The 60,948-nt window shown below is 40.7% G+C and overlaps 1 protein-coding gene and 2 long non-coding RNA genes across 3 annotated transcripts; 2 read left to right on the forward strand and 1 right to left on the reverse strand.

Moving 5' to 3' along the window:
- Positions 1 to 14,629: 14,629 nt before the first annotated feature.
- LOC119266014 (low affinity immunoglobulin gamma Fc region receptor II-like) lies at positions 14,630 to 59,749 on the reverse strand. Its single transcript, XM_037547470.1, has 7 exons — positions 59,696 to 59,749; positions 52,028 to 52,060; positions 39,025 to 39,300; positions 34,267 to 34,545; positions 31,513 to 31,761; positions 14,824 to 14,940; positions 14,630 to 14,717 (listed from the first exon to the last, which is right to left on the reverse strand). The coding sequence occupies exons 1-7, from the start codon at positions 59,724 to 59,726 to the stop codon at positions 14,689 to 14,691; spliced, it is 1,014 nt and encodes a 337-aa protein (XP_037403367.1). The 5' UTR covers positions 59,727 to 59,749; the 3' UTR covers positions 14,630 to 14,688.
- Positions 16,597 to 17,212, forward strand: LOC119266039. The gene is made up of 3 exons (XR_005131825.1): positions 16,597 to 16,647; positions 16,820 to 16,892; positions 17,132 to 17,212. It is a non-coding gene; the product is annotated as an uncharacterized LOC119266039 (long non-coding RNA).
- LOC119266032 lies at positions 19,859 to 22,798 on the forward strand. Its single transcript, XR_005131822.1, has 3 exons — positions 19,859 to 19,930; positions 20,149 to 20,290; positions 22,320 to 22,798. It is a non-coding gene; the product is annotated as an uncharacterized LOC119266032 (long non-coding RNA).
- Positions 59,750 to 60,948: the final 1,199 nt, after the last annotated feature.

The following is a 60,948-nucleotide window of genomic DNA, read 5'->3' on the forward strand; positions in this document are numbered from 1 at the left end:
TTTATTAGTACTGATATAATCACAGTGAGATTAACAATAGACGATAAATATTCGTCATCGCCCACATACAGTAACAAACTGTACAAATAGCTTGTTAAGTATTTAACAAAGTAATTACTTGCTTGTTGATTCTCTTCTTTCTTACAGCTTTTTCTGGAGGGAATTGCTGTCCCTTTGCTGCTGTAACACTGAGAATTTCCCCATTGTGAGAATAATAAAGGATTATCTTATCTCATCACGGTGGTGTCTCCTGGCCAGAGTCTCTCATCCACCTCTCTGCAATTATGAAAGGACTTTAATCCATGTGCTCATCACTGAAGATCCAGTGTAGATGTATCTGTGTTGATGTCTGCTTTTCTAGATATTTATTTAGATGGTGGAAGCTGAAGGAGGAGGATGATTGCAGGCAGTTCAGGGAAAAATTGCAGCAGGCCCTTGGGGGCAGTGAGGAGCTACCTGAGGACTGGGAAACTACAGCTAAGGTGGTGAGAGAAACTGGCAAGAATGTGTTGGGTGTTTCGTCTGGTCAGAGGAAAGAAGACAAGGAAAGTTGGTGGTGGAATGAGGAAGTCCAGGAGAGTATTCGGAAGAAGAAGGAGGCTAAGAAAAAGTGGGATAACCAGAGAGATGAAGGAAGTAGGCAGGAATACTGTGAGGCTAGACGCATAGCAAAAAGAATGGTGGCAAAGGCAAAGGCTCAGGCCTATGATGAGCTGTATGAGAGGCTGGACAGTAAAGAAGGAGGAAAGGACTTGTATCGTTTGGCTAAACAGAGAGATAGAGCTGGAAAGGATGTACAGCAGGTTAGGCTGATAAAGGATAGAGAGGCAAATGTACTAGATTCAAGATTCAAGAGTTTTATTGTCATGTGCACAGTAGAACAGGCAGTTGCACTGTACAATGAAATTCTTACTTTGCTGTTCCTCCATTCACCATATATACTCTTAAGAGAATTAAAAAAAAGAAAATATAAGAATAGCTCTAAAAACCATAGTAAAGGTAAAAGCAAAAAGTGTACAGTATGTGCAAAGTTGAAATAAAATTAAAGTTACATGTACGTATGTGCAAATAAGTGTAGCAGCTGTTCATAAAGTGCATCAAGTGACAGATGAAAACAGATGTAAACAGTAAACAATTTTACTCTGTGCAGTAATAGGTGTAAACAGTATTGTTCTAACAGCAGCAGTACAGTGCAGGTAAGGTGCAGTGAGTGAACAGAGAGTGTTGAGTAGATGGAAGGAGTACGTTGAAGAACTAATGAATGAGGAAAATGAGAGAGAGAGAGGAGGACAATGGGGGAGAGATAGTGGATCAGGAAGTGCAGAGAATTAGTAAGGTGGAAGTGAGGGCAGCTTTAAAAATGATGAAGAATGGAAAGGCAGTTGGTCCAGATGACATACCTGTGGAGGTATGGAGATGGTTAGGAGTGAAGGCAGTGGACGTTTTAACCAGGTTGTTTAACAAAATCCTAGAGAGTGAGAGGATGCCTGATGAGTGGAGAAGCAGTGTATTGGTCCCCATTTTTAAGAACAAGGGTGATGTGCAGAGCTGCAGTAACTACAGAGGTATAAAGTTGATGAGCCACACCATGAAGGTATGGGAAAGAGTTGTTGAAGCAAGGCTAAAGCGAGAGGTTCAGATCAATGAGCAGCAGTTTGGTTTCATGCCCAGAAAGAGTACCACAGATGCAATTTTTGCGTTGAGAGTGTTGGTAGAGAAGTACAGAGAAGGTCAGAAGGAGCTACATTGTGTCTTTGTGGATCTAGAGAAGGCATATGATAGGGTGCCAAGACAGGAACTGTGGTACTGTTTGAGGACGTCAGGTGTAGCTGAAAAGTATGTTAGGGTGGTGTATGACATGTATGAGGATAGTGAGACAGTGGTGAGGTGTGCAGTTGGAGTGACAAATAGTTTCAAGGTGAAGGTGGGGTTACATCAGGGATCAGCTTTGAGCCCCTTCTTGTTTGCAATGGTGATGGACAGGTTGACAGATGAGGTCAGGCAGGAGGCTCCATGGACCATGATATTTGCAGATGACATTGTAATCTGTGGTGAGAGTAGAGAGCAGGTGGAAGAGAATCTGGAGAGGTGGAGGTTTGCACTGGAGAGGAGAGGAATGAAGATCAGTAGAGACAAGACGGAATACATGTGTGTGAATGAGAGGGAGGCAGGTGGAAAGGTGAAGATGAAAGGAGTAGAGGTCGTAAAGTTGGATGAATTCAAATATCTTGGGTCAACCATCCAGAGCAATGGACAATGTAGAAAAGAGGGTGCAGGCAGGATTGAGTGGGTGGAGACGGGTGTCAGGGCTGATGTGTGACAGAAGGATAGCAGCAAGAGTGAAAGGGAAGGTTTACAAGACAGTAGTGTGTCCTGCTATGATGTATGGTTTGGAGACTGCGGCTCTGTCTAAAAGACAGGAGGCTTGAGCTGGAGGTGGCGGAGATGAGGATGCTGAGATTTTCGTTGGGAGTGACAAGGCTGGACAAGATTAGAAATGAGCAGATCAGAGGGACAGTGAAGGTGGAGCAGTTTGGAGATACAGCCAGAGAGGTCAGGTTGAGATGGTTTGGACATGTGTTGAGGAGGAATAGTGGATATATTGAGCAAAGAATGTTGGAGATGGAGCTGCCGGGTAGAAGGAGAAGAGGTAGACCTCAGAGAAGGTTTATGGATGTAGTGAAGGTGGACATGGAGATGGTTGGTGTGAAAGTAGAGGAGGCAAGGGATAGGGCAAGACGGAGGCAGATGATCTGCTGTGGCGACCCCTAAAGGGAGCAGCCGAAAGAAGAAGATTTAATGGGTATTTATGAAGATAATATATATTATTTAGAATATAATAGTTTGTTCTGCTTTAAGCTTTAGATTAACAGTCACTGCTTTTCTCACATCCCAGTCAGGAAACATTTCCTCAAAAGTGAAACAGTTTATAGTAAAACATCTTTCAATGTTCAATCATTTATTTTTATTTATTTTTTTTAAGGAGGCTGAAGTCGTTTCTCATTCACCACTTCACCGTTCCACCTTAAGTGGTGCTTGACTTGACAGAATGTGCGCAATTTAAGGTGGAACAGAAAAATTAAAATGAGAAGCTGGTGAATAAGAAGTGACTTCAGCCTCTCCACTTGGTGTTTGACAGTTTCTTGCTGCAGATTAAACATTTCAGGAAACCAGCTGGAGTGATTTATAAATGCAGATAAGTCAGTTTGTCTCCAAATGATCGATGTTCATTTTAAATCTTTCTCTTCGCCTTTTTGTCAGCTACAAGCTGGGCGAGACTGATATCTCCGTTGTTCAGACCAGCAGTCTGCACGTCAGTCTTCAGTCTTACAGGTTGATGAATTAGCAGTTATGCTTAACTCCAGCATTTCAGACCATTTATTGTGAAAACTGTGTTTGAACTGTGTGTTATAACGATTTTACAGCAAAGGAGGATTAAGATATTTTACCTAACACTCTAGTTCTGCTGTGGAGCCACAGCGGGGTAATAGAAGAGCCACATGTTGCCAACCCGGCTTAGCTAAAGTGGAAAAAGCATTTTTGTAATAGACTATTACTAATAGTTCTGTGCAGAGCCAGCGCCACTGATGAGAATTTTGAGGCTGAAGTGTTGCTGAAGTTTTTTTATGAGGAAATCTGATTGACTTTGCTTTTACTTTTGACTTTTTGCTTTTACTTACATTTTTGTTGGATATCAGGCCTTTGGGTGTGTAAGTTTGATTGTTGGTTATACAACTGATATACTCGAGTATTTGGCCTTAAATCCTGTGAAATTGTTTTGTGGTTTCAGTGGAGCTGCTGAGGACTGAGTGACACTATTCATGTCCACTAATAAACAACAAATAATAAAACTGTAAATGCATCAGCTGTGGAGACAGAACTGTGAACAGAACAGCTTTTGACTGAAAACAGTGAACAACCAAGCTGAATGAGCTGCACTGCTGTGTCCAGTGTTAGTATAGTATAAATTATTAGTATAGATTAGTATAAATAGTTTTAAAAGGTTCCGGTTCTTAAATAATATTGTAAGTAATGACGTGTGGATCACCTGAAAATAACAGCTCTGCCTTCTATGCTGTAGACTGGAGTTCAGTCCCCCACCAGGGCAACCACGCTCCACTATACCAATAAGAGTCCCTGGGCAAGACTCCTAACACCACCTTCACCCACCTGTGTAAACTGATAGAATTGTAAGTTGCTCTCGATAAGAGCGTCTGCCAAGTGCAGTAAATGCAAATGATGCGCAATCAAATCTTGATCTTCACCTCATAATACTGCTCAGATACAGTCGGTCGACCTCCTTAGTGAACCAGAGTCAAATACAGGTGGGTCACCTACTGATCTCCAGTCAGTTTTCACCATTTAGGTTCATAATAATGAACTTATTCAAACAGCACTTTGCTGATCAGCGATCAGGCAGTGAGATCAGGTTCTGATCACCTGACATGTTACTGTCTCCCCAGTATGAATTAGAAACACATGAATAAATAAAACCTATAAAAGTACAAACACTTTCCAACACCCAGTTCAAAAACAGCTTACATGCACAGATTTAGATTCCATACAGAACATGAATATTATTTATGATTTGATCTACTGCCAGAAGAAAATGATTAAAACAGAAAAACATAGTTTCACATTTTTATTTTAAGGTCTGCATCATGTAGACGAATCCAATACAATGCTGAAAATAATAATGATGAAAATGTGAGGTAATAAATTCGGGGGTTCGTGATGCATTTTGACACCGATTTGACCAGCAGGTGGCAAGTCTGCGGTGTTTTGAGCGCTTCAAAACAATGAATCATTTTTGAATCGATTCAGTTGGTTCAAAGCTTCAGGAAGACTCGTTTCTCCATTACCAGGCAAATGGAGAGAAACTGAGTTCATACAGTTCAAGACAGGAACTAAAAACACAAACGTGAGTATAAAGACAGCATCAGAACAAGATTCACCGGGAGATCAACGAGAACTGCTAGGAAAGACAAAAACAGAACAAGACTTTACAAGGAACAAACTGAGAACAGCTCAACATGAAGAACATCTATCAGGAGAAATGAGTAACAGAGGTATCAGGAAAAGACTGAAGAGAGAACGACCTCAGTAGGAGAGAGAGAGAGAGAGAGAGAGAGAGAGAGAGAGAGAGAGAGAGAGAGAGAGAGAGAGAGAGAGAGAGAGAGAAAACTCTGGAGTGTGTCTCTACTGGCTGAACTTCACAGTCTGAGTTCACAAAACCACCTCAATAATGAGAGTGCTGATCTAGAACCAGTGTTTGGGATTATGATCATCATAAATGCAGATGATTTGAATCTGAGATCAGTCTCTAACTCAGAACTGCTTTGTGACACCAATCTTGCTAAAGTTGAGGAGAGAGAGGATGTTGTTCTGGACTAGTTTTCTCAAAAGCACCTTAAAAGAAAGATGATTATTAAATGGTAGAGCGAGCATCACACTGAACACTCTCTCTCCTAGACTGGGTTGATCCTAACACACAGATGCTTTTGTGAAACTGAGTATCCCAGTGTCAGGATGGCCCAGTGGCGCAGGGGGTAGTGCTGTCCCTTCAGAGCGAGAAGGGCCTGGGTTTGGTTAGGCGGGGCGACTGCAGTCCTTTCTGTATTGAGTTTGCATGTTCTCCCCGTGTCTGCACGGGTTTCTTTCAGGTTGTCTGGTTTCCTCCCACAGGCCAAAGACATGCAGCCAGGCCAACTGGACATGCTAAATTGCCCCTAGATGTGAATGTGTATGTCAGTGTGTCTGCCCTGTGATCACCCAGTGACTGCTGGGATAGGCTCCAGCACCCACCCCGACCCAGAAGGATAAGCATGTTCTCCCCGTGTCTGTGTGGGTTTCCTCCCACAGTTCAAGAGATACTAAGTTGCCCCGAGGGGTGTGTGTATAATAATAACCAGGACGTGAGTCAGGCCTGTTCAGCCCAGATAAATATAGGCTGGTGATAAAAGCAGTACTAAGTTTTGGTCTCTGACCACGTTCCTCCTTATTTATGATGGTGATGGTCTCACAGTCAACCTGCCTTAACAATGGCAGATCAAAAGTGTCTTCTGTCTTGTTGATGAATGTAAGTGACTTTCTTTAAATATTTTGTAGCATCTGGAGCTCCCCGTTGTCCTTGGTGCCAGATGTTTGCCTATTGGGCGTGTCTGTCCTCTTCTTCTACTTTTACTCTCTTAGTTTTGTCTTTTCCTCTGTCCTACCTTTTGTTTGCTTGCTCCTCTGATCTCAGCTCGTTATTAAAGCTTGTTGTGTGTTGTACTTGCTGTGAGAGATCATTTAGTCCAAGTCCAAAGTATTTAATTCCCAATAAATCTCACACGAGCCTGTTAGTCTGAATTGTGAGTGCAGAATTGTAGAGGACTGCATGAGCAACATGTAGTTTTTTCATTACAGGGTAATCAAAATGCAGTACATTTCAGAAAAAAACAGCTTGTGGTCTCTGAGTTTACAGCCTGAGGTGGGAAAACAACATCAAGCACTTATTTTGAGTAACTTTGTCAAAAGACACCAAAGGAAAACCCCCATTTTACATTACATTATACTATTTACATTAGTTTTGAGGCCTAACATGAACTTTATTCCTGGAAAGTGGCAAAAGACACAGCACTGTACACAATTTTAGTTGAGCTGATCATGAAGTAATTTGACAGTACATGCAGTTTAGCTGGTGTTTAGTAAGGATTATTTAGGCTCGTGCTTGTTTTGACAGAGCAGTCAGGTTTAATTTGATGAAAAGCTGCTTATTGGACTCTTGATGTTACCAGTTTAACCAAACCTGTTTCAAGACTAAACTGCTGCTAAGCTAATGCAGAGCAATAGTGCCAATGAGTCCAGGATCAACTGTAGGTGTGTGAAATGGAGGAGTGGGTGGAGCCAGAAAAGAAAACAAACCAAAGCACATGTGCACTGCAGCAGAGACCCAGGATGGTAGTTTGTTACAAGAGAACTGTAGAGGCAAACTCTTTAGTTAGGGTGAAGCATTGGTTTTACTCGTGCCATGTCGTTCTGTCAAGAAATTATCCATTTTCCACTGCACTGGAGGTTTTAAAAGAAAAAACAAAACTTTATTTCCACGTTTCCCACAGGTACAATTATGAAACAACGCTGGCCACGGTAAGAAAACCGTGTACTTCCACAGCTGATGGCTACCCCACTGCCGTTCCTTTCAAGCTCTCCTTAATCTATAGCTTTCCCCCAAAACAGCGTTTCTCTTAAAGAGACAGTACCCATTTATATTGAGACTGCAATACCACAAAGTGAACTAACAAATAATAAAGCTAATTTATTTAGTTAATCTAAATATTACACAAACTGCAAACTGTTTCATTAAATAAAAATAGCTTAAATCAATAGACACAAAAAAGTAAATTACTGGAAATAAACATAGCATCTTAGAACAGCTTTAGTACTTGGCCCATACACACCCCGGCCCCTAATTGTATTCTATCAATAGAAACAATTATCTTACATAAAAGGAATACTCTGTAGATACATTAAAGTCTTTAAGGAAAAAGATCAAGTCTTCTGGTGTCAGAGGTTACCAGCACTTGACACACCGTAGGAGTGCAGTCTTTACCACTGCCTCACTCTGTGGCTTGAAGAAGACAAATTTTAGTTATGGGTCTGTCAAGCTCACTGGTATTTGTCTTAACTCGAACTCTGCGAACAAGTCCATGTTCATCCTGCACTGTATGGGTAACTCTAGCCAACACCCATGAATTTCTTGGCGCAGATTCATCCACAATCAGAACAATGTCTCCAGGAACATAATTCCGTGACACTCTTGTTCACTTTTGACGTTTCTGTAACTCAGGCAGATACTCCCTCACCCATCTGTTCCAAAAGATGTCAGCCATGTATTGCACATGCCTCCTTCTTCTCCGTGCATAGAGATCCTCCCTTTCAAACAGTCCTGGAGGCATAGATGGCCTAGTTTTTAACAACAGGAGATGGTTTGGGGTGATTGCCTCCATGTCATTTGGGTCGTTTGATGGCGTGGTGATTGGCCGACTGTTCAAGATGGCCTCTGCTTCACAGAGGAACGTGTGTAGACCTTCCTCATCCAAATTTTGCATTCTTAGAGTGGTGTTAAGCACTTTCCTGATGGAAAGGATCATGCGTTCCCAAACTCCTCCGTGGTGAGAGCCGGAAGGGGGGTTGAACATCCATTTGATGCTATGCTGAAGCAAAGTATTCTCTATTTTGGAGGTGTTCCACCCCTGAAAATCTTTTAGCTCTCGCTCAGCACCAACAAAATTTGTCCCATTATCGGAACGCATTTCCAACACCTGGCCACGTCTAGCAATGAAGCGTCGCAATGCGTGGATAAACGAATCAGTGTCCAAGCTCGGAGCCATTTCAATATGAACTGCTTGTACAGTCAGGCAAGTAAAGATAACCCCATATCTCTTTACTGTGCTTCTTCCCCGCTTCACATAAAAAGGGCCAAAGTAATCTACACCAGTTTTGGTGAATGGGGGTTCGTCTGGCAGAACTCTGTTTGTGGGTAAGTCTGCCATTAGTTGTTGGCCAGTACCACCTTGCAATCTCCGACAGGTGACGCACTTTGATAGGACCTTTCGAATTAAGGCAGTAGCATTGGGAATCCAGTATTTCTGACGTAGTTGTGAGAGAACATGATTACGTCCACCATGACATGTTTCTTTATGGACCTCTTGCACAATCAACTCAGATATTCTATGGTCTTTGGGCAGAATGGCAGGGTACTTGGCTTCTTCTGGAATGGCTGCTCGCCTAAGTCTCCCACCAACTCTGAGAATGCCATCAATCATTACTGGATTAAGTTTGCAAAGATGACTGCCTTTCCTAACATGCCTGTTCATTTTAAAAGCCAAAATTTCCTCATGAAATTTCTTTTGCTGGCCCAGCTCTCTGAAGCTCTTCAACTGTTAGAGTTTTCTTGACAAGTTTCCTTCTGAAGCTTGACATTTCTTTCTCCATCTCAGTCTGTGAATGACACTGGCTTAATTCCTTTCTCCTCTTAGATAGCTTCAGCAATGTGGTTTTTACTCTGAGAAGCCACGCTGTTGCCTTTTTAAGACGTAGCCATGAGGAGAAGTGCTCAATGAGCTGCTTCATTGTGTCTCTGGATTCTTCAACTGCAACAACATTGACCATTACAGTTTTCTTTACCTCAGGGTCCGTTGTTGTAGGCTCATCCAGGTGAACAATCGTCTCTGGCCATTTATGTGCTGGCTTTGTGAGAAAGTCTGGGCCACTAATCCAGGATTTGTTCTGCATAAATGCATCAACATCTTGTCCCCTTGATGCATAATCTGCAGGATTTTGTGGAGAGCAAATGTATTTCCATTGAGAGACCGCAGAAGTCTCTATAATGGCCGCTACCCTGTTGGCCACAAAGGTGCGGAATCTTGTAGTTTCATTGGCAATATACTTCAGTACAGCTGTGCTGTCTGTCCAAAATACAGAGTCCCCTAATGGAAGCTGTAGTTCCTTTTTTAGCATGCAATCCATCCGTGTTGCTAATGTTGCTGCAGTCAGTTCCAGTCGTGGGATGGTTGTTGGCTTGAGAGGGGCTACTCTAGCCTTTCCCAGGACAAATGCGCAGTGTATTTGATTGTGACGGTTTTGTTGGACGAGATATGTGACTGTGCCATAGCCCACTTCACTGGCATCTGAGAAATGATGCACATGAGCAGATACAGGATCTCCAAAGCAGGCAGGCTTAAAACATCGATCAAGTTCAAACTCACAGAGTTGTTGTATGCCCTGTACCCACTTAAACCACTGCTGGGCAAGGTTCTCTGGCACAGCATCATCCCAGCTGATTTTGGATCTGCTCAATTCTTGCAAGATATTCTTAGCAGGCAAGATAACTGGTGCCAAGATCCCCAGAGGATCGTATACTGAACTCACCATGGACAGAATGCCTCTTCTGGTAAGTGGCCTGTTTTGGATGACAACTCTAAACCTGAAGGAGTCAGACTGGACACACCATTGCACTCCTAATGCTCTTTCTATGGGAAATGGATTATGGTCCAGATCAAGATCTTTATTGCCCTGTGCCTTTTCCTCATCTGGAATCTTAGACAACACTTCTGTGCTGTTGCTGATCCATTTTGTTAGCTTGAAGCCTCCAGTCTGACAGATTTTCCTCAGATCATGGTACAAAGACAATGCCTGCTCCAGAGATGTAACCGATTTTAGACAATCATCAATATAAAAGTTGTGCAGCACTGTGTTAACAACAGAAACATCAAACATGTGCTTGTTGTCCTCTGCACATCGCCTCAGAGCATAGCTAGCACAACTTGGTGATGAAGTGGCACCAAATAAGTGCACTTCCATCCTGTACTCTTCCAGATTCCGACTTACATCACCACCTGGCCACCACAAAAATCTGAGCAGGTCGGCATCTTCAGCGGGAACCTTTACCTGGTGGAACATGGCTTCCACGTCAGCCATTACTGCCAGAGGCTCTTGACGGAATCTTGTTAAAACTCCAATCAAGGTATTACTAAGGTTGGGCCCTTGGAGAAGTTGCTCATTTAATGAGGTTCCTTGATATGATGCTCCACAATCAAACACCACACGGATTTTGTGTTTTTTGGGATGGTACACTCCATGATGTGGAATGTACCACACCCTTCCATCGCTGCGGTTGATGTCTTTGTTTGGAACTTTCACTGCATAGCCTTTAGTAATCATATCATTCATGAATGTGACATAGTCCTCTTGAAATTGAGTGTTTCTGAGAAGCTTTTTCTTCAAATTGAATGCACGCTGTTCAGCAATGGCACGGTTGTTGGGCATTTTAACCTCCTTGTTCTTTAAGGGCAGACCAATACAGTAGTGACCACCTTTCAACTGGGCTGATGTGGACACCCTGTCCATGAAAAGAAGATCCTCCTTTGACATCTCTGTCCGCTCATCTTGCCTACCCTCAGGAAAGTCATACTTGAACTGTTGACTCCACAGTTCTTCTAGTCTGCACACTGATATACGATTTGACAGTACATATGGTACTCCAGCTTTGGTCATGCTACAGCTGTCCTCCCTAAGAGGTCTGTTAACAGTCCATCCTAGCATTGTTTTCACAGCATAAGGCCCATTCTTGACGCTGTGGATTACCTCCTCTGGTTCTAATGCCCTAGGCACATTTGCACCAATAAGCAGTCCTATTTCTCCACTTATGCTTGGAATTCGAACATCTTTCAGATGAGGCCACCTGTCTACTTCTTCCTGACTTGGGATATTTGCTTTACTCACTGGAATTGCCTTTTGGGAGAACACTTCCGTTAGCTCAAGGAAGTTGTTATTATGAAGGCCACTCACTTCCAAACCAGCTACAGCAGTACTGCGAACAATCTTTTGCTCACCCATAGTGGTCAGGAGAATGTTAACGTTTCGTCCACAAAGGTTAAGCTCATGCATAAGCCTTTCGGTGCAAAATGAGGCATTGCTGCCAGGATCCAAAAAAGCATAAGAAGTGACTATTTTGTTGCCCTTCTTTGCCTTTACTTGTACTGGGACAATAGCAAGAACACTGTCTGTGTTCCCGGCCCCATTGCAGTCGTATTTGTCGGCTATGTCCACAAAGCTACTGATCACTGTAGGACTCTCTGTGTCCTTTGCTTGCTCTGACCTGGGTTCAACCTTCTCTTTGATATTCATATGCAGGAGAGTGGGGTGTATCATTGAGCATAGTTGGCACCTCAGTTTCTCTCCACATGCCTTACTCATGTGTCCTGGTTTAAGGCAACTAAAGCATAGGCCCTTACTTCTGAGAAAGTCCAGTTTTTCTCTGTGCAGAGATTTCTGCAGCCTTTTACACTGTTCCAGTGTGTGCTCACCTTGACAGAAGATACAAGGCTTTCTGAATGGTTTAGAAGCGTTGATAGGATTCTTTTTACTTGGACTTAACCCCATATCTACACTCTCTTGGCTGTTCAACTTGGTCACTGTGGTAGTGAAACTCTTTTTACTACCCATTCTATCTGACCTCATGTTTGGCAGAGATTTTGTCTGTGCTTTGTGCCTGTCCTTTATATCTCCAAAAACTGGGTGGAGAGAAATTTTTGCTTGTCTTTAACAAACCCCACTATGTCTCTGAATCTAGGTTTGCGTTCTTGTTTTTCTTGTATGTCACAGGCCACACCTCTCCACTTTTCTCTTAACTTATATGGACATTTGGAAATGATTGCACGCATGTTGGCCGCATTATCCATCTCATCCATATACTCCAGCTCTGCCATTGCATTTTTGCAGCTTGTCAGGAAAAGAGCATAGGAGTTGAGGGCTTCACTATCATCTGCCTTGATGTCAGGCCAGTTTAATGCCTTGTCCATGTATGATACAGATATTTTGTATTCATTTCCAAAATATTCTTTTAGGAGACGTTTAGCTTCACAATACCCTTCATCTGGCTTCATGTGAAAACAACTCTGCACTAAATCTCTAGGATGCCCTGTGGTGTACTGCTCCAAAAAATACAGTCGGTCTCTGTTGTTTTCTGTTCTACTCTCTACACCATGCTCAAATGCTGTCATGAAGAGCATGTAGTCCAAAGGATCTCCCTTGAATGTGGGAATGTTTTGAGGTGGTAAAGAAGAGAGTCTTTGCTGCTGTACCAAGCATTCTGTAATCTCATTCTGTCGCTGCATTACAGTACATAGAGTCTGTGTATTTACTGGACTATTAGGAGGAGCAACACCATTAGTGGGAGGACCATGGCTGAGTAAGCCATGGCCAGCAGCACCATGAACCTGTGCAGCAGGACTGTGGATAGACTGGCAGTCTGCTACATAAGGTCCAGTGATGGACTCCCCATCACTTACAATAGGCAGTACACCTGCATCACGACCTGCATCACTCAACTCTTCGTATTTTTGTAGAACTTTAAGTTGAGCATCAGCAGCAGCAAGTGCAGCTTGCAACTCAAGCTGCTCCTTTTCAGCTTTAACCTTCAGCTCTTGTTCATCCAAATCATATCTTTGCTTTAGTGCTGCAGCTTTAGCCAACAGTGCTGCCTTTTCCAGTTCGGCATTTAACCGTGCAGAGGAAGCTACAGACGATGCTGTAGAGCATCCAGACCTTGCTCTAGACTTCTTAGACCTCTTAGAGGATGTAGCTGATACACTATCTCCAGGCCTAACAACCTATTAAACTTGCTTGCTTCTTCCCTACGTTGGGCAGCAGCTTCAAACCAAGCACTGACCTCAGCAATAAATTCACGAAATGAAGTGGCTTTGGGCTCAAACCAACTCTGCTGGTCCTTTTTCATTTCGTCTTCAGACACAATCTGGTATAAAAGCCCCTTTACAGAAGTGTTAAGGTTGCAAAAGTCACCAAACAGCTGGTTAAACTCTGTGTGCAACTTGGTTTTTACCACATCGCCATCATCCTCCATTAACTCAAGCATTTCATTTTTCTTTCCAGTTAGCTGACTTAGCTTAGCCCTCCTAGCACATGTTTGCCTCTGTAAAGCATCCTCCATAGCCTTTGCTGTAGGCTTGACTTGCCTTTTTTCCACTGAATCATCAGCCATAGCTTAGCTTATTAGCTTTCCACCTGTTAGCCTAGCTGCCCCAGCAAAGATACACTTACTTCAGCAACTTTTCTTCATCTTTATCCACGCGCACAGTGTGAAGAAGTAGGTTTTCTTACTAATGTAGAGGCAAACTCTTTAGTTAGGGTGAAGCATTGGTTTTACTCGTGCCATGTCGTTCTGTCAAGAAATTATCCATTTTCCACTGCACTGGAGGTTTTAGAAAAAACAAAACTTTATTTCCACGTTTCCCACAGGTACAATTATGAAACAATGCTGGCCACGGTAAGAAAACCGTGTACTTCCACAGCTGATGGCTACCCCACTGCCGTTCCTTTCAAGCTCTCCTTAATCTATAGCTTTCCCCCAAAACAGCGTTTCTCTTAAAGAGACAGTACCCATTTATATTGAGACTGCAATACCACAAAGTGAACTAACAAATAATAAAGCTAATTTATTTAGTTAATCTAAATATTACACAAACTGCAAACTGTTTCATTAAATAAAAATAGCTTAAATCAATAGACACAAAAAAGTAAATTACTGGAAATAAACATAGCATCTTAGAACAGCTTTAGTACTTGGCCCATACAAGAACTGTAAATATATTATTATTAATCTTTATTAAACACTAAAGCCGACAGAACAGAATTACATCTCAGTTTTGTTTACCTTTGAAACAAGAAGAGCTGTGAAGGATGAATATGACTGGCAATGAAATAAGAGAAAAATACAACAAAATTAAAACAAAAATATATTTTTAAAAAAAGGATTGAACACTCGTTCACATAATGAAATTTACGAGTTATCAAATATATCAAAAATATTATATTAACCTGCATCAAGACCTTCTACATATTTTTTTTTTTGCTGACAGCAGAAAGTTTGTTACAGTAATAACAATAAAACAAAGAATTTATGAAAGCAAATATATCAACTGATCATACAGGGTAGTGGAGTCATTATTTAAAAACCTCTATTACTGACTTACCAGATGAAATGATCTCTAATTGGGGTTTAACATGTTCCTCAACTATGAAAGGTAAAGCACAGCCATGCAAACTGCTAAACCGCAAACTTGGGCTTGTCACAAGATCATAACCATGACCAAAGAAACTTTCTCCAGCTCCAGCTTCTGTTAAGGGTCACATTGAGTTCAGCTCATCAGGTTTAGCTGTGAAATACACAATGATGAACACTTCAAATTAGCCTTTAATTAAGGTAATTAAAATGATTTTAATGACAATTCATTCAGGTTAATGAACAAACTGCGCTCTTACCTCGAGCTCTGTAGCATTTGACCATCAGCACAATGGACACCAGCAGATACGGAGATGCTGCCTTTAAACTACTGAGCAGACTGAACACTGAGAATGAAGCTCCTGATTTAGATTCACCTGAAAAACAAAATCATTGCAGTGCTGAAACTGTTAGACTCATAAAATTATCAAATAATATAAAGAAAATTTGTAATTCTGTGTACTCGATCACCTCTGACTGAGATCCAGCTCTGTGGAGACTCTCCTCTCTCTGGGTGTTTACAGTGGTAGAGACCTTCATCTGACTTTGAGACAGTACGGATGGTCGTCTCTCCTGTAGTCTGAGTCTGGAGGAGTGATCCATTCTTATAGATCTCAGCTGTGAGGTTTGAGGGCTTTGGGTCACGATATAAACAGCGCAGAGTCAGAGGATCTCCCTCAGTCACAGGATGAACAGGACTGTCCAGAATCACAGCACCATCTGCAGGACAGAGTAAGAACAACACTGAAGAAAGAATTTGTAGAGAATACAGGAACTATAACTCAGTAGTGGAGCTCAGTACTGATGTGTATGAATGTGTCAATGTAGGATTCTTCGTGTATTTTCATATGTTAATATTTTCAGTAGAAAAAAAAGGATTTCAGTAGATTAGTCCTGAAGTGATTTCCTCTTTTACCAGCTTCTCTGTGATTTTCCTTCCATCTGGATTGGCCATTAAACAGAAAAAAGTTGCTTAAAAGTTGCTTTAAATGTACTTCTAATGTGATCATTGGCTCCACATGAAGGAAATATATCAACATGATTACTATGTGTAAGTAATTAACTTAATTAATTTAAGTTGATGTGTGTCATTCGTGTGAAACCAATATACACAATTAACTCATTTAAAATGATCCACTTTGTTTTCAGTGCAGTGTTTTTTATCTCTCTGAATCTCCTGCTGTTTCTCCACTGAACTAACTCAGCAATGTGCTCATTCCAAATTCACGTTGTTTTTTGTGTTTATATTCAGAACACGGGATTAAAAAATAAGATGCTCTTACACTCCAGCAGCAAGCTCCTACATATGAAAATAGAATTATAAACAGAAGTGGACAGGGGGCAATAAGGGAGGGTGGTCTTGCACATACAGGAGGACATTGCACATACTAGACAAATACACCAGATAACAAGTAACAATAAATAAAGCAGTGACAGTAAAAAGTCCAGGTGACTGGCAGTAAAGAATTATGTAGGTGGCAGTAATTACAATAGCATTACACTGTGAATATCTAAGCTGATTGGTTGAGAAGCGTTCTAACCCTGCTGTTATTTCACCATAACATCACAGGTTTTTCACAAACACTGTATCACTCCTCTGAGACGCTGTTGCTAAGCAACGACTTTGACAGCTGTAAGAGACGCTCAAGCCATTTGAAAGTTTTCACTTATTACTTTGTGCAGAAACAGAAAATGGACACTTAAGATGACATTTGGCCTACAGCTGATTTGGTCAGCTCTGAAGATGAGCTGGCGCAGTGATACAGAACTCCGTTATTGTGAGCAGGTCATGAGTGAGCGTATATGGAGGACTTTACAACGGCTTTGAAAGCAGCTCAGCCAGTCAGATTTTAGGACCGGAAGTTTCTGTGGTTAGTCGATAGCAACCACAACGAGAGATGTCTGCCTGCCGGCTCTGCTGCCAGGTCTGTTTTAGGACTTCCTGGTGTGTTTTTAATTCACAGTTAAAAACAGGAACATGGGGGTAGCTCGGAACCAGACCTCCCCGGCTTCTGGGCACAGTCCTCATTGGTCCTCATGGCCTGTCCCCAGAAAACAGGGACACCTGGTCAATTTACTTCACTGTGAGTGGTAACGTGGCTAATATTACCAGCACTGTTAAATTCCACATGACTGGTAAAAGTAAATGATAGACAGCTAATGCTGAACTGGGTCATGGTGTCTCTGCATTTGACTGCCTTTATTAATATTTTATCATAAACTGCTCTGAACATGTGTTTATGATGTGATGTACAGCTGCCAGATTCCATCCTGGAGGATACAGTTACTTGTCAAAGTGGAGTTTGTGGAGATCAATCCAGCCAATCCAGTGAGTGAGTGAATAAAAGTGGAAGAGAAATTCAGTTTAATTTTGATTGTTAGTCCAATTACAGTTTGTTTACATTGTTTGGAGATTTATTTATTACATTAAAAAGGATAAACTAATGGTGGGTCTTGGTTTCTGATGACTCAAAATGTGAAACGTCTTTGCTGTTGTGTGTTTTTTAAGCAGTGTGTGCATTTAAAACATTTTAATATCAGTCATAAATCTGTATTTCTTTTGAACAGTTGACCGTTAGAAGCCTGTAAAGACACTTCCCATAACAGAAGGAATATAAAGAAGGAATATTTCACTACTTTACTCTGAGGGCTGCAGCCGGGGAAGAGAGAGGTGGGATGACGCTGTAACAGCCACTGTATTGTTCTGTCTGTTTGGCATTTGCACCTGCTGCAACTGATAATCCATTCAGAAAGGCTGGTATGAAGGCATGAAAACATATTCATCAGCGCACTGGAGAGCATGAGAAGTAAGAACCACAGGGATGGTGCTGGTACTTACTTTCTGATGGCTAAAGGGGCAGATGTAAAAAGCCTTCTGGCAGGCAAACAAATGTCTTTACATCATGAGCAGGTGAAAAAGAAGCATCAGGTAATGGAACACATAGTAGATGTGGTTAAAGTCATAGGAAAATGTGGTCTCAGTTATAGCGGGGATAAAGCAGAGAGTGCTTATACTCTAGAAAACACTGCAGTCAATCGTGGCAACTTTTTAGAGTTGTTAATTCTTTTGAGCTGGTATGATCTGTGCCCTCAGCAGCACATTAGCAGTTGTATTGAGCAAAGCAAAATACATCATGACAGTGGGGCAAAAGGTAGGGGTTCTCTTGTGACTCTTATATCGACGGACATAAACAACAAAGTTGTGGACGTCCTTAAAAAGGTGATAAAGAGCACGATTGCAGATGAAGTTAGAGAGGCAGGCATGTTTTCAGTTCAAATTGATACTGCTCAAGAAGTTTCATCAACAGACCAGTGTGCTATCATCTTAAGATATGTTACAGATGTCATTCATGAGCGGCTGGTTGCTGTGGTGGACTGTGAAAAGTCCACAGATCAGTATTTCACAGAGGCATTGAAACAGACCTTAGATGAGCTCAGCATTTACATTGGCAACTCCACTGAAGGTTCTGCCAATATGCAGGGACAGTATGAGGGGTTCTCTGCATTTCTCTCTGAGCAGTCTCCTACACAGGTCCATGTCTGGTGTTACTAAACTAAACAATGTGGCAGTGTTTCTGAGGGAGTCATGGAAACAGATGCAGAAGTGGGAGGAGATGAGTGATGACAGCTGTAAGAAAGACTCCGGCATTGAAGCCTAGCCCCGCCCCCCTTTTCGCGTGCAGTTTAGTTTTAGTTTATATGGAGCATAGAGCACAGGTTCAGCTCTGCTGCTTCAGGCAAGTTATCACTTCAGCTTGGCTGGATCACAGCCTCAAGATGATAGCATGTGAGGAGTTGTGTGCGTGCATTCCAACCAAGTAAGTGTTGTTAAGTGTCGAGATAGTTAGTCATGCTAATTCAGCTATGTTTAAGTAATTGAAGTAATGCTAAGAAGATTTATTATTTTGTTAGTTTAATTCAGTATGTTGATTATTCTGTTTACAGACCACACACAACTGAAGCTCTTGCACATGTAATTCAAGTGTGAGTTTAATAAACTAAAGGAAGGGGAGACAACTGCTTCATGGTGTTCTTACTGACACCCCCCATACAACACACCTCACATCAGCAGAACCAGCACATACAGTCCTTTAGTGGTCCTCACCAACAACAGCAGACACAGAAAACTGACCCCAGTAGGGAGAACAAGGTGGTGGGCTAAGAATCGGGCCCTAACAAAAGTGTTTGGGTGCTTTGGTGATCCTAGGGATGCCCTTTATGTTGACCTCCTATTGACTCTAGTCGCAATCAAAGGGGATGACACTATGAAGTCAGCAGTTAGGGCGGAAGCGAAGGGACACATGGAAACCCTTATGAAATATGAGGTCATCCTCACTGCTCAGATTTTCCTTAGGTTAGGGGTCTCTTACAATAAATAACTGGAATAAAAACAAATGGATGTTCTTATCCTCTCAATACAATCGTGAACCTGACACCAAAAACTCATGAGCAGCTCCAGAACGCACGCGCAGTTTTCCCGATTAAAACATTCCTAGGACTAACATGATATTTTCCTACCCGGAAAGACGATTCTTGCTTTAATGAACAGTAGAAGCCTTTTCTGTGGCTGCGCCATATTTTCTATGTGGAGCTGAAGCTGTGAGACAGAAGGGTTTTCAGCTTTAACCGGTCCTGCAGTCGTTTCTATGAAGTTTCTGAGTAACAGCATAAAAGCTCAATTTGCTCTTCCTGCTCTGCTGTTGGCGCGAAACTCAGCCGCTCTACGCCCGTTGGCCACGCCCCCTTTTGTGACGCCATCACCTAGCAGTGAACTCAGAGACCGGAAAGGTGAGTGTTTTTACTGATTTCTGCTTTAATGTGATTTCTTCATTAATGAAAGAGAGGAAATGGAGAAATACCGAGACTAGTCGTCTTAATGTGGTAAGATGCAGTAAGAGCGCAGTTTGAGCTGCTCTGCGGTTTTTCGGAGTCAGGATAGTATTTTAAACGGCCTCCGTTCGTTTCTAAATAAGGGCGGGAAGGTCGCTGTGAGAGAAACGTCCTCAGCTAATCTCACCAGGCTAAACGGCTTCTTAGTGCTGTGCAGTTAATGCGACAACATCCGGCAGACAAGCTCAGAACTAAAGAGCAGGTGGTCCTGTAAGACCACCGGTACGATAAGGTTAATTACTGAAGTGTAAAAGCGACGTCGCTAACGTTAATGTCCAAAGGTGGCGTAGCCATGACGTCATAACCAAGCTTTTTGCCATGTTGATGTTATAATGGTTGTGATGACGATGTGTACTAAAGGCTTACATTGTGGTGTGTCTGTGTGTTTTGGACAGTTTTCAGCGTGAGCTTCGTTTATCACGACATCATGGACAGCAGAAGATTTTCTGTGGAGGACCCGACCTCCAGCTGCAGAGTGTAAATGATTTAAAGCTCTTTATCACCATCAGAAAGCCTTTATATTCCTGCTTCAGTGTGAAACGTTTAAATTTCAGCTTTAATTTGATCAACTCATTTATTTTAGCCTCAGTGTGAAGAACGTTTATATTGCTGTGTGAATAGTGGTGCAAGGGTAAAGAATATTGGAGTTGAAGAAAAGTAACAGTTGCTCTTTTGTGTTTGTTGTTTGTGTGCAGGAGGAGAGATGAGCGGTGTCACGCGTTCATTTCTTCCCTCACTCAGCACTCTTTATTTCCTGCGTTCATTTTGATGATTATCATCGTGAACTCATTCGTCATCACTCTGAAAGAAGAATACAATAACCCAGGGCTGTTTAGGGTAAGTGCACTGTAAAGATAGAATTAGTCTGATTTTACATTGTAGAGAGAGAGAGTGTGTAATAGAGAGAGAGAGAGAGAGAGAGAGTAATGGAGAGAGAGTGTGTGTAAGAGAGAGAGAGAGAAAGAGAGTAATAGAGAGAGAGAGAGTGTGTAATAGAGAGAGAGAGAGAGTGTAATAGAGAGAGAGAGAGAGTGTGTAATAGAGAGAGAGAGAGAGAGAGTGTAATAGAGAGAGAGAGAGTGTAATAGAGAGAAAGAGAATGTAATAGAGAGAGAGAGAGAGAGAGAGTGTAATAGAGAGAAAGAGAGTGTGAGAGAGAGAGAGAGTGTAATAGAGAGAAAGAGAGTGTAATAGAGAGAGAGTGTGTAATAGAGAGAGAGAGAGAGAGAGAGAGAGAGTGTAATAGAGAGAGAGAGTGTTATAGAGAGAGAGAGCGTGTAATAGAGAGAGAGAGTGTAATAGAGAGAGAGAGAGTGTAATAGAGAGAGAGAGTGTGTAATAGAGAGAGAGAGAGAGAGAGAGAGAGAGAGTGTAATAGAGAGAGAGAGAGAGAGTGTTATAGAGAGAGAGAGCGTGTAATAGAGAGAGAGAGTGTAATAGAGAGAGAGAGTAATAGAGAGAGAGAGAGAGAGTGTAATAGAGAGAGAGAGTGTAATAGAGAGAAAGAGAGTGTAATAGAGAGAGAGAGAGAGAGAGAGAGAGAGTGTAATAGAGAGAGAGAGAGTAATAGAGAGAGAACTCAGCGTTTGGGAACTGAGACACTAATTGTTGAAGCTCTGTAGGTGGAATTTTTTCCCATTCTTGCTTGATGTACAACTTCAGTTGCTCAACAGTCCAAAATCAAAATGAATGAATGAGTGAATCAAACAGTCAAATTAAATCAAGAAAAAGGAATTAAACTATTTATAAGTCATTATTGCTCAGTGAGTAATCTGCCCAGATAAAGAATCTATCTTATAAAACTATATCCCACCACTAGGTGGCGCAACAGTCCCATCATGTTCACCCTCTCAGCTCAAGTTCACCCAGTTCACTTCTATTTCACTTCTTTACTGGTCTTGCGTTTTTACCTCTATAAATGCGCTGTGTGTTCAGTATATGAGTAAAAGAAACATGAAAAATATGAACTGTGTCATCATGACGTTGTAGTACTGCTGTAAATATAAGCTTAGTGCTGCAGCGTAATTACAAGGTGTTTACCAGAAATGACTTGTCATTAGATCATATTCACCCATTCAGCGTTAGACACTTACTGTACTACACATTAAAGTGCTACAGTCTGCTTGTCTATCTGCTCTGGGATGTTTGAGATGTTCTCTTTTGCAGTGGTGCTGAACCTAAAGAAGCTTCTATATTTTAAGACTGCAAATGTAGCTTATGCAGATTAGATGTTTAGTCTGTTCAGATCAGGAGCAAAACATAGAACATGACGTACTGAAAGAAGAGCAGATAGTATCAGTTTTATCAGTGATGCAGCATGTGACCTTGTTTCTTTGGGTCCCACATACCTAGAAGAACAGACGGACAGTGTCTCTGAATGTTTGAAGATCTGGTGGAGAATTTGTTCAGTTCATCATCAAAGTGACAGTAGATCAGTCTTTACTGAGGTCTGCACATCTGATGGTTTATAGCTGTTTCTTTCAAATGCTGTTTTGATGCTTTTTAGTTTTAGCTACTTTGCTGCTCTATGCAAGATAAAATACGATGGTCTGCAGAATGAAAAGGAAACTCCAGGATATGCTCATCTAAAATATACGATTAATCTGGATATTAAAACACTTATGGAGCTTGCAGTCCTAATATTTGATGATGTTATTCCACAGTTTAGGAGCCGTAAAAGAAAAGTTTCTTTATCATCATTATAGAGACACACAGCCAGGATTCAGAGCTCCTGATGATCATCTTTTATGATTGTAGCTACACGTCCTACATGGGCTCATGCAAAAGCCCACCCAGTTTAACTGTTACTGGATGTCCTGAGTCTGGATGTCTCCTTTTCTCTCTCTCTCTGTCTGAGTGTTCTCAGGTGGACGTTGCTGCGTGACTGATCTCGTTTTTCCCGGTGTGTGATTGCCTGTTCCAGTTGGCGCTGGTTATAAAAGGTCTTTGGTGTTTTGGTGCAATATGGAGCAGTTTTTTGTCTTATTTGTCTTCGCACAGTTCCGCTCCCCTGGCTGCCCGCCAGTGGACAGACCAGTTACTGTGGATGATTTGCTGGCCTACAGGTGCCTGTGGGCCAGTGAAGACACTTTTTTATCATCTTGTTTCTTTTTTATGAAAGGAAACGTAGGAGAGGCCTGCCCTGTTGTTTGATCTGTTGGACTTTGTTTATTGTAGAGGTTTTATAATTTCCTTTCCCTTTCTCTTGTTAGTTTAGTTAGTTATATTTTTTATTTTTATTAAGCTCTTTTGTTTGTTATTTTGGGCCTTGGGCCTCCCTGAAGTTATGTTTCCTTTATTTTTTGTGTCCTTGCTTCAGTTGACTGCTGAAAATAACTTTGATGACAGGATGAAAGTGCAAAGCATCGAATAAATTGTCAAATCTGTATTTGATGTGTTTATTATTTATTTATTAGATTTTTTTTGCTCTGGTCTGGCGTCTGAGTGGGCAGTCTTGCTTCCACTTTGTGCGTCTCACCCCTAGGAGACGTAACACAACACTGATCCCTGATTTGTAGCCTCAAAATATTAATTTGTGTCCTTATAGTAAATTGTGAGTTTGATATATTAATGTGTGGCCATATAGTATTTTGTGGGCTCAATATATACATTTTTGGCCTTATAGTAATTTGTGGCCTCAAAATATTAATTTGTGGTCTCAATATATTGATTTGTGGGTTTCTGGTTCCTAGTACTACAATAGTGAACAATTCTGACTGTAAATTTCTCTTTAGGTGCATTTCACACTGAACTACTCTGAATGATAATCACATCATTTCAGCCTCTCAGACCAAATTCACCAGTTCACTTCACCAATCTTGTGTTTTTACCTTTCTAAACGCATTGCGTGTTTAATATATATGAAGAACATGAAGGTGAAAAATTATTCCCAGCATCCTGTGCAAAAAACAAACCAGTACCAAGTTTTTATGTAGTATCTTAGTTGAAGGTGTTAAAGGCATTAAATCATATTTGGCCTAAAATGTGGACAGAAGTTTACAGGTCACTCACAGTGACCAGTTCTCATTAATCTATGCAAAAGGTCCCTTTAATCCAAAGTCTATACCAATAATGAAACACCTCATAAGCACCTGTTAAATACTAAGTAATCATGGCATTGTAGTTCTGATGTAACTACCTGTTAATACTCAGTGCTACAGTTGCAAAGTATGTGCCAGAATGCAGATTAGATCATATTTACCCGTTCAGTATTAGGTATTTACTGTACTATAGAATAAAGTGCTTCTCTATCTGCTCTTGGATGTTTGAGATGTTCTCTTCTGTAGTGGCGTTAGAACTGAAAAAGGCATCAACATTTCAGGACTGCAAATGTATCTTATGCAGATTAGAGGTTTAGTCTGTTCAGATCAGGAGCAAAACACAGAACATGACGTACTGAAAGAAGAGCAGATGGTATCAGTTTTATCAGTGATAGAGAATGTGACCGTGTTTCTTTGGTTCCCATGTATCAATAAGAACAGAAGAACAGTGTCCCATAATGCTCACACGCCCGAGAGCTGGTGGAGAATTAATGTAGTTCATCAGTAAAGTGGCAGGATGACTATATAGGCATCCATGTTTACTGAGGTCTGCAGATCTGATGGTTTACAGCCGTCGTCTTCATCACCTCTGCCATTGCTTTTGTTCTTGCCTTGATATTTGGAGCCCACCATAACATTAAAGGCTAGAAGGATGTAATTGGGGTCAGGTTTCAGATCAGCATTATAGAACATCCACAATAGAGAATGAATGAGATGCTTCTCCAAAATACGGCACTACTTAGGCGTCATTTTTCAGGGTTCTTGCCAGCAGTGCAGACTACACTGTAGGATGAACGCTGTTTAATTTGACTTGAAGGTGCTGCTTTTTTAAGAGTCATTGGAAATGAAAATTTAATTTGATGTAAATTACAATGTTTTTTTTAATCCATGAAAAAGGTTTTTAAGCAGGCATTGTTGTAGATTGGCATAAGATACAGACACAGAACATCTCCACATAAAGACATTAAACACACAGAACAGCCAGTTAAAGACCCCCATTTAACATCCATCTGCTTTAAACTTCATACTCAACCACAGTTTTTACAGATGGACCCCGATCAAAGCTGAATTCTCTCTGAACGTAGAGAAGAACAGAATGTCAGAGCTGTTTTGATTAAAAATGTTTATTTATGTAAATTCCAGGAATCTGTCAAAAATGAATAATAATTAAAAAAAGATTTATTTGTTAATTCCAAGCATCACTCAAAAATTAATGAAATCGTTTTTACATCATAAAATATCGATCAAGTTAGTTATAAAACCAAACTAAACAAATAAATTGCATAAGAGAATTAATTGTTATGAAACTAAAATTGGATTAAAAAGTAAAAATAAAGCGAACAAATGGGTTAAAATACAGTAAGAATAGCAATATTAAAACTTAGTACCACTGCGTTTTGTATTTTTTTTTTATCAGTTAATGAATATTTTAAGCATTTGTTAAGCATAAGGATAATATGGTAATGGTTAGGCATAAGGATAATAAAAACAATAATAATAACAATAATGACTAAAACCATCAAATTAATCAAATAAACAAAAATGACATTTTAAAAAATGCAGATTATAGAAAAATAAAAATATTACATAAAAAAGTTTAGCAATGTTAAAAGCTTTCACACAGTATGTATACAACCATGTTAGTTTAAAGTGAGGTTATCACTGTAATAATATTTATCATGGGTAAGAAATTAGACCTCATACTGTAGAAAATAACAAAATAAACTGTCAACACTCAAACAGCCAAAGATCATCTAACACACTAAGGCATGTTAATCTCACTGAATATTCAAAAAACCTGAATTCACTGCTGAATATTCTTAAAGTTTGAAGTCGAATTTTCATAAATGAGTTACAGTCAACAAACGAGTAACTAAGACGTTTTTCCCGTAACACAATATTTACAGAAACGTCTGAAAGAAAATAGAACTTTAAAATGTTAAAATGAACATAAAATGTTTTGAAGGTCACGTCCTGCATCTCCTGTCTGCACCTTTAAATCTCCAATCAGGCGTCACTGTAAATGACTAGTTTTGAATAGTGCAGTAAAACTGGCTTTACAACAGCATCACACTCTCTAATACACACATCTACCATTCTCACTCCGAGAGAACTCAGAGGACACATCTGGACAGCTGTGACTTTTTTCAGGGACTCCTTTTTGAGGATTTAAGGCACACAAGCTTCCTTCATGGACCTGCGAGAGAAGAGCCTTTTATTGATTTTTGGTATTTCAGATTATGTAAAGTGTAGATTTCAAATAAGGTAATTACAAATGAGAAAGTGAACAGCTTGAGTCATTTAACAGAAACGGCACCATTTCAGAAACATCACTGATTCACAGCTACTTTCATTTCTGACTTTAGTGTCTAGTAGAGGTGGGTGAACTAAAAAATCATAGTACAATGTTTTACACCATCCAGAAAAAATGATACAATGTACACTCACCAAGTACTTTATTGGGTACATTTACCTTGTATCCACACTTTCTTGTCCATTTCATCAGCTCTTCATACCACACAGTTCACTTTCTAGTTCTACAGTTAGAGACATTAGACCATCTGTTTGTTTGCATTATCTATTATCCCAGCCTTACCCCATTAATCAGTGGTTAGGACCCCAACAGAACCACCACAGAGCAGGTATTATTTAAGCAGTGGATCATTCCCAGCACTGCAGTAACACTGACAAATTGGTGGCGTGTTAGTGTGTGTTGTGCTGGTATGAGTAGATCAGAGACAGCAGTGCTGCTGTCCACTCTATTAGTCTCTCCTGCATTGTTGGTTTTCTTTGTAGATGTAAAGTCAGAGACGATAGCTCATCTGCTGCTGCACAGCTTGTGTTGGACACCCTTTAGTCCTTCATCAGTGGTCACAGGTCGCTGCCCACAAGACGCTGTTGGCTGGATATTTTTGGTTAGAGGTGTTTACAAACTCCAGCAGCACTTCTGTGCCTGCTCTGTGGTGGTCCTGTGGCCATTGATGAACAGTGTAAAATATAGTTAACAAAGTATCAGAGAAACAGATGGACTACAGTCTGTAACTGTAGAACTACAAAAGTGCACCTATATGACAAGTGGAGCTGGTAAAATAGACCATCAGTGTAGATATAAGGTACGTGTACCTAATAAAGTGCCCAGTGAGCATATATACAAAAATTATTTACTAGTTTTGCTGCTACTGATAATAAAAATAATATAATAGTAAAGTTATATCCCATAATATTCACCTACATTAAAGCACATCTGCTAATCTACAGTGCTGAGTCAGTGTTGCTCCATCTGTTACACATCACTGCTGAGACTGTTACTGAGCTCTGTTCTGATCAGAATCAGAATCAAGCTTTATTGGCCAGGTGCGCTGCACATACAAGGAACTTGGTTTTGGTTACAGGAGCTCACAGTGCACAGTATCAGACAGACATTCACATATAGGGAAAGAGATCAAATGAATATAAAATATAACAAAATAAAATTAAATAAAACCTGCATTCCTACCTCACACACACACACACACACACACACACACGCACACACACACGCACACACGCACACGCACACACACACGCACACACACACGCACACACACACGCGCACGCGCACGCGCACGCACACGCGCACGCACGCACACACAGTCATACCTGTAAACCTTACACTGTGCAAAGTATGAGTCTAAAGTTAAAGTGCTGAGTGCAGCAGCAGGTAAAGTGTGTATAGTGGCAGAGAAAGGGATCAGTGAGGTGACAGTCAGATAGGTGGGGTAATATGGCAGGTGAGTAAGATGCTAGAACAAACACTGGTTTGAGTGGCAGTTCCAGAGGATGGAGTTGTCTAAGTGAAAGTAAGTTACACTTCCTCTACAGAGAAGAAATGTCTGCACACTTTAATAGACAATTACTGTTTATTTGCTGAACTTATCATATCAGAAAAAGTAAAACGTGAAATGTGGCATTTGCCAAAGTTAGAGTACAATTTTAAAGTTATGTTGTTTAAGTTAAACTAAGCAAATAAACAGAAACTGTGCACTAAAACTGTCACATTTAAGTTGTTTACTCTGTCTGTCTGCGTTTTTGGTTATTTTCAATTAGAAAATCAACAAAATGTAATATGATTAAGGTGATCAGACTCTTGCATTTGACTGTATCCTTGTTTTGTTGCTGCTCTAGTCCTGCGTTTTCCTACAGGATTGATAACGTTTCTATCCGTCTGTCTAACTATCCTTAAACCAGACTTGGCGCAAAAGATTAATAACAAATGTGTTTGTTTGTTTAAAAAGAGACGTTTTAAATGGTTATTTAGCTTTCATGCTGATGAGCTTGAAGCTGAGCGAGAAACAGCAAAGTACTAGTTAATGTCTGTTTAATATAAAAAAGAAAACACATTCCTTTTCTTATGCAACTGAACATTTACAGGGAAAAGGAGGTGTTTTCTTTTTTATATTAAACAGATATTAACTAGTACTTTGCTGTTTCTCGCTCAGCTTCAAGCTCATCAACATTTTCAAGCTCATCAAACTATTTTCACTTCTGACTTCAGTGTTTAGTGTTTAGTAAATTCGGTGTACCTAAACTTTTGATTAAGATTGCATATATTTGAGTTTTTTTGGGACCGGCACCGTCACTTGTCATTTATGAAAGGGAAGTGTGATGACCTGTTTGAGCTCATCTTCCCTTTGTTACTCAGTTCTTCAGCTCTGAGTAGACAGTATCAGCTTCCTCCCTGCTCTTCCCTACAGAGAGCAATGACACTGGATTAGCATCAACCAGGAACAGGCTGAAAGCATTTAATCTGTTACAGCACAGACGGTCAGGAACTACAGCAGAATTCAGATTATACTGTGTTTAGATTAGTGCTGTCAAAGTTAGCACACAGGCTAATCTTGATAACTGAAAACTGGTCACTCTGTGGAATTCGGGTGATTTTCATGCTCAGGCTGATGTGAATGCAGAGAGAAAATAAAACTAATGTGAAAGTGATAAAAACTTTCTGATCAAGAATATTTACAGCTACAGTAAAATAGGTAACAATTAAACAATCAAATATGATCAATCACAATTACTTTAATCACCTGTCAGCACTAATTTAGACATTTTCTTTTGATCTTACCCCCACGCAGCTTGTTCTGAGTTTTCTTCGGCTTCTTCTTCTCTTTCAGATCAATTTGAGCATAAGTCACATCACCAGGTTCAGGTCCAGAATCTAAAAGAAAACAAAATCTACTTTTTTTCTTCAGTCTCAGTCAGCTTTCACAATCCTTAAACAAACTCCTCAAAATACAGTCTTTAATCTGGCCTCCTGTGTCTGTACTGTGTTATACTGTGTGCTCTTGTTCTGGTATTTGTCTCCTTTGGGGAACTCCTGAAGGGCCGTTCCATCACTGTATTTGCTGAAGTGGGTTTTTTAGATGACCGCTGGAGAGGTGAGGGACTGAGTCAAAGCTGTTTTAATGCTGCAGCAATAAAATTCTAAATATTTTAAAACTACAGTTTAATTTGCTGCATGCAAACTGACTTTAATTTAGCAAACTGTTCTTTTTGTTGCACATGACGTCTAATATAACTGCACTGTATTCTGCCTCTTGCTGCAATAACCAAACAAAAGTGTTTTGTTGTTTTTTTGTAATCTGAAACTTAAACAGAGCAGTTATTATGGTAAATCACTCAAAAAAGAGTTTGCATTACAAAGTTGTTTACCTTAGCTAACTCTAGCCTGTCTAGCTAAGGGTCAAGCTCTTTCCTTCTGGAAAATTCTGCTTCTCCACCTCCTCCACTCCTGTAAGTAGCCACTTGTGTAATTATGGTGCTACACACTAGTTGCGAGGTGAAGTTGGTGAGAACATGTTGTAGAAAGTAAAGAAACTAAAGGTCAGACTGCAGCACTTAAACAACCACATCCTGCAGTACTGAACTGCCACAGTCTAGTGTAACCATAGAGGTGGACGATACAGAGAAAATATAAGATCACGATACTTGAAGAAATTTTCATCATACACAATATGTAAGAATTTATATTTTTCTGACATTTTAAATGTTGGAACAGGCAAAAAGAGCCAGTAGTGCCACATATGAAAAATCTCATTAAAGTATACAAATGATTATTTAACATACTGTGTAGCACCAATCCTATTAAACAGGAAACTTTGTAATGAAACATGCAGGTCAGTCTTCTAGAAGTGCTGACGATGTCCACGACATGCTCAGGAAAGCAAACTGACATTTTTACCTAATTTATGACAAAAACAATAAATGTTGACATTCTCAGCTCTACTTAACCATTCAGTCATAGACTTGTCACCAACGAGTCACTAACTACAGTCCTTACAGTGATATTGTGGCAAATAAAATGTATATAATGACCACAAATGTAGTTTATCAGCCAGGGCTTGTTTGATGTAATGTGTGGTAGGTAATTCTTACCTTTGCTGTCCTGTTTAAGACTTTTCATTGCAATCTGGGAATACGTCACCTCAGTTGATGGTGTCGCTGCATTAATTAGTATAGAAACCAGTTTAGACACTGAAGCCAATTTAAGTAGAAAACAGATTTTATTAAAGCAGAAATGCAGTTATTTACGGAGCCCTGCTGATGACATCCTGTATAAATAAAAATACGTTCACCATATCAACACTGTTATAAATGTGAGGACTGCCTATTAAAGGTACAGTTCACTGGAATAAAATCTAAATTCCCCCCTTATCCTATTCATAGCTCATCAAGTTTGATGTCAAAGAGGAGTCTGTGTCTGAAGCAGTTGAGCTTTAGAGCTAGTTTAAAAGAAGGACCACCCAAAAGATTTTGAGTAACATAGACTTCCATTAGTTTGTAGTAACATGGTCCTAAAAGCGCCGGTGCAAAACTCAAGAAGCCAATCCTTCTAGTGAAAACACATAAGAAAAAAAAAAAAAACAAACAAAAAAACAAAAAAAAACATATATAATAATAATAATAATAATAATAAATATATAAAAAAAACAAAACACTTTCTGATCAAGCTTATTTATAACTATAACAAAATGGGAGGAAATTGACCAATCATGACAAAAATGATCAATTAAAATAATTTACCACCTGACATCACTGATTTAGATATTTTCTCTTGAGCTCACCCTCAAGCAGCTTGTCCTGAGTTTTCTTTGGCTTCTTCTTGTCTTTCAGATCAATTTGAGCATAAGTCACATCACCAGGTTCAGGTCCAGAATCTAAAATAAAAACAATATCTACTTTTTTCTCCAGCCTCATTCTGCTTTCCCAGTCCTTAAACTGACTACTCAAAATATAGTCTTTAATCTGGCCTCCTGTTTCTACACCGTGTTAAACACGCTCTTAAACACGGTCCTGGTGTTCGCCATTTCTCCTCGGGTGAATTCCTGTAGGGGTGGTCCATCACTGTATTTGCTCAAGTGAGGTTTTTAGATGAATGCTTGGAAAAGTGAGGGATTGAGTCAAAGCTGTTTTTATGATGGATCAATATTTTAAAACTACTACATTTAATTTGCTACATGCAGAAAAAAAGGTTTATGTAATAAACACTGTAAAACTGACCCGTCTGCAGCTGTGTGGATCCTGGACTCTGACTCTGGTCTGGTGTCTGATTGGTGTTCTGCTGATCTCCTGTAGAAGACAGAGATTCTACATCTTCAGCTTTAGTGGTTCAGTGATAAAATTTAAAAACGTCTGCATGCTTTTCACTTTCGGCAGGTTTTGAAACATGAACATTAAAAACGTACAAGTTACTTCACTTTCCTCTTAATATCATCAGCAGCTACTGCAATGCACAGAAATTATTAGTTTACACAAAGTGAACATACAAAGTAGTTTTCAAACCTTTCTTCTTCTTGTAGCACCAAAACAGACCCAGTATGATGAAGAGGATCAGGACTAAACTCAGTACCACTGACACGGCTAATATTACAGTTTTAGAATCAGAACCTAAAGACAGAAAAACACAAAAGTTTGTATTTAAAGAGTTTGTTTACTGTAGTGCTGCAGAAAGAATCAAATAATCTGAAATGGTTTTCTCACCTCTGACTGAGATCCAGCTCTGTGGAGACTCTCCTTTCTCTGGGTGTTTACAGTGGTAGAGACCTTCATCTGACTTTGAGACAGTACGGATGGTCATCTCTCCTGTAGTCTGAGTCTGGAGGAGTGATCCATTCTTATAGAATTCAGCTGTGAGGTTTGAGGGCTTTGGGTCACGATATAAACAGCGCAGAGTCAGAGGATCTCCCTCAGTCACAGGATGGACAGGACTGTCCAGAATCACAGCACCATCTGCAGGACAGAGTAAGAACAACACTGAAGAAAGAATTTGTAGAGAATACAGGAACTATAACTCAGAGATCTCTGTACTGACAGATCTAAATATGTAAATGTGGGATTGATACAAATTCTTTATGTATTTTCACACAGTAAAATTTTCAGTAGAAAACGGTTTTCAGTAGTTTAGTCCTGGAGTAACTTCCTCTTTTACTGGTACTACTCTGTCATTTTACTTCCATCTGGATTAAACTGAAAAAAGTTGCTTAAAGGTTGCTTTAAATTTACTTGATTTAAATGTGAACATCCACATTATTATAATACATTACATCAATATATTTAATATGTATAAGTACTTAGGCTGATGTAATGTATTTCATTTGTGTGAAAACAATGTCCAACTCATCAATGGCCTCATTCAATATTCAAGTTTGGTTTATATTCATATGTATTTAGAATAGAGGGCATTCAAAAATCCAATTAAATTCATTCACTAGAGCAGCAGGCTTCTACGTATTGAAGTATAAGTGTAAATAGAAGTGCACAGGGGGCAACAGGGGAAGGAGATATTGCACACACAAGAAGGGTATTGCACATACTAGACAAATACACCAGACAACAAGTAACAATAAATAAAAAAGTGTCACCAAACATCCAGATGACTGTCAGAGAAGAATGAGATAGAGGGCAGTAGTTGCACTGACATTACACTGTGTAGTTAAGTGTAGTACTATGTAGAGAAATACAGGAGGTCAATGTAAGAGATCAAAAGAGGGGAAATACAAACAGTAAACTATTGAACACTACAGTGTAAAGCTGCAATATATACACACTTTCCCAGAACAGTTATATTTATGAGATACATCTTATAGAATTTTCTAGATAAACCGTGATACAAAATGTCCCTGTGCTGTGGGAAAAGGTGCAAGACGCAATATATTCAATATAAATATAAATAGGGAGTACAGGGCCAATCAGTGTTAGCTGACGGGTGATGCACACTGTGCTGCTTTGAAAGTTCTTGCCAGAGGGAAGTCAGAAGAAAATAACCTCAGCTGGGAGAGACGCATCCAAGATGAGAGACTGAGCCCTCGCTCAGCCTGGGAATGCATGAATGTCCTGACGTTGTGTGAGATCAACGCCTGTGGTTTTGGAAAAAGTTCTGACAGTTCTTTGATCATTTTAGTCCTCTATTTAGTCTCCTAGTGTGTGTATCCAATCCATGAAACAGTGGATATTCAATCATTTGTTGATCCTGGGTGCTAGAACTTTCTACACTAGCAGCACGTTGGCAGGAGGAGAAAGAAAATCCAGAAAACCAGTGAAGCGAGATCCCACAGGCTGATTAAAGGGCCGATTACAATGGCAGCTGATAAAACATTGTGTATAGTCCGGGGTCGGGCACTTCAATCAGATTTGGTGTTCTGGGTGCGTCTGCCTGTTACTAAGTGACAGCAGTGTCATAACTGTCAGTAAGTTGTGCTAAATATTGTTCCGATATGTAGAGGCAGAAAGTTCTGTGATTTTCATTAACTAGCAAGTGTGGTGCTACCAGAAATAAACTAAACTACACTGTGATCTGTTTATTTATGGTCACACTAAGTTTGATCATACAGTTCTGGGTACTCAGTGACTACAGCCATTACTGAAGGACCGCCTTCCTTTTGATCTGATTGGTCAGCACAGAAAATACACCTGTGACATAGACTAGCTGGCTGCTTTGAGTTTAGCACCTGGAGTGCTCTGTACAAAAGACAGCCATACTTAACACAGACAGCAGAGCATCAAAACAGCGTGCACAATGGTTTTACCTCAATCTGAAAAAAATGTGTCCAGTGTAATCCCCCCAAGGCTGCCGTATGCTGGACACACCAGGAGACAGTAACCACAGACAGTGACACCACTCAGCATCTTTCTATTACCATACCATGTTAAACCCAGACCACCAATCCACAGTAAGTGGCTTGAACTTTACAATGGGAAATATGTGGCTGTAAAGTCTTTAAGATAAACAGACAAATGTGTTGATTTCTAGAACCTTTTAGCTGGAAAACAGCAAGTGTGTGAAACTTTATTTAACTGATTCTAAACCTAAACGATGTTGAAAGTTTTACTCTAACAAATCTATATGAGCTGCGCTTTGCTACATCTGCTCCCCAGGCAGTGCCGAGCTTCTGGTAGAGTGTGCTGTAGTCTTTAACCAGCTTTAGTGGTCTTTCTCTGCTTCCTTCATTGGACTAAAAAGATAACAAACTCTGACCAAAACAAAAGATGCTGGCTCTTCACTGCCCTCTAGTGGAGAACAGAGCTCAGATCTCTCATGGTTCTTATAAAACATGAATAATGATGAAGAAATGCTTGTTTGCATATTGAAAATCTTTATTTACTATTTGACTTTTAAGCCTATTGAATATTTATAATACTCCATTAACTCTCGGTTTTCTTTGACAATATGACCACATGTGACACAAACATTGAGGTTTGTACAAAAGTGATGTTGATGAAATAATACAGACTCACTGGTCACTGTGATGTTGACAGGATTGCTGCTCTCTCCAGATTCAGACTCACACCCGTACACTCCAGTGTGGGATGTGCTGAGGGAGCTGATGTTGCATGTAGATCCTGTAACTGATCCCAGGCCTGATGAACAATCTGACACCTTCTCACTGTGTGTGTATCGTCTCACTCTCCATCCAGTAGAGTCACTCTGTCCCTCACAGCTCAGTGAGAGAGAGTCAGCACTAAAGTGTTGAGCTCTACTGGGACTGACTGTCAGAGAGTCTGAACGGGTCGTACCTGTAAAATACAGACTAAGGCATCAATATATACACAAAACAAACTGCCAAAAATACATGAATAAATAAATTACTAGCACAAATGCATCAAATGTCTCTGCAGTAACCAAATCTCATATTTCTGTGTACTTTAATGTAACAAGTCATAACTTTATTACAAGGTAATTTTGGACAATTTCTATTGGTTCATTCATCTAAATAACATGTTTAACGCACGGTAAATGATTCATTCAGCCTTATGAGTCCATTAAACAGCAGATTAACCTCACAGTTTCCATGTAAATGAGTCCTAATGGAACTTAAAGGGCTAGAGAGACACAACAAACTAACAGGCTAACAGATTTTCAGTCTTTCAATTCAGTTCTTTATAGGGATCTTCTCATCCCTACAGCACAGTCTGATCATTTCATTCCTGCAGTGTTTCAGCCTCACACATAATGCAGTGACTCCAGTGGGTGGAGCATAATGACATTAATAACCTCAGTTATGATACTTTGTTTGGTTGATTGTCTAAGTGAAAATAAGTGAACACATCCTCTACAGAGAACACATAAATATGGCATATGTCCGGAAATCTTAGTGCACCGATTCTTTTTTTTTTTTTTTGCCTGTCTTGTCTGGCAGATTTGCAATCAGAATTATGGTCAGACTGCGTTACTGTGCCAAACAGATTTACTTTTCCAAAATGAGCACTATAGATTATAGGCTCATCTTGTCAGTGTTTCTTTTTCTTTATTTATTTTTTAATTATTTGATTTCATTTTGTTTATACATTTGATATTTTAATGAAAATGTGTTAGCATCATGCCAGACTTGACAGGCCAGGGGAATCTGTAAAGAAGGGAGAGGAGAGATGGGGGGGGGGGGGGGGGGGGGGGGGGGGTAAAAAAGGGAAATAACATAAGGGCAGAAAAAAAGAAAAACACAGCGGAAATGCCACGGCGATGGTTCACCAACTGCTGCTCCTGAGAAAAGAGAAGAAAGTGTACCTGAGACATACAGCACTTGGAGATACTGCACAAATGACTGTGATGTGTGTGTATGTGAGTGTGTGTGTTTGTGAGTGCAGTACAGTATAAATTTGTCACAAGATGCACTCAATATCGGGGAGAAGAAAGCTGCGACAACATCCCCCCAGAGGCCAGAGGAAGGCAGAGAAAGACCAGGGAATCCCGCCCGCCGCGGCCCCCCCAGGAGCAGTGGAGACCCTGGGCCGTATCTCCCAGTGACCCCTGCATGCCCACCCCAGCGGAAGGGAGAGGGGGACTCCGGACAGCACCCCCCCCCCCAGCCATGGAGCGCAGGTCCAGGGGAACCAGAGGAACCAGAGCCGCCCCCAGGATGCCCTTCCCCATCACGAGGCAGCAGCAAAGACCCAGCGCCTCATACGCCCGAGAGCCAACCACCACCCAGCAGGGCCCCATCCCCGCCGAGGGGCCCTGAGCCCTGAGCCGGAGCCCAACCACCCAGGGGAGCGGGCCAATCGTCATGCCGGAGTACCAGGCCAGGCCCTGAAGCCCCAAGGCGCCCCCCATCTGGGGGGGAAGTAGCAACCACAGGGGAGCAGCTGGGAGAGGACCGGGGACAACAATCCCCCGACCCAGAACCAGCTGTCCTCACATACACTCAACCTCATATATACATCTACATACCTTCACTCCCTTATATTCCTCCACCCCTATATATACACCTACGCACACATACCTCCACACCTATATACATTCCTACATACATACATACACCCACATATATACATACACATCACCCCAATATGTACAAACACCCACCCATATATACACCCCCCCGTCCCCCTAGATGAGGTGGGGGCAAATGGAAAGGCCAGCCAGTAACAGTTTGTATATGGATGCATACATGGGACGAACGTGCACACGTGCGGGAGGGCGCACACACGGGAGGAACATGCACGACTGCACACGAGTCCGAGGGCGCACGCCAGGGAAGAATGCGCGCGGGCGCACAGACGCCCACACCCACCCAACCATACAACGCCACATGACCGGCACCGCCGTACAGGCCACCCTCCGCGGCGGGGGCGGCGGGGGCCCGGGCAGCAACCCCAGAACGCCAGGAATGCCCCCGGCCCAGCCCCTGTTCCGGCGTTCAACACCCCGCCCTGGTAGGGAGCAGGAAACGGGTGAGGGATGACCTTCCCACCCTTCCACCTCCAGTGAAGTGTGGAGTGCAGGAGTTGGTGTATATGAATGTGGGGTAGTGTGTGATACTATGGTGTAGTTAAAATTGGGGTGACAGGTGTGTGGGCAAACATGGGCTAAGCACCGGGCCACTGGTCTGCAGTGTCCATCTACACCGTCCCCTCAAAAGCCCTGAATGTCTAAAGTGCAGTAAAAACTGAGGGACAGACAGTCGTCAGGAGACGAGTGAGGCTATGACAGCGGGTCGACCTCATTGACCCCCGGCAACATGCCTGCCCCCAGGATCCTAAATGTATGAGTACTGTGTGTGTTTGTGTGTGTTTGCTTGGGTGGGGGAGTAATGTAAGTATGTGTGTGTGTGTGTGTCTGGGGGTGGATGGAGGGGGGGGTATGTAGGTCCAGAGGCAATGATCCTCTGGAAGAGGAGAGCCAGCTGACTAGCTGGCTCATGAGGCTCCGCGTTTCACTGTCCCCCCGCTCGAGGCAGGATGAGGTCGGCCCGGGGAGGTCACGGAGACACCCTACGCCGCCACCCCGCCCAAGCCCCCACCTCCCCCACCGCAGAGAGCAGCCCGCCCAGCAACACCAACCACACAGCACCACATGCCCATGCGAACGCGGGCGTCCACACATCCACACACCCCCCCCACCGCACACACACACCCCCACACATACACACACCCGTCCCACATATACATCTACCCTCATGTGTACCCACACATTCACTTAGACATATATGTACACCTAGACACATTCATCCTCTATATACACCCACACATCCACCTGCTCTCATATATACACCTACACATAGACCCACACACCTATATACACCTGTACCGAACCATTCCAGTCAAACAACAACAGACATCAACGAGACAGAAGACAAGCTGGCCTGAGTCAGGAACCCATTGCCCCCAGTCCACCCCACACCCCCCCCACTGGACACCGCCCCACCCCCGCCACTCAGGCACCCCAGAACCCCAAGGCACAGACCCGATTGCACCGATTCTATTTATCTGCTGAATTTAAACTGTTAGAGGAAATAAAATTAAAAAAACAAAATATAAAATTTGCCTTTTTTCTTTTGCACAAGCCACGTTTTTTTGTGCTTTAAATGTGCAGAACTTTGTTCTCTGTAGAGGATCTTAACTTATTGTTAACTTTCATCATCAAAGCATTATTTGCATTTGACTGTATCTCTCTCTCTTTCTCTCTGTCTCTCTGTCTCTCTCTCTCTCTCTCTCTCTCTCTCTCTCTCTCTCTCTCTATACTGATGTACAGAATTGTGCAAACCTTAGGCCCCTGAATTATAAAATATATTTGAAATGCTATTTAATTGGGCAGTAAGCATTTATTTACTCAGAAAAGCCTCATAACAAGAACCAATAATGTTAATACAATAAGAAGTCATTTTATGTCTGATTGTGTTTTTATTTAACCATTTCCAAACTTCTCCAAACAAACCTACGCGATGGCTGGAGGACGTAAGGCAAACCGTTGTGTAAAATGCACCAAATACTTTTTTAAAAACAAAGATTTCTTGTAATGAATTAATGTTTATTTGTATTTATTCTAATGTCGCTGTTTCATAAGCAAAAACACAGCTACTGCCCAAATGAATGTCATGTTTTAAATAGGTTGCTTTAGGTGCATAAAACTTTGGGGCAATATTAAATGAAGAGGGTAAGGCAGGTGTACTTATTTAAATTATTCTTGTTTGTTTTTTTGCAAACAGCTGAAACTTATTTGTTTCCTAATAAACCTAATTTGTAAAGGGGCTGAATAATAATAATCATTTTGATTGTGATTGTACACGCAGGCTGTTCATATTTCATATTTACCACTATATCACTGTCAACATTACATTAAAACATGTGTAGCTTCACTGGTGGTTTAGGACAGAACATTAAACTGTTGTAACTCTGACCGCTGGTTCCCGTCACCACCACTGTAAAGACATAATAAGTGATTAAGTTTTTCTCTAATGCATCATTCCACATCAAAACATTCTGACTCTGTTCACATCTGAATGACTAAATTACGCCAGAATCAGAATAATATAGAAATATATAGTATAATTCTCCTTTTAGGCAGCGAGTCAGACAAACCAAAACTAGCCATGTGACACTTTATACATTCCTGTTCACACAGCAGGCTTGATCTGAAGTTCCCACACAGCCTTAATAAAACTTTTAAATGTTAAGGTGAACTGATCATGAAGCTCTGTATATTAAACCTCTGCTGTCTGCATCCAGGTTATAGTCCATGTTTAGCACCAGATCAGTAGCAGAAAGTTTTCTACTCACCAGTGACGTTTATCCAGAGAGCATCACTGTAGTGGGTGTAGTAGACTGGGGTTCCTCTCCCAGCTCTGCACCAGTACTGTCCTCCATCAGAGACACTGACTGAGCTGATGGTGTAGGAGTGTGTTTCAGTCTTGGTCTCATTCTCAGGGCTCTGTGTGTGTTTGGACCAGTAAAACCTCCATCCAGCAGACTGATCCAGCTTACAGTACAGAACCACTGGATTTCCTATCGGTGCGGCTCCTTTATGGCTTGATGTGAGTTCAGGTTTAGGTTTTTCTGCAGTTGGAGATGAAGCACACAGTTCAGACTAAACTCCCACCCTAAACACTCAATTTATCTACCAAACAAATCAGTTTGTTGTCACAAATCCACTTTTCCCAGAGTTCAGTTAAAGATTGAAACCCCATGCTAAAGTAACACACAGAAAGCTTTAAGAACAGAAAAATGTCCAAACCTCTGACAGAAGCCACTAAACACACCTTACATATAAAAATACAGACAGCCCTGAAGGGGAAGACGACAAAAAAGAGAGTTGCTGAAGTTTCATCCACAGTTTTTTCTACTTCTGAGGTGCACTAGACAGGTAAGGTATGATAAAGAACTGGCTAACACGTTTAACCAGCAGCAGCAGCTGTTTTTTCCCTTACCCATCAGGAATCAAGGGAAATAGTTTTCACCAGGTCTCTGAAAGGTGAGGGGAAAAACAGCCACGCCCTGCTGATCAAACCTGGTCTATAGTGCTCACTAATTTGTTCTACAAACATGTTCTCATCTAAATCTGTTCTGATCCATGTTGTCAGCTAGCATAGTATCCCACCCCGCTCTGAGCTCTGAGCTCTGATGATTTATCAGACTAAAGCTTGTTTTACACTAGAATAACACAGAAGCTCAGCAGAGCAGAGTTCTACATCTTTATAGTGGCCGGGAGTTCAAAGCAGGAGCTGCACTGACTCTTCATGCTAAAACGGTTTAGTGTGAAATAACAATAACTTCTGTTTATTTATGGCGTCCATACTGTATTATAACTTTACAGGCTGGTCCAGTTACTGAAACACAAAACACCACCATGACTAGAATACCAAAACATGTAAACTGCATTCAGACGTATATTTACAGTAAGAATTACATGTTAAGACAAAAATCACAGTCACAAAAACTGCAAGGCATGATGGGAAGCTCTGTCCTCTATCACCACAACATTCAGAGACAGGCAGCCTCTCACAATATAATCAGCAAATCACAGCTAATTACTGCATCACTCTTTACTGCAGTCCACTGCTTTAAGGAGGACAGTAGATCACTGCAGTGTTTCTGCTGTAAATGTGCAGCAGTTCTCTACAGTTTACAGCAGAATTATTCTGTAAATTAACTGCTGACGTCTGTCTTTCTGCACAAAGAAGCTGAAACGTATCAGCTGTGTTTGGTTTACTCTGCCTGATCCACAGCTCTGAGTGACAGAGTCTCCACTGTAGACACGGCTCTGAAACACCATCACAACTGGTTTATATTCTGCTTGCAGTAAAAATGAAATACTTTAGAAATATTTCAAACACATCTACTGTGTTAATAGTGATCATAGTAGACTACAGTAATTAGTTACGCCTGCTGTGTAAACTGAGTGGCCACTCACTGGACATTTTATCAGTAACACCTACATAAAGGTGCATTTGTAGGTCTACACTGACCGACTGTAGCCCATCAGTCTCTGTCCAATTTATACGCTCCTTTAATGTTTACCTATATGGTAAGTGTTTCTGATAAAATGGCCACTGAGTGTAAGTACCTGTCTGCAGGTAACAACGGAAGGTAGGAGTACTGAATATACTGGTTTGTCAGTGAGTTTTTATGGATATAACAGAAAATGTGTTACTCAAACATTTGAACATATAAAATGTAAAAACCTCTCGTTGTTGAAAGTTCATGCTTTGATCATGTAGTATTGAAATACTCGGATATATAACTTTTAACAGCCTGAAAACAAGTTACTGTGCTTTCTGCATCTTTCTGTACATATATGCAGGTTACTAGCTGTAGCCAGCAGGGTTAAGGGTGAGATGGGGACTTTTAATTTGAAAGCAGGCCCTGGAGGCAGTCATCTTCGTGCTCCAGGTGTGTCTCAGTCCCGCGATAGTTCGCCACAGTATCGTTTATTCTCGTCTGGTCTTCTGCCGGTCGTAGTCAGCAGTCCGCGTCGGGGCTGCCGAGTTAAGATGGAAGAAAGTCGTGACGCGGGTCGTGGACGCTGCAAATCACGTGCGTGAGGACGATTTCCAGAGCGGCCCAAGCGGCGTCCGTGATCATAGAGCAGTATTCAGGGTTCTAGCCAGATTCAGGGGTCTAGCAGGGGTCTAGCCGGATTCAGGGGTCTAGCAGGGGTCTAACAGGATTCAGGGGTCTAGCAGGGGTCTAGTAGGATTCGGGGGTCTAGCAGGGGTCTAGTAGGATTCGGGGGTCTAGCCGGATTCAGGGGTCTAGCTGGATTCAGGGGTCTAGCAGGGGTCTAGCCGGATTCAGGGGTCTAGCAGGGGTCTAGCAACATTCAGGGGTCTAGCAGGAGCTGAAGAGCTCAGTGTTAAGTGGACTAACACCGTCATTGTCCAGGTCGAGCTGGTCCAGTTTAAGGGGATGTTGGCTTTAAAAACAGGCTGGTTTGAATAGTCGTGTGCCTGTCTGTGCTCTGCAGGGTGCTGGTGCCTGTGGGGGGATAATAGCCTCTGTTTTCCTGTTTTCTCGTGTTTTAATACTATGTTGGTGCTGCTTTCTCTTATACTGTTTTGGGACTGGACATCTGCTGTAGTGTTTGCTCTGAGGAGCTTTTATTCAGCCTGGTGCCTAAACTACGCAGTAAGGCTGTAAGGGTGGAGGTCCCTGATGGTTGGGTGGTGTGGTCTTGGGTGGTTAAGGGTCTTAGTGGTTTCAGGTCACCCTGGGAGACGAATCCCACCCCTCCTTGTGGTTTCTGTTGGGTGTAAATCTGCTTTTGATTTAAGGTTGAGATTTTCTTTCCTTGCTGTATGTTTTGATTTAATTATTCATTTATTTAAATTTTTGGTTTTTGATTGTGCTCATTGGGTTTAATGTGGGGTGGCAGTGCACCATGAGGCCGAGGGCCGGCTCGCTAACCTCCAGCCCATGACTGCCTCCCTCAGTGTATCAGATGTATTAGATTGTGGTTTTTGAATGTGAAACGTCTTTAGACGTTCTGTTAACTTGTCATTTCAAAAGAAATACAGACATATGTATCACTAATGTTAAACTGTTAAATGCACATACTGCTCAAAACTCCAGGATACAGCTGTTTTTCTGGCTGTATTTCAGTCAAATTTAAGGTTTAGTTTAAGATTTTAGAGTAAGATTTTGGTTTAATGACTGTAAAGTGTTTCTCTGAATTTGTTCACGTCAGGAAACCTGAGCTACCAGTCGGTCTTCACATTGTCCTTTTAAAATAGTTCTCAGTAATCATATGTTAAATGAATATTAGATGAATCAGTAGTGTAACCCAACTTTATAATGGAATGAACTGTCAATCTTCATTTGATATTTAGTCAATAAATAGACCATTTAATTGAAGCCGTCCTTTGTGTGTGTGTGTGTGTGTGTGTGTGTGTGTGTGTGTGTGTAATTCACATTGACTGTTGAAGATCTTTTGACTTTGGCTCACCTTCAACTCTAATTTGATGTAAAAGTAATAAACTAATTAATCTGCTTATTTCCTCTGCAGAGCTGCTGTTAGAGATTCTGCTGTCAGGTCTGTCTGTGTCTGAGCTCCATCATAAACAAGCTGCTGTGTAAGGTGAACAGAGAAAGAGCTGATTTACACTTTACTGTGTCAGACAGCTGTGGAGAGGTGATGTGATCTGACAGCCAGTTTGATAAACACTGATTAGTTGATGTTTTATTGTGTATTTCATGTTTGTGTAACATGTTATTTGTTTCATGTATTATTTACTTCTTTCTTAATAAAGTTTAATGTGAAATATATAATGTTTTATTTTTCAAAGGATCCTCCATGTATTATATCTGAACTCTGTGTTCACTTCACTATATAGTAGTGTATCATAGTAGTGTAATAGTGTATCACTTCACTATAGGGGGCACAAATACTGTTAACTAATGATGAAGAAATAACACATTAACTAATAACATAAGTAATAAACACATCATTAGTTATTAACATGAATAAAGATATTCAGACTAGTCAGTGATTTTTCTTTCTCCAGTTGATGATTCTGGCATGGGTGACTGAATTTAGATTAGATTTAGACTAAAATCACCGCAGACAGAAATCAACCAAGAAACAATTCCCACGTTGTTTAAAGGAAACAATGAATAAGGTAAAACACTTTAGTTAGCTGTTCATAGGCTGTTCATTCCTGTATGTAATGTACAGGGCAGCTGCCTTTGTTGAGCTGCTGAATGAACACATCTTACTGTAGGTCTGATTATAATAGTTTAATACTTTAATAATATGGTTTTCTGTTATTCTCTTAGTAAATAATCCACTAGTCTATTCTGTACTGATTTCACAGCATTTTGGCACATTATGCCACACATAATTCATAGCATTACTAATACAAACACAATGATGTGGAAATCATGTAAACCACATTTTTAAAGCAAAATACTAAAGACAACATATCAAATGTTTAAACTGAGAAATTTTGTTTTTTTGAAAAATATTAATTTTTTGAAATTTTGAATTTGATGCCAACATGTTCTAAAAAGGGACATGGGCATGTTTACCACTGGGTATCGTCTCCTCTTTTAACAATGCTCTGTAAGCGTTTGGGAACCAAGGAGACCACTTGCTGTGGTTTTTAAAGTGAAATGTTTTCCCATTCTTGTTTGGTATAGGATTTCAGCTGCTCATCAATTCAGGGTCTCCTGTGTTGTATATTTCATTTTATAATGTGCCAAATGTTTTAGTGACTGTTCTGGACAGCAGGCAGGTCAGTTTAGCACCTGGACTCTTAATACTGAGCAATGCTGTTGTAATATGTGCAGAATGTGGTTTGACATTGTCTTGCTGAAATAAGCAAGGCTTCTCTGAAAAAAACAGAAAGATGCCAAAACATGTACATATTGTTCAGCATTAACGGTGCCTTCATAGATGTGCACGTCACCCATGTCATGTGTGCTAATGCACCCCTATACCATTAGGAATACTGGCTTTTGAACTGTGCATTGATAACAAGCTGAGTGGCCTGTAGTCCAGAGGACACAGTGTTCATGATTTCCAAATAGAATCTTAAATGTAGATTTGTCTGACCACTTTCCCACTTCGTCTCAGTCCATTCTAAATGAGCTCAGGCCCAGAGAAGGTGGCAGCATTTCTGGATCCTGTTTATGTACAGTTTCTTCTTTGCGTTTAACTTGCATTTATGGATGCAGTGATGAACTATGTTCACAGACAGTAAACGGCAGAAGTTTTTCTAAGCCCATGCAGTGATTTCTACTACAGAATCATGTCTGTTTTAAATGCAGTGCCACCTGATGGCCCGTAGTTCACGGTCAGCAAATACTGTATTTTGGCCTTGTCCCTTGCATACAGAGATTTCAGAGTTGTTTAATGATATTCTGTACCATAGATGATGAAAAACAAAAGTTCTATGCTATTTTATGTTGAAAAACGTTATTCTTGAATTGTTCCACTATTTGATTGTGCAGTCCTTCACAGACTGGTGTACCCCTCCTCATCTTTCCTTCTGAAAGACTCAGCCTCTCTGAGATGCTTTTTTTTATACCCAATCATGTTACATACATATGTTGTCAATAAACCACCAGGTGTTTTTTTTAGCATTGCACAACTTTATCAGCCTTTTTGTTTCCACCCTCACAACTTTCATTTGAACTTTCTGTTGTTCAAAAAACTATAACATTTGTCAGTTTCAACATTGGATATGTGGTCTCTTTCTTTACTGTTCTCAATTAAATACAGGTTAAGTGATTTGCATATCATTGCATTTTGATTTACATTTTGCATAGCATCCCAACTTTTTTGGAAATAGGGCTATATTTATTTACATAGTTCATTCACACTTTTTTACTTCAAAATTTTTAGACAGTAACTAAGAAAACAACCAAAGGGCTCATTTTCAAACTCTAACAGCATTGGTTAAAGCAGAGTTAGGTAAATGACTCATCAGCACAGCAGAGTCTCTGACAGGAATCAGTAAGTAAACTTCCATAACATGTAGACTTTTATAGATATAGACCTCTATTTGTCAGTAAAACCAACAGCAGACATTTTATTTCAAGAGAACTCTTTATTATGAACCAGATTTTCTTTAGTTGTGATGTGAGACTGATAAGATTCACTTAGCTAATTTTAGCATGCTAGCTACAATGTTTCTTTCCACTGTTTCTGGAAGCTGTAGCTCTTTATCAGATATTTAAAAAAAATTTAGTTTAATATTTTAAAAGTATTTTTAGGTCATTTTAAAGTAAACCTTAACAGTATCTGTATAGTATTTATAAATAATGTGGCTAAAGTTACACAGCTAACACACACTATATTGTCAAAAGTATTCACTCTCCCATCCAAATCATTGAATTCAGGTGTTCCAATCACTTCCAGGGCCACAGTTGTATAAAACCAAGCACCTAGGCCTGCAGACTGCTTCTACAAACATTAGTGAAAGAATGGGTCGCGCTCAGGAGCTCAGTGAATTCCAGCATGGTACCGTGATCCGACACCACCTGTGCAACAAGTCCAGTTGTGAAGTTTCTTCACCATTAAATATTCCTCAGTCAACTGTCAGAGGTATTATAACACAGAGGAAGCGATTAGAAAGGACAGCAGCTCAGCCACGAAGTGGTAGGCCATGTAAAATGACAGCGTGATGTCAGCGGATGCTGAGGCGCATAGTGCGCAGAGGTCGGCAATTTTCTGCAGAGTCAATCGCCATAGACCTCCAAATTTCACACGGCCTTGAGATCAGCTCAGGAACAGTGTAAAGAGCTTCATGGAATGGGTTGCCATGGCCGAGCAGCTGCATCCAAGCCTTACATCACCAAGCACAATGCAAAGCGTTGAATGCAGTGGTGTAAAGCGCCTCCACTGGACTCTAGAGCAGTGGAGACGTGTTCTCTGGAGTGATTTGGTGGTTGCCAGGAGAACAGTACTTGTTTGACTGCATTGTGCCAAGAGTAAAGTTTGGTGGAGGGGGGATTATGGTGTGGAGTTGTTTTTCAGGAGTTGGGCTCGGCCCCTTAGTTCCAGTGAAAGGAACTCTTAATGCTTCAGCAGACCAGGAGATTTGACAATTTCACGCTTTCTGGGAACAGTTTGGGGATGTCCCCTTCCTGTTCCAACATGACTGCACACCAGTGCACAAAGCAAGGTCCATAAAGACATGGATGAGTGAGTTTGGTGTGGAAGAACTTGACTGGCCTGCACAGAGTCCTGACCTCAACCCTACAGAACACCTTTGGGATCAATTAGAGTGGAGACTTCTGGAAAAATGATAAAAAATTCCCGTAAACACACTCCTAACCCTTGTGGAAGGCCTTCCTAGATGAGTTGAAGCTGTTATAGCTGCAAAGGGTGGGCCGACATCATATTAAACCCTATGGATTAAGAATGGATGTCACTCAAGTTCATATGTGTGTGAAGGCAGATGAGCGAACATTTTTGATAATGTAGTGTAGTTAATTTTAGTTAGCTAGACTGTATATCACCACTTTTCTCTCAGTCTGCAGTACATTACTTTAGATAAAACAACGTTTGTCATGTTTGTCTTTTATTCTAAATTGTATCATCTTTTCTTTTTACAGGTTGGAATAAGCATGCATATCTTCAAACAGGAAAAAGGTTTAAATATTAATAAATATTTCATTTTAATTTACAACAAAGCTAGTGCTGGGTCCTGTTCTGTTATATAGTGACCCAGTGCAGGTTAATCTTTCACTTTATGCTCTTACTTTCTAATATTATATATCAGAGTTTGATCATTTATTAACGTTAATAACCACATTAGCTAATCTTATAAACTATATCAATTAATCTTAGTCACTATATCAGTTAATCTTACTGTGTGAGCTGCAGTAAGATATACAGACACAGTTACAGTAATTACAGTTAAACTGGTCAGCAGTGGTCCAGTGGTGGTCCAGTGTTGATCCCTTTCCATTGATGGACGTGATAGAAAGCTGATAAACCGTGCAGTAACTGATCGGCTACAGTCAGTAGTTGTAATCCTGTGAAGCGCACCTACAGTATACAAAATTTTGTCACCCCTGTCAAATGACAATATGTTGATTTTCTAACTGAAATTTAATCAATAATTAATCCTCAAAAGGAAACACACGACATTTAAAATGAATTATAATGGATTAATTGTCTTAAATTGATTTGAATTGAACGTTAAACAAGATGTATTGATCAGACCCAGGGTTGGACTGGGACAAAAAATCGGCCCTGGCATTTGTGGTTTAGACCGGCCCTCATAATTAGCAGAGCACAACCGACTTGTAATTTATGTATGTGGGGTTACAGAGAAGAGCGACATGGAAAAAAACTAAATGAATTAAAACATTATTGGTTAAAGTCACTGGATTCAGTCTTAGCATCATCATATCACAATCACTAATAATATTCTTACCATGTCAATATCCAAACCACTGAATACCAAATATCTCTTTAATCATGGCAACTTAAAAAAAGTAACAGAAATGAAAAATAACTACAACTAAAGACATTTTCACACTTATACTGTTACTTTGTGAAAACGATCAGTCAACAAAACCTGAGAGACAAAGGCTTCCTAAGAGAAAAAAAGAGGGATGAAAGGAGCTGAAATGAAAGGAGCTGAAATGAAAGGAGCTGAAATGAAAGGGAGCTGAAATGAAAGGAGCTGAAATGAAAGGAGCTGTCTCGTGCCAGATTTTGGGAAGTAAGCAATCCCACTAAATACTGATACTAATCAATCGCCATTGCTCATCATTCTCATGTAACAGAGCTGACGTTACCTCCATCACCTCAAAGTCCCTGTGTTGTCCTAACGTTACTACCTGCCTACGTACTACGCCTTCCTGCTCAGTCTGTCCCTCAGCTTCCCTTTCAAAAGCCTGCGTCTCTGGCTGCTCCTCTCAGATTCCTTTATTGATCCCAGGGGGAAATTGCAGTATAATTTAAAACAATATATAGAATTTACCGTATGTATGTGCACCAGATTTAAGTACTCTACACACACAATTGTTGTTATTGCACATATGAACACTCTCCTTGTCTGCTGCTGCTACTGCTGCTGTCTTCACCTACAGAGGACGTGGTGGCTACAGCAGCGAACACGTCTGTGATTTTTACCCATTTTGTAGCATCTACACTGAGACTCTTCCATTTCCCGCTCCCCCTTTCCGCCGCTTCTGCTTCTCCACGCTGCCTCTCCTAACATACGCGCTCAACACTGAACGCAGCGGGAGTTACAGCGGACCACGCAGAGAGAGGGTGGGGCCGCTTTCGTCCTATATCCTGATTGGTTCAGTCCACTGTCTATATTGAAGATGGGCCAATGGGCCGCCGCCTCTAAATTGTGGGCCGGTCTCTTAAAAAAAAAAGGGAAGAAAAAAAACCCAACAGCATCGGCCCCTGAGGACTGTCGGCCCCTGAGGACTGTCGGCCCACCGGGAAAATGCCCGGTACGCCAGATTACCAGTCCAGCCCTGGTCAGACCTTCTGTACAGGACATATTTTGTGCTTTTATTTCCCTTAATTTGTTAAATTCAGCAAATAAACAGTAACTGTGTATTAAAATGTGAGTGTACTTGTTTGTATGTAGGTACTAATGGAAGGTAGGAGTCTCTAATAAACTGGTCAGTCAGTATAAATCTGTTGATTCAAAAGGATTGTACAAATGAACCTTTTGAGCAGACAAATGTAAACATACAGTCTTAGCTGTTGAAATGCTCCTCTTGCATCTGTTTTATTTGACTTAAAAATACTTAAAACAAACATCCCAGCTAGAGAAATGTTAGAGCCATTTATTTTTTGTATTTTAAGTGAAAACATAAATTATAAATTTGGATTTATTTCTTCAATAATATTCGTAGTTTTGGCTTTGGCATTTGGGTAATATACGAATTTAGCAGTGTAATTGCTTTAATGTGATGTAATCTGATTGGCTGCTGAGTTTAGTAAGAAAGGGTGATGAGCAGAAGCCTTGAGCCTAGGAGCATCACAGTCTTTTGACCGTCACGCTGCTTAATTTAGAAGTCAGCATTCATCTTTTGTTTTGTATGATTTTAAGTTCATAGTAAAGATAAAAACCCCAAAGAAAAGTTTTGATTCAAGATCTTTTCATTTCTGATACGGGTCGCGTGTAAAAGAACTTCGAGGTTCAAGGCTAGTGAGTCAGCTCTCTGTACTCACAAAATGTTTTGTTCTTAAACATTCTGAGACTTTTACACACATCTTCTAGTAATGTTTTCAGAGGGAAGTTTTTTTGTTGTTGTTCCTAGTATGTTCCTACATCATCATACAACATAATCTGTGGCCCTGACAACGTCCTTAAAACATCCTCCGAATGTAGCAGTTAAAACGTTACATCTCAGTTAATGTGGAACCTTATAGGAATATTATTTGAAATGGTTAACATCTTTAAAATGTGCTCTGAACATTCGATTAAAAGGTTTTCTTTAAACATTATTAGAACTTATAGATTAGCCAAAGTTATGGGAATGTTCCCTTCAAGCTGGGATGTAGAGCCCCGCTTCACTCCTGTTAGTTTTAGTTTTAGTAGACTGTAATAAATGAAGACTCTCCCAGTCTAAGAATAAATTACATGGTCAGTAGAGATCCTGCCTTGAAACTCTATTAATTCTATATCTGTAAAACTGATCTACAGATTCAGTGATGTCAAATATTCTGTAAAGAGATTAAGATAAACAAACTCACATGACACAGACAGTTTAACAGGTTCACTGGTTTTAGTGCTGTTTGGGTCACTTTGGGTCCATGTTACACAGGTAAATCTGTCATTTGCTGTGGACCTGTGTTCACTTTTCCTTTCAGAGGGCTGAACATTTCCATTCTTATGAGAGTGGAACCAGCTGTTAGTCTGCACAGCACTTTGCCCTCCCTTTATTTCACATTTGACAGTTTCACCTACAACCCCAATTCCAATGAAGTTGGGACGTTGTGTAAAACATAAATAAAAACAGAATATGAGGATTTGAATATCCTATTCAACCTATATTCAATTGAAGACACAACAAAGACAAGATATTTAATGTTCAAATGGATAAACTTTATTGTTTTTTGCAAATATTCACTCATTTTGGATTTGATGCCTGCAACACGTTCCAAAGAAGTTGGGACAGGGGCAACAAAAGACTGGGAAAGTTGAGGAATGCTCAAAAAACACCTGTTTGGAATATTCCACAGGTGAACAGGTTAATTGGAAACAGGTGAGTGTCATGATTGGGTATAAAGGGAGCATCTCTGAAAGGCTCAGTCGTTCACAAGCAAGGATGGGGCGAGGTTCACCACTTTGTGAACAATTGTGTGAGCAAGTAGTCCAACAGTTTAAGAACAACGTTTCTCAACGTGCATTTCATCATCTGCAGTCCATAATATCATCAGAAGATCCAGAGAATCTGGAGAAATCTCTGCAAGTAAGCGGCAAGGCAGAAAACCAACATTGAATGCCCATGACCTTCGATCCCTCAGGCGGCACTGCATTAAAAACCGACATCATTCTGTAACGGATATTATCACATGGGCTCAGGAACACTTCAGAAAACCACTGTCAGTGAACACAGTTTGTCGCTCCATCTACAAGTGCAAGTTAAAACTCTGCCATGCAAAGTGAAAGCCATATATCAACAACACCCAGAAACGCCGCCGGCTTCTCTGGGCCCGAGCTCATCTGAGACGGACTGACGCAAAGTGGAAAAGTGTCCTGTGGTCTGACGAGTCCACATTTCAAATTGCTTTTGGAAATCATGGACGTTGTGTCCTCCGTGCCAAAGAGGAAAAGGACTGTCCGGATTGTTATCAGCGCAAAGTTCAAAAGCCAGCATCTCTGATGGTGTGGGGGTGTGTTAGTGCCCATGGCATGGGTAACTTGCACAACTGTGAAGGCACCATTAATGCTGAAAGGTACATACAGGTTTTGGAGCAACATATGCTGCCATCCAAGCAACGTCTTTTTCAGGGACGTCCTGCTTATTTCAGCAAGACAAGGCCAAGCCACATTCTGCATGTGTTACAACAGCGTGGCTTCGTAGTAAAAGCGTGCAGGTACTAGACTGGCCTGCCTGCAGTCCAGACCTGTCTCCCATTGAAAATGTGTGGCGCATTATGAAGCGCAAAATAGGCAATGGAGACCCCGGACTGTTGAGCAACTGAAGTTGTACATCAAGCAAGAATGGGAAAGAATTCCACCTACAAAGCTTCAACAATTAGTGTCCTCAGTTCCCAAACGCCCAAAACACGTGTTGTTAAAAGGAAAGGTGATGTAACACAGTGGTAAACACGCCCCTGTCCCAACATATTTGGAACATGTTGCAGGCATCAAATTCAAAATGAGTGAATATTTGCAAAAAACAATAAAGTTTATCTGTTTGAACATTAAATATCTTTTGTATATTTTGTCTTTGTAGTGTATTCAGTTGAATATAGGTTGGAAAGGATTTGCAAATAATCGTATTCTGTTTTTATTTATGTTTTATAAATTTATGTCCCAAATCATTGTAATTGGGGTTGTATAAATATTTATTTCTGGTCAAGAGGCTTTTTAATTTTTACCACTGGCTGATCTGTAAGAACACAACAACAAACATTTACCCTTAAAGGAAAGACATCTTTGATCTACACTGATCTACTGAACATCAACATGATCAGCTTAATTTACTCTTATAAAAAATGAAACAAACATATAAACATTATTTCCCTGATTTGAGCCACTTTTTAAATCATCCATTAAAGGAAAGGTTAAAAATGTAAAATAAAATGTTTATGAATGTAAATCAAATAATTCACATATAAACATCAAATATTTACCTGTTTGTCCACTGTGGATGAGGACAGTCAGCACTAAAGCAGAGACAGAAACAGAGGATATGATGCATTAATATGAAAGATTAGCTGTTATCACAGGCAGATTTAATCTGAAAGGGCAGCACAGCAATACAGCCATTCCAACCTTAAACCAGGTGAAACATCTGGAGGTACAGTAACCTTATTGTCTTATATATAATGGCTTGTAAATAAAATCATAATAATTTGAACAATAATGTAGTGTATAGGGGCTACGCTGCTCCTTTGCTTCCTCCCATATTAGTAATGTATTCATGCTGCTTGCGTATAGGTTGGTCAAGTCAGTCCAGCACCTAGTTATATGACTCGGGTGAGAGTAGAAAAAAAGGTTAGGTTGCTCGCTGACCATCGCATGGACGAAGGTTAAAATCCAGCACTCCAAATATGGACGTATTTCAGCTTAGAAACACAGTAATTTCATAATGTTGATGGAGTTTAAAGGTCGTGGGGTCGGCACACACAGTGGTCATTCCTACAGACAGAGATTGTGCTGCAAAGAAGTTCACAAACATCCTGTTTAGTGGATAAATAGTCAGATCAGTGACTTTTCTCAATAAAATATCAATTGTAAAAGATGATGATGATGCATTTGTTTACCGTCAGCAGATTTCTGAATTGTGGTTGTGAAATCATTTCATGCCTGGTGGACCCACCAGGAAATGTGTGTGCAGCACAAGAGCTTTAACTAATATTTTATTTTTAAATATTTATGAGTTTAACACATTGAAATGACGAGGTAAACATAAAATGTTTTCTGTGAAAAGTTTATAGCACATTTTATAGTTTTTGCCCTTTTCCCCCCAAAAATGTTAAACTCAACAAATAAACAGAAACTTTGCAGTAAAATGTGCAGAAAAATGTCATATTTAAGTGTGTTTCTGTAGAGAATGTGTTGACTTTTATTCATTTAGATAATCAATAAAACATGTCATCTGATCTATAAGCACCAAAATGAAAAGCTACATGTTCCGTATCACTCACACCACTCAGATGCAGACACAGCACTGCTGTACACTGACAGACACTCTTCTCAGTGAGAACCCAGTATAATTTCATTCACACAGCTGCTGTTATTTTAGTTCACATTCAATCATTTTCAGAAACACCCCCTTTAATTAATGCCGGTGTCTAAGCACATTCAGACCTACAGTGTCCTAAAATATTGGCACTCCAGGTAAACATGAGCCAAACAGGCTGTAAAACATTCTTTGATCTTTTATTCAAAATATTAACAAACATCAAACCCTTTATTGAAGTACAGTGATTGAAAAAAGAAAATCAGAAAATAAATCATGTTCTTAAATATGTGTGCGCTACAATTACTGGCACCCCTTCATGGCTCGCAATGCTTGACTGGTGTGGTCAGGCTGCAGTTCACAATGGGCCACAGTGGCCAGCTTCGATGATGGCTTGTTGGCGCTGTTTACTTCTGTCTGAAATTCTAAGACTATCTCACAGTTTTCAGAACGAACGATTGTTGGCCAAAAAACTTTGTGAACAAAATGAACTGATGAAACTTGAAAACAGACGCAGCTCAGTTAGACTATTTAACATGCAAACACAGTGAATCTAATAGTTAACAGCACTTCTCTCAAACTGCTGTGAGTGAAAGACAAAAATAAACTGAACAAAGACACGAAAAACACTAGTAACTAAAATCTGCAGATTCCAAGTGCAAAGAGAGAGAGAGAGAGAGAGAGAGAGAGAGAGAGAGAGAGAGCTTTTTTTCCCCCTTTGGACATTATATTTTGTGTGTGTGTGTGCATTAGCCTGCATATCTGCTCAAATTCACCATAGGACATCGTCACATACACAGATTTTTGAACATGGTTGTTTGAGCTGAACATACTTTGAAACTGTAAGGGTCCAGCCTGCACCACCAGCTGCCAGCAGAGGGCGGCAGCAGCAAGGTAGCAAGGTGCCCAGCCTGCACCACCAGCTGCCAGCATAGGGCGGCAGCAGCAAGGTAGCAAGGTGCCCAGCCTGCACCACCAGCTGCCAGCAGAGGGCGACAGCAGCAAGGTGCCCAGCCTGCACCACCAGCTGCAAGCAGAGAGTGATCACAGCAAGGGGCCATAAGTTCGGGGAACTCCAATTCCCAGAAACCCTCGGGCTGATTAGGTCCAACCCGACACACCTGCGGACTCCCTACTTAAGGTTGTGGCAAACAGTAGCTCTTTGTTACACCTTTGTAGATGGGTGACCAGTGCAGTACCCAGCCCAGGTGGTCATTTCAACGATAAAAAAGAAAAGAGGGCTGAAAAAAAAAACTGCCCCAGAACTACAGAAAGAAGAAAAGAGGGCTAAAAAGAATTGTCTGCCCCACAACTACTGAAAATACAAAAGGAGTGTTGAGCTGCTAAATGCTCCAAGCTATAGAAAAGACAACAACTGCAACATAAAGTCTACCTTCCCTTCAAGCTTCCAGCTGAAGTGAATTTTTGGTTTCTCATTCTTTTATTTCACCTTCGTAGTTCAACCTCTGTTTGAGCTGCTTTCAGCGTTTCTTTTGTTTGTCCTTTTCCCGCCTCTTCATTTCCACCACCTTGAGGTGTTTTACCTGTTGTGACCTTCAGTACATCAGTGGTTCAGTACATAGTTGTTTGGGGGGGAAGCTGGTTCTGAGGTGGAAAAGGGGGCAGTTGTGTCCTTGGAGCACTCAGATAATCAGTTGACATCCTGGTGCTTGGAGATTCTTTGTATCTTAAGTCAAATGTTTAACTTTGTCCAGAAAGTTCTGATCAGTTTAAGAATTAAAAGCCAAGTCCTCAATAACCATGTATCCAAATTATTGTCCAGGGCCTTTGGACGAAAAACAGCCCCACTGGATTACAGATCGACCATCACGCTTCACAGTGCAGATGAAAAGTTTCTGCGTGGCTATTTTTTGTATTCACACCGAACTCACCTTTGGTCACCTTGTGGATAAAAAGCTGTAGTTTGGTCTCATCTGACCATAAAACACTTTCCCACTGAAAATTCTAGTAACGTTTGACAAACAGTAGAAGCTTGAGTTTGTTAGTCCTTAACAGCAGAGGCTTTCTTCTAGCAATGCCCCCAAACTACATGTGGTTATATAGGTGGTAGTTTACTGTGGTTTGGGGAAGCTGTGATGGCAAGAACTAAGTGTCGTCTCCAGTTCCCCTTAGTGACCCTTGGAGATTCTTTGTCCATGTCATCCGTTCTCCTCACTTTGCGTGGGGCCAGTATGGCCCTACATCCTCTTCCTGGCAGATTCTTAACATCTCCAGTTGTTTTCTTAATTCTTCTTAATTATTTCCATGATGGTGAATATAGACAACAACTGTTAAGCTATTTTTTTGTAGTCACTTCCTCATTGGTGGAGCTCAACAACATTTTGTTGCACATTGTTGCTGGATTCTGTTTCTCAAAGTGATGGATGACTGTGTTTCACCTCAAGTATATTCCCCAGTGAAACAGGAAGTAGTGGCTGACAATTCTGACAATTGCGCTCTGAAAGTAGCTAAAAAGTAGCAACAAAGTAGTTAACCACTAATTTTTCAGTAACTATCCCAACCCTGCATATACCTCTGCATTTCTACTGTGTGTTTGTAAAGTCTCGGTGTTCTATAACTTCTGAGTTCTCAGCCTTTTTCATGTGTCCGGTTATCGCTGTTCTGTTTTGTCTGATTGTGGATCTGCATCTTTTCCTGCCTGCTTATGTGTTGACCCTCACCTGCTATGACTATGAGTATCAGAATGCCCCTAATGAACTCACTTCACACTTGCACTCTGCCTCAGCCTCTGTTACACAAATAATCTTTGTAATATAATACAGTGATTTATTGGTAAAGTGGGACACTTAATATTGTTCCTCCTCATTTTCCCACTTTTTTCTTTCTAATTACTTACAGCACAGGGATATAAAAGTGTAGCAGAAAGTGTAGAAAAACATTTGTAAAGTTTCCTTATATTTAATTTCTTTTCTCCCACTTTACCATTCGTCAGATTAGCAAAATGAGAGCGAATTTTGTGGCATCCGCATAGAGGAGTTAATTAGTTACTTAATAATTTAATTATTCTCTTAGCCTAGGTCATGTACGCAAATCATTCAAACTAGCAGTGATTAAACCTCTTAACCCCAGCGAATTGTCAAGCTACAGACCCATTTCCAACTTATCATTTATTCCTAAGATTTTAGAAAAAGCTGTAGCCCAGCAACTCTGTTCCTGTCTACATAAGAACATATAAGAAATAATCCAATCTGGTTTTAGGCCCCACCACAGCACAGAGACGGCTCTAGTTAAGATAACAAATGATCTTCTTGCCTCTGATCAAGGCCACTTATCTCTGTTGGTACTGCTCGATCTAACTGCAGCTTTTGACACTAAAGATCATTCTATTCTTTTAGACAGACTACAAAACATGGTGGGAATTAGAGGAATAGGGTTATCCTGGTTCACATCCTACATCACTGACCGTTTCAGTTCATACAATTAAAAAATGCATCATCTAATTATACAAAAGTGAAATATGGAGTTCCACAAGGTTCTGTTTTAGGTCCTCTGTTATTCACATTATACATGTTACCATTAGGCTTAGTTATAAATAGACATGGAATTAGTTTCCACTGCTATGCTGATGATACACTTCTGTACATATCAGCCAAACCAGAAGATAAATCCAGATTAAATAAAATAGAAGATTGTGTAAAAGATATAAGAAACTGGATGCTGCAGAATTTCCTTCTTTTAAACCCAGATAAAACAGAAGTTATCCTTCTTGGTCCAAAGGCTGCTCTGAATAAATGCTCAGATTCATTGTTAAATCTTGCTGACTTCTCTGTAATACCTGGTTCAGTAGCTAAAAACTTTGGTGTGACGATTCAGATCTAACGTTTAATCAACACATAGGTAATATTACAAGGACAGCATTTCTTCACCTCCAAAACATTTAAAAGTTAAGAAGTGCATTATTCTACATCATCTTCTTCTTCTTTCAGCTGCTCCCTTTAGGGGTCGCCACAGCGGATCATCTGCCTCCATCTTGCCCTATCCACTGCCTCCTCTACTTTTACACCAACCATCTCCATGTCCACCTTCACTACATCCAACCCTACATAACTACATAAACCTTCTCTGAGGCCTACCTCTTCTCCTTCTACCCGGCAGCTCCATCTCCTACATTCTTTGACCAATATATCCACTATTCCTCAACCTGGCCTCTCTGGCTTTATCTCCAAGCTGCTCATTTCTAATCTTATCCATCCTTGTCACTCCCAACGAAAATCTCAGCATCTTCATCTCCATCACCTCCAGCTCAGCCTCCTGTCTTTTAGACAGAGCCACAGTCTCCAAACCATACATCATAGCAGGACACACTACTGTCTTGTAAACCTTCCCTTTCACTCTTACAGCTATCCTTCTGTCACACATCAGCCCTGATACCCGTCTCCACCCACTCCATGCTGCCTGCACCCTCTTCTTCACCTCTTTTCTACACTGTCCATTGCTCTGGATGGTTGACCCAAAGATATTTGAAGTCATCCACCTTTACAACCTCTACTCCTTGCATCTTCAACTTTCCACCTGCCTCCCTCTCATTCACACACATGTATTCCGTCTTGTCTCTACTGACCTTCATTCCTCTCCTCTCCAGTGCAAACCTCCACCTCTCCAGATTCTCTTCCACCTGCTCTCTACTCTCACCACAGATTACAATGTCATCTGCAAACATCATGGTCCATGGAGCCTCCTGCCTGACCTCATCTGTCAACCTTTCCATCACCATTGCAAACAAGAAGGGGCTCAAAGCTGATCCCTGATGTAACCCTACCTTCACCTTGAAACCATTTGTCACTCCAACTGCACACCTCACCACTGTCTCACTATCCTCATACATGTCCTGCACCACCCTAACATACTTTTCAGCTACACCTGACTTCCTCATACAGTACCACAGTTCCTCTCTTGGCACCCTATCAAAAGCCTTCTCTAGATCCACAAAGACACAATGTAGCTCCTTCTGACCTTCTCTGTACTTCTCTACCAACACTCTCAACACAAAAATTGCATCTGTGGTACTCTTTCTGGGCATGAAACCAAACTGCTGCTCACTGATCTGAACCTCTCGCCTTAGCCTTGCTTCAACAACTCTTTCCCATACCTTCATGGTGTGGCTCATCAACTTTATACCTCTGTAGTTACTGCAGCTCTGCACATCACCCTTGTTCTTAAAAATGGGGACCAGTACACTGCTTCTCCACTCATCAGGCATCCTCTCACTCTCCAGGATTTTGTTAAACAACCTGGTTAAAAAGTCTACTGCCTTCTCTCCTAAACACCTCCATACCTCCACAGGTATGTCATCTGGACCTACTGCCTTTCCATTCTTCATCCTTTTTAAAGCTGCCCTCACTTCCACCTTACTAATTCTCTGCACTTCCTGATCCACTATCTCTTCCCCTGTTGTCCTCCTCTCTCTCTCTCTCATTCATTAGTTCTTCAAAGTACTCCTTCCATCTACTCAACACTCTCTGTTCACTCACTAGTACATTTCCCTCTCTATCCTTTATCAGCATAACCTGCTGTACATCCTTTCCAGCTCTATCTCTCTGTTTAGCCAAACGATACAAGTCCTTTACTCCTTCTTTACTGTCCAGCCTCTCATACAGTTCATCATAGGCCTGAGCCTTTGCCTTTGCCACCATTCTTTTCGCTATGCGACCAGCCTCACAGTACTCCTGCCTGCTTCCTTCATCTCTCTGGTTTAACATCTGCTAAAAATCATTGCGCAGAGATGGTTTTTCCAACATAATCTTAGTGTACGACACTATTTCTGCTACATGACCACAGTACTGTTAGAATCAGCTGCAGCTATAGTCAATAATGCTGGAGCATCTACTCTTCAGACGTGGAGACAGGTTTGTTTAAAGTGGTGAAAAGATTGAAGCAAATGCTATGAAGCACATTATATAAGCCAGCATCTTTATTTTAATGTGTTTTCACTCATTTTATTGCTTAACATCTTATTTATAGCTTGGTCAGCGATGTAAAGTACAGATGAAGGGGATGAATGGACCGGTCAGATGGGGGAGGGGTGTTTTTGGATTGCTTCAGTTCTCAAATATTTTAATAAAATGCTGTATGACAGAAAATGAAAGAAAAGGTTGATAAAAAGTCACGCAAACTTTAACTTAAGAAAAATTAATGGAACCAAATATGTAATTATGCATCCAATGAATTTGAATGAGGAACACGCATAAGCAAAGGCATTATTAATCAACAATACAAAAGTGAGTGATATGTTTTAAATTTAGTTTTAGGCCATGATTTATTATTTAAAATCATTTAAGAGTCACTCAGACGTGAGCTGTCTATTTTAATTAAATATTAATTTACTAATTAAGGACACACAAATACATGTTCATTGATAATGACCCACAATGCAGAGTAGAGCTCATATCATTTTCTAATAAACATGTTGAAGGACCTCCAACTGAAACTCTCCACACTCTGAATTCAGCATGACAGAAAAGCTTGTAAACCATCTGAACTACATACAGTTACTGAATCACACAGAAGCTGATCATCTCAGAGCCCTCAGACTGAATATTAACAACTTCATACAGCAGCTCTCACTCTAATGAAGACATAGAGAACATTTACTCACAGAGTATCACAGAGAGAGACCTGAACTCCATACTGTCCCCGTAATGACTGACTGACTGACTGAGCAGTGCGTTCAACAATAAACTTCCTGTGTTCTTACACTCACAGCACACATCACAGAGAGAGAGAGACAGAAAACAATACAATTCAGGAAAACTGAAAGGAAAAACTCCTGAGTGTCAACATCTGCACATATCAAACCTGTAGGATCAGAACTCAAAACATTTGTTAAATATTACTCTGACCTTCCGAGCTATAGTGAATAAGTATCTGCCTCATAATTCTCTTCTGTTTTTGCAGATTTGTCACTACATGGTTTCAGATCCTCAGCATTTCATTTATTGAGGGAAGTAAGTTTTGTAACATCTATATTAACGATGTGTAATTGTTCCCTAATCTTAATAAGCTAATTTATCACCAACAACTGCAACCAAACCCTTATAAGTGGAAGTCTCTCACATCACTATGGAGGAAATTTCACCCACACTTCTTTGCAGAATTTCTTTAATTCAGACATATTGGAGGGCTTTTGGGCCCTTTTTTAAGGTCCTCTCATAGCATCTCAATGGAGTTCAATGCCGTTGTGCATTGGTTTATTATCTTGTTGCATACACCTACACTATATTTCTAAAATTATTTGCTCGTCTGCCTTCACACGCATAAAAAACTGAGTGAGATCCCATTCTTAATCCATATGGTTTAATATGATGTCGGCCCACCCTTTGCAGCTATAACAGCTTCAGCTCTTCTGGGAAGGCTTTCCATAAGTTTTAGGAGGGTATTTATGGGAATTTTTGACCATTCTTCCAGAAGCGCATTTGTGAGGTCAGACGCTGATGTTGGACGAGAAGGCCTGGCTCACAGTCTCTGCTATAATTCATCCCAAAGGTGTTCTGTCGGGTTGAGATAAGGACTCTGTGCAGGCCAGTCAAGCTCTTCCACACCAAACTCGCTCATCCAAGTCTTTATGGACCTGCTTTGTGCACTGGTGCGCAGTCATGTTGGAACAGGAAGGGGCCGTCCCCAAACAGTTCCCACAAAGTTGTGAACAGGAAATTGTCCAAAATCTCTTGGTGCTGAAGTATTAAGAGCTCCTTTCACTGGAACTCAGGGGACGAGCCCAACTCCTGAAAAACAGCCCCACACCATAATCCCCCCTCCACCAAACTTTACACTTGGTACAATGCAGTCACACAATTACTGTTCTCCTGGCATCTGAAGATCACATGAAGTTTGGAGGTCTGTAGTGATTCA

This window comes from Pygocentrus nattereri, chromosome 2, assembly GCF_015220715.1.
Source record: "Pygocentrus nattereri isolate fPygNat1 chromosome 2, fPygNat1.pri, whole genome shotgun sequence".
NCBI classification, from domain to species: Eukaryota; Metazoa; Chordata; class Actinopteri; order Characiformes; family Serrasalmidae; genus Pygocentrus; species Pygocentrus nattereri.

Excerpts from the sequence above, each read along its gene's own strand:
- LOC119266014 (XM_037547470.1), bottom strand. The coding sequence starts at position 59,726 with ATGGAGTTCAGGTCTCTCTCTGTGATACTCT. Across the intron at positions 34,546-39,024 it reads TCTCTGGATAAACGTCACTG|GTACGACCCGTTCAGACTCT; the intron begins GTGAGTAGAAAA and ends TGTATTTTACAG. Across the intron at positions 31,762-34,266 it reads TGTCAACATCACAGTGACCA|ATGGTGCTGTGATTCTGGAC; the intron begins GTGAGTCTGTAT and ends TCTGTCCTGCAG.